The sequence below is a fragment of the Nicotiana tabacum genome, chromosome 1 (genome assembly GCF_000715075.1).
Source record: "Nicotiana tabacum cultivar K326 chromosome 1, ASM71507v2, whole genome shotgun sequence".
Lineage (NCBI taxonomy): Eukaryota > Viridiplantae > Streptophyta > Magnoliopsida > Solanales > Solanaceae > Nicotiana > Nicotiana tabacum.
Window position 1 is genome coordinate 82,342,329 of NC_134080.1, and position 72,089 is coordinate 82,414,417.

The window sequence follows — 72,089 nt, forward strand, 5'->3', positions numbered from 1 at the left end:
GAGGTATGCATGGCTAAAACCCCTCTTCTTATAAATTGAGCTCCGTTGGTATCTATGCAAATGTGGAAAGACTACAATTTGATTGATATTGATTGTTATCTCACATGAATTGGTTTTGAAATATTACATTTATATGAAAGGTATGCCTCAATGTGTGCAATGCACTATTCTAGATATTTAAAGATGTGCGAAGAATATGAACCATGTGTTGAAATGCCAAGACTTCCTGCCAACTATGTGAAATCTTACCTATGCTTACAACTTGAATTACTTTTGTATGTGCCTATGATCCTAAATTACAAGGTTAATATTGAACGTGGAAATGATGTGATAATTGTGGACCTAAGTGCTTATGAATTGATATATGTGAAGTAAAGATTGAAATGAGATGATTAATGATAAAGGAACAACGTCTTGGTAAGGCGGCGTAGCCGATCGGGCCATGATCGGACGCGACGCTGCACACATGGTTGTATTATGCTAATATTGAATTCCGAGAAAGTGAGAGTGAGATTGGGATTGAGGTACATGTCTGAAATGAGGCAACCTCCGATCGGGTCATGATCGGACTCTACTCAAGAAAGAGGTGGTGTTGTGAATAATGATGAACAGTGTTAAATGCCCAAAACTAAAGTTATGGAAATTATATGAAAGTTATATGATTCTTTTATTTGATGATGTGGTGTTCGGTTAAAGCTTTTGATTGTCCCTTGTAATTTCCTTGTTCTTGTATGATAGTTCTTTCTAATAAGATGGTGTTTAGTTATACATACTAGTACTATTCCATGGTACTAACGTCCCTTTTGCCGGAGGCACTACATTTTTGAATGAATGTAGGTGGTTCTATAGAAAACAGTGCCGATCGCAGGTAGCGGAGTATTCTCCTCTCAGAAGTCTTGGTGAGCCATTTTCCTTCAAGGGTCATGTTGTACACCTTTTGTTATAAAATTTTGACTTTTGAGGTATAGTCGGGACCTTGTTGCCGGCATTATCATAACTGTCTTTTGTATCCTTAGAGGCTTTGTAGACATTTGTGTAGGTTATGTACGGGTGTTGGATGGGTCCCTAGACTATGTTGTAATTCTAAACTCTTGTTTTCTCTGAACGGTAACTGTATGAAATCTTGGAAACTTAACCATGGTTTAAGGTTGTGATATAAAATAAAGTAATAATCTTGAATGTACGATCTTTCCTATTGCCTGAATAAATGAAAGCCTGGTTTTCTTAATCATATTGAGTTGGGTAGAAAGTATTTAAAAAGAATTGCTCAGTTGGATTCACTCGATTGAGCGCTGGTCGCGCCTCCCGAGGTTGGGGCGTGACATACATGTATATACATGAAATTTTTTAAGAAAACTAAATTTACTTTATCTGACTTTGTAAAAGAGTCAAAAGAATCTTGTTTTAAATTTTCCATCCGTAAGTGTCTCATTTGAAGATATATTAAAGTCCTTTACAATTAAACTTTGTGAGCCCCATTTGTATAGTGACTAAGCGACCGAAAATTCACCTAACTTTTCCATTTTGAATTATATATCATGAGTCACTACTTGTAGTGATGGGCTGCCACGTAATTGATTATAAAACTTATCCAAAAGTCATCCACTTAATTCCTTAATAAATTCATTACCCCCCACAAATCCAATAATTTACCAATTATCCACATAATTAAGAATTATCTCAAATTACATAAAAAGCTACATTACCTTTAATACACTTTATACACCTTACTAACATGGCCATATGGTACCTTGTATGGTACTAGTCCATAAATACGGGGTGTTATAGCTCGGGCTTTATTTTATCCCAAAATGTCATTACCCTCTCACCTTCACGAATTTTCTCATCACTTATTTGAAATAGCATAATGCTTACAATCTCAAAATAATCTCATTCCCAAACATACATCGATTAAGTTATGACGAAACTTTATCGTACAAAATGCAGAATGTAACATCTCATTTCCGAGCTTATATCAATTTACTTATGGCATACTTCCATGCACGAAAACATGGGGTGTAACATTCATTTCTTCCTCGGCTTCCCACGTAGCTTCTTCAACCTGTTAGTTCTGTCATAGCACCTTTATGAAAAAAAATTCTTTATTTCTCAACTTCCTGACTTAGCTATCAAGAATGGCAACTGGAATTTCTTCATATGACAATTCTTAAAGTTTGTATGCCATCTGACCGATCCTTTGAATGATTTTATACGGCCCGACATACCTTGGACTCAATTTCCCTTTCTTTCCAAACTGCATAATACCCTTCATCGGGGAAACCTTCAAGAATATCCAATCATCTTCTTTGAATTCTAAGTCTCTCCGATGAACATCCGAATTGGAGTTTTGACAGCTCTAGGCGGTATTTAACTGCTCCTTAATGATCTTAACCTTTTCCATGGCCTTATGCACGAGGTCTGGCCCTACCAACTTAGCTTCCCCAATCCTGAACCACCCAATGGGAGATCTACATCTCCTACTATACAATGCCTCAAATGGTGCCATCTGAATAAAGGCATGGAAGCTGTTGTTATAAGCAAACTCTATGAGTGGCATATGATCATTCTAGATACCCTTGAAATCAAGAACACAAGCACACAACATGTCCTCAAGCATCTGAACAGTCCGCTTTACTTGCCTATCAGTCTACGGATGGAAGGTTATGCTATGATTTACCTGCGTACCTAATCCTTGCTGAAATTTCTTCCAAATATTAGCTGTGAACTGAGCCCCTCTATCAAAAATCATGGAAACTATAGTGCCATGAAGCCTGACTGTTTCCTTGATATACAACTGAGCATATTGTTCAGTTGTGTCGGTAGATTTGACTGGCAAGAAGTGTGCTAATTTCATGAGTGGATCTACGATCACCCAAATTGAGTCAAACTTGTGCGGAGTGTGTGGTAACCCTAACCCAAAATCCATATTAATCATTTCCCATTTCTATATTGGAATTTCTATGCTTTGTACCAACCCACCAGGACGTTGATGTTCGGCTTTCACTTGCTGACAATTCGGACACCTTGCGACAAAGTATGCCACATTCTTTTTCGTGTCATTCCACCAATAGACCTCCTTGAGGTCATGATACATTTTTGTAGAACCTGGGTGCACGGAGTACCTAGAATTTTGAGCTTCCGCCATGATTCTTTCCCGACGACCATCAATATCTGGAACACATAGCCGCCTTGGTACCGTAGTGTACCATAATCCATGCCAAGAGAAAAAGTTGTGGTCTTATGTTTATGAATCCCCTCCTTTAGCTATACCAATAATAGATCATTGTATTGCTTCTTCTGGACCTCCGCCACGAGCGATGATTCATCCCTATTATGCACAATCACCCCTCCATCATTAGAGTCCACAAGACAAATTCTCAAACTAGCCAACTGGTGAACCTCCCTAGCTGACGACCTTTGATATGCCTCCAAGTGAGCCAAACTTCACATATATTTCCGTCTAAGAGCATTTGCCACAACATTAGCCTTCCCCAGATGATATAAAATATCGATGACGTAGTCTTTGAGCATCTCAAGCCACCTCCTTTTTCCTCAAATTCAATTCTTTATGGTTGAAAATATATTGGAGGGCCTTATGGTCTGTAAATACATCCACATGGACCCCATACAAGTAATGACACCAAATCTTCAATGCATAAACCACTGTCGCAAAATCTAAGTCATGTGTTTGATTGTTCTTTTCATGATTCTTAAGTTGTCTAGAAGCATAAGCTATGACCTTTCCATGTTGCATCAACACACACCCAAGCCCGATCCTTGAAGCATCACAATATACCATGAACCCATCTTTAACCTCTGGTAGAGTCAACACTGGCGCAATAGTCAATCTTGATTTCAACTCCTGGAAGCTCCTTTCACAAGCATCAGACCATTGAAACTTTACCGCTTTCTATGTCAATTTAATCAACGGAGAGGCAAGAGTAGAGAACCCCTCCATAAACTTCCTATAATACCCGGCTAAGCCCAAGAAATAGCGAATCTCCCAGAGTTATAGGTCTATCTAAATTCTTCACCACTACAATCTTTTGAGGATCAACCTTTATTCCTTCTATGGAGACAACACGACCCAGGAATATAACAGATTCAATTCAAAATTCACATTTCTAGAACTTTGTATACAAGTGGTGCTGATGAACAGTCTACAAGACTGTCTTGGGGTGATCGGTAAGGTCCTCTCGACTTCGTGAATATACAAGGATGTCTTCAATGAACACTATCACAAAGGAGTCAAGAAAAGGTTTGAAGTCTCGATTCATAATATCCATAAAAGCCACAGGGGCATTTGTTAGCCCTAAAGACATTACCAGAATTCAAAGTGCCCATACCGGGTTTTAAAGGCTATTTTTGGAATATCCTGCTCCCTGATCTTCAATTGGTGATACCCACATCGTAAATCAATTTTGGAGAACTACTTAGCACCTTGTGATTGATCAAACAAATAATCTATCCCTTGTAGTTCGTACTTATTTTTTATTGTAACTTTGTTGAGTTGCCGATAGTCAATACACATCCGTAGCGACCCATCTTTCTTTCTTACAAACAGAACCAGTGCGCCCTAAGGCGACATGCTCAGTCGGATGAAACCATTCTCTAACAAATCCTTTAATTGTTCCATTAGCTTCTTTAATTATGCCGATACTATTCTGTAAGGTGGAATAGATATAGGCTGCATTCTTGGCATCACATCGATCCCAATATCAATCTCCCTGTCTGGTGGGATCCTAGGGAGCTCATCTGGAAAGACATCTGAGAATTCAATCACAACTGGCACAGACAAGTGTAGGTGCCTCAGCATCATCGTTTGTAACCCAAACCAAATGGTAGATACACCCTTTGTTAATCATCTTCGCGGTCTTAAGGTAAAAAAATAAACCTACCTTTTGACACCACATTACCCCCCTTCCATTTAACAACAGGTTCATTTGGAAATTCAAGCCTCATAATTCTAGTTCGGCAGTCGAGCTTGGCATAACATTAATAAAGCTATTCCATCACCATAATTACATCTAAATCGACCATCCCCAATTCAATGAGATCGGCCATTGCATCCTAACCACGTATTGTGGAAACACAATTTCTATAAACTTGTGCAGTTATAATAGAATCACCAACCGGAGTAGATACAAAGAACGGCTCATGAAGCTCTTCTAGTTCTATTCTGAATTCCATAGAAACGTATGTAGTAATACAAGACAAACTGGAACCGGGACCAATAAGGGCATACACATCATGAGATTGGACAGTTAATATACCTATGACAACATTTGGAGAAGCCTCTACACTCTGGCGACCACTCATAGCATACAAACGGCTGGGTCCTCCCAAACTCCAAGCACCACCCCGAGCTGCACCATGCCCTGCGGGTGCTGGAGTGCCTCTAGCTGGAGAGGGTGTTGAGGATATAACAGCTGCAGAACTGGATGGTTGTGATGTGCCCCTGCCCGCTCTTTGGCAATATGGACGACACTCCCTTCGAATATGGCCTCTCATCCCATACCCATAACATACTGGTAGGTCCATGTAGTAGATTCCTAAATGCATCCTCCCATACTTGGGGTATGGGGGCCTCCGCTACTGCTGGAATCTCCCTCATGATCGTCCCTACTAGTGGTGTCCACTGCCACCCTAATTGGGCCTGAAACGACTCTCTTGCTGCTGAATGTGCCTTGCTGGCAGTGTACTGGCTAAAGATTGAGCATACGACTGAGATGGCCCTGATGATCCTCCCCTAAAAACTAACCTTCCCCACCAAATATATATCCAGGATGGAACGCGGATTGGGCATTTCTTCTGCCCTGTCTCTCCATCCTACTCTTCAACTTATGGGCCTTTGTATCTTGAGCGAACGCCCCCATCTTTCCATAGTTCATATAAGAATTTAAAGCAGATGTGGTAGCCTTAGTGATAACCAAAAGGCAAAGCCCTTGCACCAACCAGTGCACTCTGGCCTCCATGGTGGGCATCATGTGAATGGCATATTTTGACAGGCGCGCGAACTCCATGTGATACTCCCACACACAACTATTACCCAATTTAAGGTTTATAAACTCTACGGCACGGGCCGCCTTAGTCGCGACATGCAACAAATTGTCCATGAAAGCATCCACAAACTCACTCAACCTCACTGGAAGTCTCCCTTCATCATAGGAATCCTCCCATATCTCAAACCATGAATATGTTACCCCTTTCAGGCGATAGGCGGCCAACTCCACGCCTTCCGTTTCAGTAGCGCCCATAACCCGGAGAGTCTTATGCATCTTATCAATGAAATCCTAAGGGTTTGCCTCAGGATCAGTACTTGTGAATATTGGAGGGTCTAACTGGAGAAACCTGTTCACCATAGAACAAGTAGTATCCCATTTTTTACTAGAAGATGTGGGTGCAACATTCGATCTCTGGGCTTGAGACGCCACTAATTTTGTCAGCATCTGGACAGCTCCCCTAAGATCCCCATAAGAAATACTAGAACCGGAAGTTGGGGCTGAAGGTGGAATAGGAATATTGGTGGGAGGGATCGTTGCACCCTCAGTAGATATAGGGGATGGTGCAGTCTATTCTGGTGTAGAACAACTCCTTTAATTGTTGCATTAGCTCCTTTAATTATGCTGATACTATTCTGTAAGGTGGAATAGATATAGGCTGCATTCTTGGCATCACATCGATCCCAATATCAATCTCCATGTCTGGTGGGATCCTAGGGAGCTCATCTGGAAAGACATCTGAGAATTAAATCACAACTGGCACAGACAAGTGTAGGTGCCTTAGCATCATCGTTTGTAACCCAAACCAAATGGTAGATACACCCTTTGTTAATCATCTTCGCGGTCTTAAGGTAAAAAAATAAACCTACCTTTTGACACCACATTACGCCCCTTCCATTTAACAACAGGTTCATTTGGAAATTCAAGCCTCATAATTCTAGTTCGGCAGTCGAGCTTGGCATAACATTAATAAAGCTATTCCATCACAATAATTACATCTAAATCGACCATCCCCAATTCAATGAGATCGACCATGGCATCCTAACCACGTATTGTGGAAACACAATTTCTATAAACTTGTGCAGTTATAATAGAATTACCAACCGGAGTAGATACAAAGAACGGCTCATGAAGCTCTTCTAGTTCTATTCTGAATTCCATAGAAACATATAGAGTAATACAAGACAAAGTGGAACCGGGACCAATAAGGGCATACACATCATGAGATTGGACAGTTAATATACCTATGACAACATTTGGAGAAGCCTCTACACTCTGGCGACCACTCATAGCATACAAATGGCTGGGTCCTCCCAAACTCCAAGCACCACCCCAAGCTGCACCATGCCCTGCGGGTGCTGGAGTCCCTCTAGCTGGAGAGGGTGTTGAGGATATAACAGCTGCAGAACTGGATGGTTGTGATGTGCCCCTGCCCGCTCTTTGGCAATATGGACGACACTCCCTTCGAATATGGCCTCTCATCCCATACACAGAACATACTGGTAGGTCCATGTAGTAGATTCCTAAATGCATCCTCCCACACTTGGGGTATGGGGGCCTCCGCTACTGCTGGAATCTCCCTCATGATCGTCCCTACTAGTGGGGTCCACTGCCACCCTAATTGGGCCTGAAACGACTCTCTTGCTGCTGAATGTGCCTTGCTGGCAGTGTACTGGCTAAAGATTGAGCATACGACTGAGATGGCCCTGATGATCCTCCCCTAAAAACTGACCTTCCCCACCAAATAAATATCCAGGATGGACCGCGGATTGGGCATTTCTTCTGCCCTGTCTCTCCATCCTACTCTTCAACTTATGGGCCTTTGTATCTTGAGCGAACGCCCCCATCTTTCCATAGTTCATATCAGAATTTAAAGCAGATGTGGTAGCCTTAGTGATAAACAAAGGGCTAAGGCCTTGCACAAACCAGTGCACTCTGGCCTCCATGGTGGGCATCATGTGAATTGCATATTTTGACAGGCGCGTGAACTCCATGTGATACTCCTACACACTACTATTACCCAATTTAAGGTTTACAAACTCTGTGGCACGGGCCGCCTTAGTCGCGACATGCAACAAATTGTCCATGAAAGCATCCACAAACTTACTCAACCTCGCTGGAAGGCTCCCTTCATCATGGGAATCCTCCCATATCTCAAACCATGAATATGCCACCCCTTTCAGGCGATAGGCGGCCAACTCCACGCCTTCCGTCTCAGTAGCGCCCATAACCCGGAGAGTCTTATGCATCTTATCAATGAAATCCTAAGGGTTTGCCTCAGGATCAGTACTTGTGAATATTGGAGGGTCTAACTGGAGAAACCTGTTCACCATAGAACAAGTAGTATCCCATTTTTTACTAGAAGATGTGGGTGCAACATTCGATCTCTGGGCTTGAGACGCCACTAATTTTGTCAGCATCTGGACAGCTCCCCTAAGATCCCCATAAGAAATACTAGAACCGGAAGTTGGGGCTGAAGGTGGAACAGGAATATTGGTGGGAGGGATCGTTGCACCCTCAGTAGATATAGGGGATGGTGCAGTCTGTTCTGGTGTAGAACAACTCCTTTAATTGTTCCATTAGCTCCTTTAATTATGCCGATACTATTCTGTACGGTGGAATAGATATAGGCTGCATTCTTGGCATCACATCGATCCCAATATCAATCTCCCTGTCTGGTGGGATCCTAGGGAGCTCATCTGGAAAGACATCTGAGAATTCAATCACAACTGGCACAGACAAGTGTAGGTGCCTCAGCATCATCGTTTGTAACCCAAACCAAATGGTAGATATACCCTTTGTTAATCATCTTCGCGGTCTTAAGGTAAAAAAATAAACCTACCTTTTGACACCACATTACCCCCCTTCCATTTAACAACAGGTTCATTTGGAAATTCAAGCCTCATAATTCTAGTTCGGCAGTCGAGCTTGGCATAACATTAATAAAGCTATTCCATCACCATAATTACATCTAAATCGACCATCCCCAATTCAATGAGATCGGCCATGGCATCCTAACCACGTATTGTGGAAACACAATTTCTATAAACTTGTGCAGTTATAATAGAATCACCAACCGGAGTAGATACAAAGAACGGCTCTTGAAGCTCTTCTAGTTCTATTCTGAATTCCATAGAAACATATGGAGTAATACAAGACAAAGTGGAACCGGGACCAATAAGGGCATAGACATCATGAGATTGGACAGTTAATATACCTATGACGACATTTGGAGAAGCCTCTACACTCTGGCGACCACTCATAGCATACAAACGGCTGGGTCCTCCAAAAATCCAAGCACCACCCCGAGCTGCACCATGCCTTGCGGGTGCTGGAGTGCCTCTAGCTGGAGAGGGTGTTGAGGATATAACAACTGCAGAACTGGATGGTTGTGATGTGCCCCTGCCCGCTCTTTGGCAATATGGACGACACTCCCTTCGAATATGGCCTCTCATCCCATACCCATAACATACTGGTAGGTCCATGTAGTAGATTCCTAAATGCATCCTCCCACACTTGGGGTATGGGGGCCTCCGCTACTGCTGGAATCTCCCTCATGATCGTCCCTACTAGTGGGGTCCACTGCCACCCTAATTGGGCCTGAAACGACTCTCTTGCTGCTGAATGTGCCTTGCTGGCAGTGTACTGGCTAAAGATTGAGCATACGACTGAGATGGCCCTGATGATCCTCCCCTAAAAACTGACCTTCCCCACCAAATAAATATCCAGGATGGACCGCGGATTGGGCATTTCTTCTGACCTGTCTCTCCATCCTACTCTTCAACTTATGGGCCTTTGTATCTTGAGCGAACGCCCCCATCTTTCCATAGTTCATATCAGAATTTAAAGCAGATGTGGTAGACTTAGTGATAAACAAAGGGCTAAGGCCTTGCACAAACCAGTGCACTCTGGCCTCCATGGTGGGCATCATGTGAATGGCATATTTTGACAGGCGCGCGAACTCCATGTGATACTCCCACACACTACTATTACCCAATTTAAGATTTACAAACTCTGCAGTACAGGCCGCCTTAGTCGCGACATGCAACAAATTGTCCATAAAAGCATCCACAAACTCACTCAACCTCGCTGGAAGGCTCCCTTCATCATGGGAATCCACCCACATCTCAAACCATGAATATGCCACCCCTTTCAGGCGATAGGCGGCCAACTCCACGCCTTCCGTCTCAGTAGTGCCCATTAACCGGAGAGTCTTATGCATCTTATCAATGGAATCCTAAGGGTTTGCCTCAGGATCAGTACTTGTGAATATTGGAGGGTCTAACTGGAGAAACCTGTTCACCATAGAACAAGTATTATCCCATTTTTTACTAGAAGATGTGGGTGCAACATTCGACCTCTGGGCTTGAGACGCCACTAATTTTGTCAACATCTGGACAGCTCCCCTAAGATCCCCATAAGAAATACTAGAACCGGAAGTTGGGGCTGAAGGTGGAACAGGAATATTGGTGGGAGGGATCGTTGCACCCTCAGTAGATATAGGGGATGGTGTAGTCTGTTCTGGTGTAGAACAAATCCTTTAATTGTTCCATTAGCTTCTTTAATTATGCCGATACTATTCTGTAAGGTGGAATAGATATAGGCTGCATTCTTGGCATCACATCGATCCCAATATCAATCTCCCTGTCTGGTGGGATCCTAGGGAGCTCATCTGGAAAGACATCTGAGAATTCAATCACAACTGGCACAGACAAGTGTAGGTGCCTCAGCATCATCGTTTGTAACCCAAACCAAATGGTAGATACACCATTTATTAATCATTTTCGCGGTCTTAAGGTAAAAAAATAAACCTACCTTTTGACACCACATTACCCCTCTTCCATTTAACAACAGGTTCATTTGGAAATTCAAGCCTCATAATTCTAGTTCGGCAGTCGAGCTTGGCATAACATTAATAAAGCTATTCCATCACAATAATTACATCTAAATCGACCATCCCCAATTCAATGAGATCGACCATGGCATCCTAACCACGTATTGTGGAAACACAATTTCTATAAACTTGTGCAGTTATAATAGAATTACCAACCGAAGTAGATACAAAGAACGGCTCATGAAGCTCTTCTAGTTCTATTTTGAATTCCATAGAAACATATGGAGTAATACAAGACAAAGTGGAACCGGGACCAATAAGGGCATACACATCATGAGATTGGACAGTTAATATACCTATGACAACATTTGGAGAAGCCTCTACACTCTGGCGACCACTCATAGCATACAAACGGCTGGGTCCTCCCAAACTCCAAGCACCACCCCGAGCTGCACCATGCCCTGCGGGTGCTGGAGTGCCTCTAGCTGGAGAGGGTGTTGAGGATATAACAGCTGCAGAACTGGATGGTTGTGATGTGCCCCTGCCCGCTCTTTGGCAATATGGACGACACTCCCTTCGAATATGGCCTCTCATCCCATACCCATAACATACTGGTAGGTCCATGTAGTAGATTCCTAAATGCATCCTCCCATACTTGGGGTATGGGGGCCTCCGCTACTGCTGGAATCTCCCTCATGATCGTCCCTACTAGTGGGGTCCACTGCCACCCTAATTGGGCTTGAAACGACTCTCTTGCTGCTGAATGTGCCTTGCTGGCAGTGTACTGGCTAAAGATTGAGCATACGACTGAGATGGCCCTGATGATCCTCCCCTAAAAACTGACCTTCCCCACCAAATAAATATCCAGGATGGACCGCGGATTGGGCATTTCTTCTGCCCTGTCTCTCCATCCTACTCTTCAACTTATGGGCCTTTGTATCTTGAGCGAACGCCCCCATCTTTCCATAGTTCATATCAGAATTTAAAGCAGATGTGGTAGCCTTAGTGATAAACAAAGGGCTAAGGCCTTGCACAAACCAGTGCACTCTGGCCTCCATGGTGGGCATCATGTGAATGGCATATTTTGACAGGCGCGCGAACTCCATGTGATACTCCCACACACTACTATTACCCAATTTAAGGTTTACAAACTCTGCGGCACGGGCTGCCTTAGTCGCGACATGCAACAAATTGTCCATGAAAGCATCCACAAACTCACTCAACCTCGCTGGAAGGCTCCCTTCATCATGGGAATCCTCCCACATCTCAAACCATGAATATGCCACCCCTTTCAGGCGATAGGCGGCCAACTCCACGCCTTCCGTCTCAGTAGCGCCCATAACCCGGAGAGTCTTATGCATCTTATCAATGGAATCCTAAGGGTTTGCCTCAGGATCAGTACTTGTGAATATTGGAGGGTCTAACTGGAGAAACCTGTTCACCATAGAACAAGTAGTATCCCATTTTTTACTAGAAGATGTGGGTGCAACATTCGACCTCTGGGCTTGAGACGCCACTAATTTTGTCAGCATCTGGACAGCTCCCCTAAGATCCCCATAAGAAATACTAGAACCGGAAGTTGGGGCTGAAGGTGGAACAGGAATATTGGTGGGAGGGATCGTTGCACCCTCAGTAGATATAGGGGATGGTGCAGTCTGTTCTGGTGTAGAAGAATCAGGCAGTGTAATAGACCGGAATAATCCTCACCTGCATAATCAATTAGAGAATCAACAGCCACTCCTGGGATGGCATTGACTTCTTGGCCAATTTTTACTTTCTTCTTAGGTGCCATTTACTGAAAGTTAGAACAATGCACGAGTTAGAGGAGAGAAACCTCACATTCAGTTCTATCACACGATTTAGATCAACAAAGAATGGTATTATTCCTAGATGACCAAGTAGCTACCTAATTATAGATGTGGTTGACAACACAATGATAAGAAGGGCTCTACCAGACACGGCTTCGAGACATCCTAGGATACTTTCAAACCTTAGGATCCGATACCATGTTTGTCATGCCTCAACCTCGGGGAGAGCAACCAGTGCTCAACCTAGTGGACCCGGTCGAGCAAGCCTGATAGACACTTTCTACCCAAACTCGTTTATGTTCAAGAGAAGGCACATTTCAATTAGTTAAGATGTGTGAAGATCACACACACACACACACACACATACACACACACACACATACACACACACACACACACACACACACACACATATATATATATATATATATATATATATATATATATAACCATACTAATTCATTTCATTTCTTTTTGCTACATCATAGTTAGGTTCCCAAAAAATACACTTTACGGCATGGTGGACAAGAATCCAAAACACATCATAGTCCACCTGACCTTCCTTGCACACATACACAACCCACATAATGTCTACGGAGCCTCTAAAGATACACGAGACAGTTATGATAACGTCAGCAACAAGGCCCCGGGTATACCTCAAAACGTGATAAACATATAAACAAAAGATACACTACATGACCCAGGGATGAAATGAGGCTCACCAAGTCTGCTGGGAGAATGATGATGATGTACCACTAGCTGCGATCAACATTGTCTGCTATGGAATCACCTACATCCATTTAAAGGTGTAGCGCCCCCAACAAAAGGAACGTTAGTACTGTCAAATAGTACTAGTATGTAAAGCTAAAACACCATATTAATATAATGACCAATGAAACAAAATGGAACAATCATGATGTACAATAAGAGCTTCAACAATACTAAGACATCGAGTAAGAATTACATAAGTTCTTAAGTCGATCCATCTTATTAGGTTGCGTGATCTTTAATTCCATGTGCCACCATCCATACTACCATCGTGTTCTTACATGGAGTCCGATCTCGACCCGATCGGCTAGGTCATCTCATTTGAGACACCAACCATATCAACAATTTCAATCATCATTTTCAGCACAATTACCACCATGTGTGTAGCATGGCATCCGATCACAACCCGCTCGGCTAGGCCATCTCACTCGAGATATCATCCTTTCAATCAATCATCTCACCTCACATTTCTTTCCCATCTTTCAATACATTGGCACGTGTGCCTCATTTATTGAATCGTTCTTTGCACTTGGCAATATTTCACAATTCAAGCTTCGTTTTTTACGCATTCAACATTATTATCAAATCAATAGCAACAAGGTTGTTCATTCGAGACTTGATCACACACGGAAGTAATTTAGATTCTACAGCAAATAGAGTATTTTCACACAATTTGATAGAATAATCTTCAATTGAATTTGACTTGAAGTCTACGCATTTGTAGCACATATTACATATCTTTAACACATTCCCAAATGATAAGATAACATGATGAAAGCATATGAACACGTATCGCACATATATCCTTGAACGCCAACACATTTGGAGTAGCAAGTTCTATACGATCAATTTGGGACTTACATCGATTTCATGAACACCAAGGAGTTCAAGTCTAAGAAGAGGGGGTTTTATCCATACATACCTCAATTGAGCTTTTCCTTAATTTCTACAATAATTCCGGAACACTTAGCACCTTCAATCTATTTTAGGAGTATAACAAGTTGAATAAAAAATTAGAAGGATGATAAGGATTCTAGCTAATTTGAGCATATTATCAAACACTAGGTGTGCATTATGTTCTTAAGACCTTTTTGTGAAACATTCCATCATCCCACACTCCATTCTTCACCATTTTTAGTTCACAATCTCCCTACTCTCTCTTTTAACATATGCACGCAAGACAATCACTCCCATCCCTATGAATTACCTTTGTAGTGGTCTATTCTAGTTGCATGTTGATATTACGAATTTTGGTGATTGAATCTTACCTCTTATTAAGGAGACCTAGGTGCCTCTCTTTTCAATCTTCAAGGTTTAAACAGGAATTGAGGAGTAATTTTGATGAAGAACACTTCTTCCCTATAAGACTCCCTTTCTCACTCTAAATGTACCAGAAAATAAGCTCAAAATGAAGTATGGCATGAGGTATATCGACATAGGATCGAGTCTAAAATTAGAAAATTGGGGCCTCGACACGGATCTGCGGTCGAATAATGGCTATGATGTCCGCAAAATGACTACGAAAAGTGGCCCTCATGGACCTGAATTTTCTTCTTCAGTCTGTGACCATTATGCAGTCTGTAGACCTGTTTCACGGTCACAAAATGCGTCGCAGAACCTTCCTTCGCAAAGGTCCAAGGAAGAATATGCGACCAAAGTGCGGCTCGTGAAGTGGATATGCAATTGCATAATTGGCTACAAAACTGACAAAAAAATTGGCCCAAAAGACTACTCACTGTGCGGCCATTCTGCGGCCCGCAAAGTGGTTATGTGGCCACATAATGGGCCGCAGAAATGCACACATCTGCAAAATATTTTCGTTTAACTCTCTAGCGTACTGTTCAATCCAAAAAGTCTGATCTTTGGCGAGCTTGCAAGATTCTAGTTTTTAGGAAGAATTTTACGGGGCCTTACAGCGCCTAGTGGTCAAGCAGCCTAAATTCGGCCTCGACACACCGTGCGCTCAAAGCTAGAAACACATGGTGTGAGACGAGAACATATAATGTAGTAATAGTCACGGGAGTTCCTTAAGCCGCTTTTAAAGAGGACTTTTGCAAGAATCAGGAAAAAGAAAAGGCCTTAAAAGAAACAAAAAAAAAACAGTTTAAGAAAAGAAGTATGAACTAAAGGATAGTTTTTCTTAGGTATGGAAATTAACTAAAATTCTAAGGAGACTAGCCACAACTCAGCCAAATGAGAGTCGAGTCTATATGTGTTTGTAAGCAGCATCTACAAATTCAAAGGTATATAAGTCATTTGGAAGCAAATATTCTTTGTCCCCCCTCACTCCTAGGAGGTCTATCTAGATTCTCTCTCTCTCTCTCTCTCTCTCTCTCTCTCTCTCTATTCGTGGAGGTTTATACAAAATTTCTCTCTCCATATCTTTCCGTATTAATACCAATCTATCTTAAAATGAAGAATAGAAAACTTGAAGGAAGTCGAAGAGTCTCTTTTGCATTTATACATGTGTTGATGCACTGAGTAAATAGAAATGAAGATTAATTGGTTACTTCTACAAGTATGTATTCATTATTTTATCTTTTTAAATTTTACATTAATTAAATTAAATACATGCACGTTCAAGGTAAGCGCATATATATTCATAACGAAAACAATAATTATAAGGAACAACATCAGAGACATACTAGGATATTTCTTGAGTTTGTAGTGTTTGTTATAGGATGTTATCTTTAAACTATGCATCAACCGTGTGTCTCAAGAATGCACAGGAAAAATAAGTGTTAGGGTTTGGCTGGGTTTCCACAAAAGTGAGATGGAAAGAAAGAGAAAATAAAAAAATGAAGCTAATTAGAACGGGAGGAGGACGATAAAAATAGGCAGGTCAATAACAAAATTGACACTTTTTTTGTAGTGAATACTGCCTAAGTGTAACGACCTGACCGGTCGTTTTGAGCATTTGCATTTCGTTCGGATAGGTTTGGATTGCGTTTCACTCATTTTTCTTTTGTTTTGACGTCGTCTCTTCAAGTATAAAGGGTACCGCATTAAGCAAATGATCTCTGATTTCTGTTTTGATTGAATCATTGATCTGTATCGTAATAACAGAGCCATGGATAAAAAAAATCATTGAATTTGGACATTGTATAAAGAATTTATGGTCATTTTACTAAGAATTGAGTTGCCCTATTTTTTAGATTAATTACGAAATTGCCACTGAATTCATATTTATAAATCTTCACAATTTGCAAATATTGAAACCAATATATCTCCTTCATTATAAAGTTAAATGGAGTAATTTAAAAGTTAAACTTGACTAAAATTTTACAAGAAATCCATTGGTGGCGTAAAAAGCAAGTTTTGGGATTGTTTGGCACAAAAAACGAGGTAACATAGCCGACTTTGGGCTTTTGATTAAAGTTTTGTCCCTTTTCAATTAGGATTGGTGCCTTTAGCATTGTTTGATGTATTTTAGTGGTTTTTTGATTATTTTCGAGCCATTCGGATGTCGGAATGCGCGAGATGGCGTTTTTGAGCCATCGATTGGCTTGCTCGGCTTTGGAATTGGCTTGTTCGAGGTAAGTAGCTTTTCTAAACTTAGTGGTTAGGGTATGAAACCCCAAATTACGTGTTGTGTGATTGGTGTTGAGGTTATGCACATGCTAGGTGACAGGTGTGTGGGAGTGCACCTAGTAAGTGACTCTATTGTTTTCCATGGCACTATATAGTGGCCATATCTTGTTGATATTTGTATTTTCATCATGTGATAAAGTAATTGAGCTATTAATCATGCTAGATATCATGTTTAGGCTTTATACCGATACTGTTAGGACCTATAGTGGTCATTTATTGCTGTCATCCCACTGGTTTTCATTGATATTTCGTATTCAGTCATATTCATGCATTTATATCATATCTCAGTCTCAGTTATTATTCATTGGAACATCATATTATTGTTCCGAGTTAGTCTTCATTACATTGTGAACCCGTGGGTGAGACTGGAGAGATTGATGACTGAGTGAGGCCAAGAGCTTGATTATGAGTGACAGTTATGGGATCGGGCTGCACGCCGCAACATGTTATATTGATTTATGCCTGGATCTGACTTGTGATAGAGATTGGGCTGAAGGAGCCCCTCTGGAGTCTGTACACACCCCTATTGAGTGCGATTAATTATATTGAGGGATGGATCTTCCTTCGACATGGATCTTGTCCCAAGCATTTATATACCTGGAGATGGATCTTCTCCATGGGGCCAGATTGCCCTTCCTTAGTACTGACTGACTGATGGCCAGTGATGTACATATTTCGGGATGGATCTTCCCTTGGCCAAATGGATCATATACAGTACCGAGTGGTTGAGCATGATGAGTGGAACGTGGGAGACAGTGAGATTAAGTACTCTGAGAGTGTGAGTACATGATTCATCTCTGAGATACATGGCATTGGCATGCACACATGACATACAAGCATAGAGATGCATTTTTCCTCATACTGTACCGTATCACGTCATTCATGACTTTTACACACATTAATATTTGGCATAGAGAGGTATTTCACACTTGTTATATGGAAAGAAAATGAAACATCTTATTTATTATGAAAAGGATTTTTAAAAAAACTACGGTTTTCAAACTATCTCATATTTTATGATGATTTCAGTAAAGGATTTGAGTTTCACTAATATTCTTGTAAAGCGGAACTATTTTCGAAAAACATTGAAAAAGTTGAGCATTTTATCTATGCGTTACTTCCTCATTTATATGCTCTATATTGTTATGAAAGGTTGTTGGTTATTGGTGTTGGACCCGACCTATGTTCCAACTCGTCACTACTTTTAACCTAAGGTTAGGTTTGTTATTTACCAGTACAAGGGGTCGATTGTACGGATACTACACTTCTGCACATTGCGTGCAAATGTTGTTTGATGTTGTTGCTGTGTCCAATGGTTGCTGGATTTGAAGATGTACCTGTGTTCCGATTGTAGGTGCCTCTTGTTTATGGTAACCATAGATATATAAAACTCTTTTTATGTAATTTTCAAACAGAAGATGTATTTACTTCATATCAGCTTTGTAAATTCTATTCTTAACAGCTTATGATTTGTACTACCAGTCCTTGGGAAAGTGTAGAAGATTTAGATAATTCTCTTGTTTAAACTCCCTTATTTAATATTATGGGAATTGGATAGTATAGTTGGCTTACTTAGCGGGTTGGGTTAGGTGCCATCACGACTAGTTGATTTTGGGTCGTGATAGTTTTGTATCAGAGCTCTAGGTTCATAGGACCTACAAGTCATGAGTAAGTTTCTAGTAGAGTCTTGCAGATCGGTATGATGACGTCCGCACCTAAATTCGAGAGGATATAGGGCATTTAGGATATACTACCCATCTTTCTTTTCTTATCGTGTGACATTGATTCATATTGAAGCATAATTGTTTGAATTCCTTCCACGCATTCGTACGCGCACATAAGCGTTGAGTATCAGCTGTGCATCTACGTCGTGTGATTCCTTAGATAAGGTCCGAGATGTGATTTCTATGTGTTGATGATGGGCCAGACTGGAGGACATGAGGTCGGGTTTTGACTGTTGCTTGAGCATAGAGGTGTTGATTGTGTAAGCACGTGCTTTTGAATTTATATGTCCGATAATGTCCCTATTAGTGGAATTTGTGGCTGGATGGCTACGTGTTGAGTATGATGTGACTGCAAAATGTGTTCATATGGGTTGGATTTGAAAAGAAGATTTTGCTTGCAATGTAAAAAGGACAATTGGGTGTCTGATTTGTACCTTGGTGTGACATATAGAATCGATTTAGAAGCACATTCGGGAATATTTCATGTTGTTTAGTTACGGAATGAATTAGATTATCCTTTCTTGTTGATGAGTTCAGAATCAAGAAGATTAAGTAATTTCATTGTAATTGTGGCTGTGGAAGGGTATGGAAAGCTGTCAATTTGAGGCTAAGCAGGCGACTTATCTCTCGCGGGGTGTCCTGAGGTTGCATGATCCCTATGTTGTTTTGTAGCGAGTTCTCTTTTACTAGTGAATTATATGTGGTGCAATTTTGAGTTTGGATCGCTTATGAGAGTTGTCATGACTATTACAAGGGCGAATGCGAGATTTGTACATGATTTGAGATGCTATATGGTTTGTGTTATATGAGCTTATGGAGGATTTAGTTGAATCTCACAGCAGTATTATGGGTGTAATAAAGTATGGGAATTGTGAGCTATGGTGTGTTTTGATCTACGGCTTTTGAGTCAAGGTGGGGAGTCCGTTATTGATAAGTTGATTACACGGTTATGTGTTGTATTGGTTTCGGTTTGAGGTATACTTGTGAATGAGGTATGTTCTGCAGAGGTTGAGATCGAGGATGAGTCGACTAAGGGAATTTCAATATATGGGTTGTATTACACTCTATGGGTATATGTAAATCACATAATGATTTGATTTGTTATAAGTGAAAGATGTAATGTGCATGGAGCAAAAATTTATTTGGTTGCATTAAAATGGGTTACTTCTTTGGGTGTTTGTGTGCTAATGGGGCACAGGTTGTTCAGCCTGTTTGATCAGTCTAATTGATATTTGAGTAGAGTAGACGACTCTCGAGAATGGTTCTAATGGGTTAAAGAATTATATGTAGCAATTGCCAATCTTTAGGATTTGCATATGGCTAGAAACTGAGATTTACATTGGATGATATCGAGACTTGCGGCATTTCTATATCCTTATGGATTTTACAATTCAGTATCAGGAAGGTAAGATGAACAACATTAGATCCATAAAAGGTCTCTTCGACGTAGGTATCTTGGTTGTGATACTTTGGGGTGCTTAAGAGGGAATTCAGTGGCTTATAAATCTTAGGGCAGTGTGGTCCTATGGTAGAGTTTGTGGGGAAAGTTTTGGTTAAGTATATTAGTGTTCTAGCAAGGAAAAGTATCAATTTGAAGGCTATTCGAAAGGAACTCAGAGAATTAGGATAGCTTAGTAAAGGGTTGGATCAGCATGGTAACAAATATGATTGGCTCTTTGGTTCTTATGATGTAGTGAGCTTCAACAGGTGTTTTTTGGCGGGGTTTTGATGGTTTGCGTGGCCTGGTTGAGTTAGAGGGATTCAGTCCTGATGGTTTGTTTAAGTGCAAATGGATTTCGGAGAGTTCTTGATGGTTTCTACCACGGTTTGAGATGTACATTTCATACTGATGTGTGGGACAAGCTGCATATAGTGATTTTCTCCTGGATGGGATCAAATAGAAGGTTCTTGGCTAATTGAGTATATAGTTGCTCTCGATTTGGAGTGGATTGTGAAGTTCTCGTATTTTTCATATAATAGCATAGTATATGTGGTGTGTTGTGTAGGATTGAAATTGGCAAGTGCAAGGTCACGATTCGATTTTAAAGGGATGGACGTAATTTCTTAGGCAACATGGACGGTTTCAAATGACTAGGTAAATGGCATTACTATTTGGTACGGCTTGATAAGTGTATATAATTCAGAAGGGGCAATGTGTTTTGATTTATGGATACTTCATTGGTATTGTGGTACTCATCTAGTTGATCAAATGTTGATATTCCATTTTTTCTTTGTGGCACAGAAGAATTTTAGATGTATTCCTTATGAGATGATCATGTGTTAGAGATGTATTAGATATTCAGGCGGTGAAGTTGGGGATTTGATATGGTGATTCGTGTGTTCTATGGATTTGGAGACTGGGAGTTCTCAGGAGCAAATTGTTTCGTGGTTGTGGTGGTGAAAATGTGGCCAAAGCTAGTCAGAGGATGGTATGCATTATAGTTAGGACATTGTGGAACCTTCAGAGGGTTATTTATCAATTTGTGGTTGACCAAAATTGATTTGGGGTCCATTCGTAGGCCCAATTAGGATGTGTATTCTACACCGGGTCAGATTGGTTGGCTCCATACTTCTATAGTTGAGGGATGTGCCACTCAGTTGTTGTTGAGCTCATTCGTGGTCTGATATGATATGTGAGTTACTCTTCTATGCTACGAGGAGTTGTTATTCGTTGGTTATATGCACACATGGTGCAAAACTAGTGGGGCCTTATAGTGGAATTTGAGCAAGATGGGTATTTGGGTATTGCATGATTGTTTGCGTATTGGTTATGCTCTTTCGGGTTTTGTATGGCGTTGTGTCATTTGCTTCTCCGTGATTATTGTAATGCACTTTGGGTACTTGATGTCGAATTTTGCGTGGTTGTTGATTTTGAGCAATGTGGCTTGAGGTATATGCCATGGACCAGTATTTGGATGGGGTCACGCATTGCTGCAGAGTTATGTTGAGGTATGAACCTTTGTGTTAGATTCGTTGTGATGGATTTTTGGCATTTCGTTGTGGCAGTACTTGTTAAGCTTGTGGGACAGTCCTCTCGTTTGAGCCATTTTCTATTATTTGAGTACATTGGGATTGTTTCTTATTGGTGTACGGATTGTATGAGTTATAGATTTAGATTGTATGGATGTGGCATGTCACTATAGTGATTATGTTAGATGAGATGAGGTCATCAGACCTAGAATGGGTGCTATTGGATCTGATTGCGATATATTTTGAAGGATATTGTTGCTGATCGGCTTAGAAATTACTATAGTTCCTATCGAAGGAGATGGACTTCCACAACTGGTTGATCTGATGAATGGTTATGAGTTTTTGCGTGTTTCTTTCATCATCAGCTGTACATAATTGCTTTAGAACGAGGTTTTGTTTGACATGAGGTTTATTACCGATATTAGGTTGTTTTAAGCAGCTACTGTGATAAAAAAAATTACTGCGAGTATGCGATTCGTGTGGTATGTTGTGTGATTATATCTTGGGTTGTGGTTATGACTTGATATAGCTTGTTCAGGCTTATACAGTGTGTAGATGCAAAGTTCGCGTCTTATTGTAAATTGTAGATGTTGAAAATTGGATTTTGTGGTTTACGGACTAAGGTTGAAGTAATGATCTTCACTTATGTTGTGTTGTCAAGCCTATATAGAATAGGGTGATAGGATCACCCCCGAGTATGTGCATGGTAAGGTTACATGCTCTTTGACGGCTTAGGAACAACTCTTGCCATTTTCGAGGACGAACGTATATTTAAGTGAGGGAGAATGTAACGACCCCACCAGTCGTTTTGAGCATTTCATTTCGCTTGGTAGTTTGAGGGAAGGAGTAGCTCCATATAATGTATTAGGACTTGTGTGCAAAATTTGGGTTCATTCAGAGTTGATTTGATATGTTTCAATGCGAGTTTTTGGAAGTCGAAAGTTCGAAAGTTTATTAAGTTTGATTTAAGGCGCTTTGTTTCAATGTTGTTATGCATGATTTAAGGCCTCGAGTTGGTCTGTGTTATGTAATAGGACTTGTTGGTATGATCGTATGGGGTCCCGAGGGGCTCGGGTGAGTTATGGATAGGTTTAGGCTGTGTTGCGCTCGTTTTTCTTACGCTCCGACGTCGTTTCTTCAAGTATATACGGTACCACATTAAGCAAATGATCTCCGATTTCAGTTATGATTGAAGTATTAGATTTGTATCGTAATTACGGATCCATAGAAAAATTAATCGTCAAATTTGGACATCGTATGAGGAATTTATGGTCATTTTACTAAAAATTGTGTTGCTAGTTTTTTCTGATTAACTACGAAATTGCCACTAAATTCGTATTTAAAAATCTACACTATTTGCAAATACTGAAACCAACATATTTCCTTCATTATAAGGTCAAATGGAGTGATTTAAAAGCCTAACTAACTAAAATTTTACAAGGAATCCATTGGTGGCATAAAAAGTGAGTTTCGAGATCGTTTAGCATGAGAAACGAGGCAGAATAGCTGGCAGAAAATATATATAAAATAAGAGTTTATTCATTTGGTCATACTTTGAGTTGGGGAGCTCGGATTTTGGCGGTTTCAGAGGTGATTTTCACCATATTGAGTGGGGTAAGTGTTCTCTACTCGGTTTTGGTTATATTTCATAAATCTATCTTCGTTTTTCGGATTTAATTGATGATTTCAAAGTGAAATTTGGGGGTTTTTGCCTAATGTTTCATACACTGAATTTTTATGGTTTGAATATCGATTAAGAGTCGGATTTGACTGAAATTAGTACGGTTGGACTCAGAATTGAATGGGTTGTCAAATTTTGTGAGTTTTGTCAGGTTCCGAGGTGCGGTCCCGAGTTAGGCTTTTTGCCAATTTTGGGCTTTTTATTAATGATTCGACCTTTTTCAATTGGGATTGGTTTCTTTAACATTGTTTGATGTATTTGAGTTGTTTTTTGTTAGTTTCGAGCAGTGTGGAGGTCGGAATATGCGAGATGGCATTTTTGAACATTGCTTGGCTTGATCGATATTGGAATTGGCTTGTTAGAGGTAAGTAACTCTTCTAAACTTAGTGTTGATGGTACGAAACTCCGAATTATGTGTTATGTGATTGGTGTTGAGATGATGCACATGCTAGGTAACGGGCGTGTGGGCGTGCACCATGTGAATTGTGACTCAGTTGTTTTCCATGGCACAATCTTGTTGATACCTGCGTTTTCAGTAAGTGATAAAGTAATTGAGCTATTAATCATGCTAGATACAATGTTTAGGCTTTACGCCGATACTGTTTGGACCCATAGTGGTCATTTCTTGCTGTCATCGCACTGGTTTTCATTGATATTTCGTACAGTCATATTCATGCATTTATATCATATCTCAATCACTGTTATTATTCATTGGCACATCATATTATTGTTCTGGGTTAGTCTTCATGAAATTATGAGCTGGTGGGTGAGACTAGAGAGATTGATTACTGAGTGAGACCGAGAGCCTGATTATTAGTGACAGTTATGGGATCGGGCTATACACCGCAGCATGTTATATTGATTTATGTCTGGACCTGGCTTGTGATAGCGCTTGGGTTGAAGGAGCCCTCCGTAGTCTGTACACACCCCTAGTGAGCGTTGTTGATTACATTAAGGGATAGATCTTTGCCTGGACATGGATCTTGTCATAATCATTTATATACCTTGAGATGGATCTTCTCCATGGGGCCGGATAGCCTTCATTGGTACTGAGTGACTGATGGCCAGTGATGTATATATTTCGGGATGGATCTTCCCTGGGCCAAATGGGCCATATACAGTACTGAGTGGTTAAGAATGATGAGCGAAAAGTGTGAGACAGTGAGATTGAGTACATCGAGAGTGTGAGTACATGATGCATCACTAAGATACATGGCATTAGCACGCACACATGACAGATAGGCATATAGATGTATTTTTCCTCATGATGTACGGTATCACATCACTCATGACTTTTACACACATTGATATGAGGCATAGTGAGGTATTTCACACTTGTTATTTGGAAAGAAAATGAAACATCTTATTTATTGTGAAGATATTTTTAGAAAAAGTACAGTTTTCAAACTATCTCATATTTTATGACGATTTCTATAAAGTATTTGAGTTTCATTGATATTCTTGTAAAGTGGAACTATTTTCGGAATACTGTGAAAAATTTGAGCATTTATCTCTAAGTTACTTCGTCATGTATATGCTCTACATTGTTATGAATTGTTGTTGGTTATTGGTGTTGGACCCGACCTATGTTCCAGCTCGTCACTACTTTCAACCTAAGGTTAGGTTTGTTACTTACTAGTACATGGGGTCGGTTGTATTGATACTACACTTTTGTACATTGCACCTAAGGTAAGGTTGTAGATGCCTCTTGTTCATGGTAGTCGTAGATTTATAAAATTTTGTTTATGTACTTTTCAAACAAAAGATGTATTTACTTCATATCATCTTTGTTAATTCTATTTTTAGAAGCTCATGATTTGTACTACCAGTCCTTGGAAAAGTGTAGAAGATCAAGATAATTCTCTTGTTTAAACTGCCTTATCAAATATTATGGGAATTGGATAATATAGTTGGCTTACCTTGTGGGTTGGGTTAGGTGTCATCTCGACTAGTGGATTTTGGGTCGTGACACTAAGCTATATAGATCATATGTCTGCTTGGCAGTCTGGGCTGTTAAGAGCCCCACATGTCAGTCACCTAAAAATGCAACTACTAAGATATGGGTGACCACAAGAAAGAAAAACTCGCACAAGTTTACCTTTTCGAACCCGGATCGACATATAGTATATATGTCACAATTTGCATGTTCCTCCCTAGAAAATGAAAGAAATGTTCTAACCAGGATTGCGTCCTGAGGATGCCTCACCACATAAATGTGATGACCTGGCCAGTTGTCTTATGAGTTACCGCTCCGGTTCCCCCATTTCTACTTCTTTATGCCTTGTTATCCGGAATGATTTTGGTAAGGTTTGAGACACTTAGTCTCTTTTAAGGAAGTTAAGTTGGAAAAGTCAATCAGATGTTGACTTATGTGTTAGAGGGCTCGGATGTGAGTTCCGATGGTTCGGTTAGCTTTAGGAGGTGATTTATGACTTAGGAGTGTGATCGGAATGAGTTTTGGAGGTTCGCAGTAGATTTAGGCTTGAATTGGCGAAGTTGATATTTTAGTGATTTCCCGTTGGTAGGCGAGATTTTGATATAGGGGTCGGAATGTAATTCCAAGAGTTGCAGTAGTTTCGTTAGGTCATTTGGGATGCTTGTGCAAATTTCAGGTTATTCAAACGTGGTTTGGTTGGGTTTTTGATCAAAAGCGGAATTTGGAAGATATTAGAAAGTTTGTCTTGACTCCTATGTGTTTTGGGTGATTTGATGTTGTTTGAGGTGATTTGGTGATTGGAACAAGTTTGAATAAGAAATTAGGATATGGTTGTGCTTTTGGTTGAGGTCCCGGGGGCCTCGGGGTGATTTCAGATGGTTAACGGGAAGTTTGGATTGTTGTTGCAGCTGCTGAATTGCTGCATCTGGTATTTTTGCACCTGCGGATTGGGGACCACAGGTGTAGCGCCACACATGCGGGAGATCTATCACAGAAGCAAAAAAGGGCGAGGCAAGCAGAGATCGCAGAAGCGGTTAGGGTGACCGCATCTGCGATGTTGCAGATGCGGAAGTGTGATCATATATGTGATTTTTGGCTTGATAAGTGATTTCCACAGAAGTGGATGATGAACCGCAAATGCGGTACCTCAAAAGCAGGTATTGGTCCGCAGATGCGAAAAGTTCTGGTCAAAAATTATAAATTGTGGCCTTTGCGAATTTTAGGTATTTTCACTATTTTTATCTCGGCTTTGTAGATTTTTGGATGATTTGAAAGATGGATTTCAAGGGAACTTCGTTGAGGTAATGAATTTGTACCTAAAACTCGTTCCTATGCTATTATTTCATGGATTAGAGTTAGAAATTTTGGAAACAAAAGGTTAGAATTGGGGAAAACTAGGGCTTGGAAACTTAGCCCTTTAATTGTGGATTTTAAGGACCATTTGGGGTCGGATTTTTGAACTTTTGATATGTATGAACTCGTGGGGAGATAAGGAACCTATTGATATAAAAATTATCGAATCCCGAGAAGTTGACCCGGGTGTCCGGTTTTGGTAATTTCGGGATTTGTGCCATTTATTGATTGTTTTCGCTTGGGCTTCATTCCCTTAGCATATTTTGACGTCCTCATTCTGATTTTCGATAGATTCAACGCGAGTGGAGGCCGATTCGAGGGGCAAAGGCGTTGCTAGATAGAGATTTGACCGGTTTGAGGTGAGTAATGATTTTAAATTATGTTCTGAGGGTTTGAAACCCCGGATTGCACATCGTAGTGTTATATTGAGGTGAGGCACACGCTTGATAACGAGCGTGGGGTCGTGAACTATTGGGGATTGTGACTTGGTCCATCCAGATTGATGATTTCACCGTGTGTTTGACTGAAATATATTTGCTATCATCATTATTTGGGTTGAATGCCACATTTGTGCTTCATGCCAACTATTTGAACCTTTCGGGGATTTTTACTAATATTTTCTCACTGTTTTGACTTTATACATGAACTCAGTCATGTTATTTTCCACTGTTTTCATACTCAACCTTGTTTACTCGGTTTTAATACTTAAAATGATGTTTTACATGATGTTTAGGCTGAGAAATATTGTTTTACTATTTCCCGAGTGGCTTGTGAGGATTTTTGATTAAGTAAGGTCGAGGGCCTATGTTGTGAGGAAACACTGATATTGATTTGAGGTCGAGGGCCTGAGATATGTACGCCACGAGGTGGCTTGATTGATATGAGTCCGAGATCCTAGTTTGATGCCACGAGATAGCTTGTTATTGCGCTTGGGCCGTAAGGGGCCCCTCCAGGAGTCTACACACCCCTAGTGAGCGCGGGTACCCATTGTGATGTGAGATTGAGCCCGAGGGGCTGGTATTGTTCTGATATGTTGCTCGAGGGTCTGGTATTGTTCTGAGATATTGCCCGAGGAGCAGTTTTGTTGATACAATGCCCGAGGGGCGAACCTTTACGTGTTTATTTTTCCTTAAATGCCTGTCCATTATATGTTTACTTGCTGAAAAAGGATTTTACTTATCTTTTAACTGGTTGACTGCTTTTAAATGGTTTTATTGCTTCATTATAGACTGCCTTGTGCCTTACGTGTTTTCTTGCTTTCAACCTTTATTTACATTTGTTACTCACTGAGTTGGAGTACTCACTTTATTCTCTGCACCCCTATGTGCAGATTCAGGCGTAGATAGTCTCGCTCCCGAGTGCTAATCATTTTCAACTTCAGGCGGATCCGAGGAGTCTTTAGGTAGCTGTTGGCGTTCGCAGCCCGGAGCTCCTCCCTATCTCTTTTCCTTTATGTCCTTAGTTCAATACTAAACTCTGTAGTTACTTTGGAGTGTTCAGTGTTGTTAGATGCTCGTGACTTGTGACACTCCGGTTAGGGCTGTTTTGGATTGTACTTCCGCATTTTTATAGATATTACCTGCTACTTAGTATTTTTAAATCATGTTTTACACTGCTTTCTTGTTGTTTAACTGTTTAATAAGTGAATTGGGTTTAATTGGCTGGCCTTGCCTTCATGAGAGACGCCATCATAACCGGGTTCGAGTTTAGGGTCGTGACAAGAAGGCCTCTCCATGTATTGGTGCATTCAACAAATATCAATGAAGAATAATTAGTTATTTCTTAAAGTACGTATTCACTATTTTATCTGTTTTTAATTTTACATTAATTAAATTAAATACTGCACGTGCAAGGTACGTGCAATTTTTCTTTATGCACGTATGTTTCATGCGCGTAAAAATTCGTAACCAAAATAATATTTATAAGGAACAACATCAGAGACATTCTAGGATATTTCTTTAGTGTGTAGTATCTATTATAAGATATTTTCTTTAAAATATGCATCAACCGTTTGTCTCAAGAATGCAAAAGAAAAATACATGGGTTAGGGTTTGTCTGGGTATCCACGAAAGTGAGATGGAAAGAACGAGAAAAGAAATAGATAAAAATTATTAGAACGGGAGGAGAAGGATAAAAATAGGCAGCTCAATAACAAATTTAACACCTTTTTTATTGATTAATGATCAAACTATATAGATCCTATGACTGCTTGGTAGTTAACAGCCTCATATGCCAGTCAACTAAATATGCAACTACTAAGATATGCATGACCACAAGAAAAAAATAACTCACACGAGTTTCCCATTTTAAACCTGAATCGACATATAGTACATATGTCACGATTTGCACATAACTCCCTGAAAATAAAATAAATATTCCAACCAAGATTGCAGCCTACCTCTGTAGTGGTCTATCCAAAATTACTCTCTCCATATTCCTCCATGGATATCTATCAAGAATTTCTCTCTCCCTCTTCCTTTACCTCCATGTTATATAAATTAGTCTTATAATAAAGAAAATCAAAAGAAGAAGAAGAAGAATTAAATAGAAAACTCCTCCCATGATATATACTCGTCTATCTTTTTGCTTTGGCGCCTAGTGGCCAAGCTGCCGAAATTCATCCTCGACACACTATGCACTCAGAGCTAGCAGCAAATGGTGTGAGACGAGAACATATAATGTAGTCACACTCACCGGGTTCCTTAAGCTGTTTTTAATGAGGAGCTTTGCAAGAGTCATGAAAAAACAACGCGGAAAAAGAAACAAAAAGAAACAGTTTAAGAAAAGAAGTATGAACTAAAGGATAGTTTTTTCTTAGTTTTCGGAATTAACTGAAATTCTAAGGAGACTTACCACAACTCAGTCAAATGAGAGTCGAGTATATATTTGTTTGTATGCAACATCTGCAAATTCAAAGGTATATATGTCATTTGGAGGAAAAAATTCTCTGCCCCCCTTACTCGTACAAAGTCTATCTAGATTCTCTCTCTCTCTCTCCCTCTCCCTCTCTCTCTCTGTGTGGAGGTTTATACAAAATTCTCTCTCCATTTCCTTCCCTATTAATACAAATCTATCTTAAAATGAATAATAACAAACTTGAAGGTAGTCGAAGAGTCTCCCTTGCATTTATACATGTATTGGTGCATTGAACAAATAGAAATAAAGAATAATTAGTTACTTCTAAAAGTACGTATTCATTATTTTATAATTTTTAAGTTTACATTAAAATTAAAATAAATACATGCACATGCAAGGTACATTCATTTTTTCTTTATGCATGTACGTTGCATGCACATAAAAATTCATAACTTAATTAATATTTATATGGAACAACAGCAGAGATATACTAGGATATTTCTTTAGTTTGTAGTATCTATTATAGGATATTGTCTTTAAAATTTACGTCAACCGTGTGTATCAATCTAGCAAAGGAAAAATACAGGTGTTAGGGTTTGGATGGGTCTCCACAAAAGTGAGATAGAAAGAACAAGAAAAGAAAAGGACGAAGTTTATTAGAACGGGAGGAGAAGGATAAATATAGGAAGCAATAATAAAATTGACACCTTTTTTGTACTAATTAATACCTAAACTATATGGATCCTATGACTGCTCGATAGTTAAGTGCCCCATATCTTAGTCAACTAAATATGCAACTACTAAGATATGCGTTACCATAAGCTTGGATCGACATATAGTACATATGTCACGATTTGCATATTCCTCCCTAGAAAATAAATGAAACGTTCTAACCAGGATTGCGGCCTGAGGATGTTTCACCACAGAAGGCCTCTCCAAAGGAAGCCTCTGTAGTAGTCTATCCGGAATTTCTCTCTCTCAATCCCTCAATGGATATCTATCTAGAATTTCTCTCTCCCTCTTCCTCTTCCTATTCATATTGCTCTACCTCCATGTCATATAAATTTATCCTAAAATAAAGAAAATCATAAGACGAAGAAGAAGAATAATTAAACCGAAAACTCCTCCCATGATATATACTCATCTATCTTTTGGTTCTGGTGACTAGTGGCCAAGCTGCCGAAATTTAGCCTCGACACACTGTGCGCTCTAAGCTAGCCACACATGGTGTGAGATGAGAATATATAATGTAGTCATGCCACTGGGTTCCTTATGTCGTTTTTAAAGAAGAGTTTTACACGAGTCAGGAAAATGAAAAATCTAAAAATTAAAAGAAAAAAACGGTTTATGAAAAGAAATATGAACTAAAGGATAATTGTATGAACCATCTACAAATTCAAACTTATATATGTCATTTGGAAGCAAAAATTCTTTGTCCCCCCCTCACTCCTAGGTGGCCTATTTAGAATTGTTTTCTCCCTCTCTTCGTGGAAGTTTATACAAAAAATTTCTCTTCATGTCCTTCCGTATTAATACAAATCTGTTTTAAAATATAGAATAGCACACTTGAAGGAAGTCGAACAGTCTCCCTTGCATTTAAACATGTGTTGGTGCATTAAACAACTAGAGGTGAAGAATAATTAGTTACTTCTAAAAATACGTATTTCATTAGTTTATCTTTTTTAGTTTTATATTAATTAAATTAAATACATGCACGGGCACGGTATGTGCATTTTTTGTTTATGCACGTACATAAAAATTCGTAACTAAAATAATATTTATAAGGACAACATCAGAGCCTTACTAGGATATTTCTTTAGTTTTATAGTTTCTAATAGAGGATATTGTCATTATAATATGCATCAACCGTGTGTCTCAAGAATGCATAGGAAAAATATAGGGTTTAGGGTTTGGGTGGGCCTCCATAAAAGTGATATGCAAATAACGAGAAAAGAAAAAGATGTAGCTTGTTCGAACGAGAGGAAAAGCATAAAAATAGGCAGCTCAATAACAAACCTGACACCTTTTTGATAGTGATTACTATGACTGCTTGACACTCTGGGAAGTTAAGAGCCCCATATGTCAATAAACTAAATATGCAACTACTAAGATATGCGTGACCACAAGAAAGAAAAACTCGCATGAGTTTCCCTTTTCAAACCTTGATTGACATAGTAAAGATGTCATGATTTGCACATTCCTCCCTAGAAAATGAAAGAAATGTTTTAACAACGATTGCGACTTGAAGATGCCTCACTACAGAAGGCCTCTCCATAGGAAGCCTCTGTAGTTGTCTATCCGGAATTTCTCTCACTGTATCCCTCCTTGGATATCTATCTAGAATTTCTCTCTCCATCTTCCTCTCCCTCTTCCTCTTCCTCCGTGTTATACAAATTGTCTTCAAATAAGTAAAATCATAAGAAGAAGAAGACGAAGAAAAAGAAGAATTAAACCAAAAACTCCTCCTATAATATATACTCATCTATGTTTTGGCTCTGGGGCCTAGTGGCTAATCTGCCGAAATTCATCATGCACACACTGTGCGCTCAGAGCTAGCTACACATGATGTGAGATGAGAACATATAATGTAGTCATGGTCATGTGGTTCCTCAAACTATTTTTAAAGAGGAGTTTTGCACGAGTCAGGAAAAAGAAAAAGTTGAAAAAGAAACCAAAAAAAAAATAGTATGAACTAAAGGATAGTTTTTTCTTAGGATGGGAATTAACTCAAATTCTAAGGCGACTTGCAACAACTCAGTCAAATGAGAGTCGAGTCTACATGTGTTTGTATGCAACATCTGCAAATTCAAAGTTATATATGTCATTTGGAACCAAAAATTCTTTGCCCCCCTCACTCCTAGGAGGTCTATGCATATTTTTTCTCTTTCTCTCTCTTCGTGGAGGTTTAGACAAAATTTCTCTCTCCGTGTCTTTCCATATTAATACAAATCTGTCTTAAGATGAAGAATAGCAAACTTGAAGGAATCCAAAGAGTCTGCCTTGCATTTATACATGTGTTGGTGCATTGAACAAATAGAAATGAAGAATAATTAGTTACTTCTAAAAGTACGTATTCACTATTTTATCTTTTTTATTTTTACATTAATTAAATTAAATACATGTACGTGCAATGTACGTGCATTTTTTCTTTATGCACATACGTTTCATGCGCGTAAAAATTCGTAACTAAAATAATATTTCTAAGGAGCAACATCAGAGACATACTATGATATTTCTTTAGTTTGTAGTATCTATTATAGGATATTGTCTTTAAAATATGCATCAACCGTTTGTCTCAAGAATGCAAAGGAAAAATACACGGGTTAGAGTTTGGCTGGGTCTCCACAAAAGTGAGATGGAAAGATCGAGAAAAGAAATAGATAAAACCTATTAGAACAGGAGGAGAAAGATAAAAATAGGCAGCTCAATAAAAAATTTAACACCTTTTTTTATTGATTAATGCTCAAACTATATAGATCCTATGACTGTTTGGTAGTTAACATCCTCATATGCCAGTCAACTAAATATGCAACTACTAAGATATGCATGACCACAAGAAAAAAATAACTCACACGAGTTTCCCATTTCAAACCCGAATAGACATATAGTACATATGTCACGATTTGCACATTCCTCCCAAGAAAATAAAAGAAATGTTCTAACCAGGATTGCGGCCTGAGTATGCCTCACCACAGAAGGCCTCTCCATAGGAAGCATTTGTAGTGGTCTATCCGAAATTACTTTCTCCATATCCCTCCATGGATATCTATCAAGAATTTCTCTCTCCCTCTTCCTTTACCTCCGTGTTATACAAACTAGTCTTATAATAAAGAAAATCATAAGAAGAGGAAGAATAATTAAATGGAAAACTCCTCCCATGATATATACTCGTCTATCTTTTGGCTTTGGCGCCTAGTGGCCATGTTGCCGAAATTCATCCTCGACAAACTATGCACTCAGAGCTAGCAACAAATGGTGTGAGACGAGAACATATAATGTAGTTATACTCACGGGGTTCCTTAAGCTGTTATTAATGAGGAGTTTTGCAAGAGTCATGAAAAAAAATGCTGAAAAGAAACAAAAAGAAACAGTTAAAGAAAAGAAGTATGAACTAAAGGATAGTTTTTCTTAGTTTTAGGAATTAACTGAAATTCTAAGGCGACTTTCCACAACTCAGTCAAATGAGAGTCGAGTATATATGTGTTTGTATGCAACATCTGCAAATTAAAAGGTATATATGTCATTTGGAGGAAACAATTCTCTGCCCCCCTTACTCGTAGGAAGTCTATCTAGATTCTCTCTCTCTCCCCATCTCCCTCTCTCTCTCTGTGGAGGTATATACAAAATTTCTCTCTCCATGTCCTTCCATATTAATACAAATCTATATTAAAATGAAGAATAACAAACTTGAAGGTAGTCGAAGAGTCTCTCTTGCATTTATACATGTATTGGTGCATTGAACAAATAGAAATAAAGAATAATTAGTTACTTCGAAAAGTACGTATTCATTGTTTTATCTTTTTTAATTTTACATTAAAATTAAAGTAAATACATGCGCGTTCAAGGTACATGCATTTTTTCTTTATGCACATACGTTGCATGCACATGAAAATTCATAACTTAAATAATATTTATACGGAACAACAATAGAGACATACTAGGATATTTCTTTAGTTTGTAGTATCTATTATAGGATATTGTCTTTAAAATATGTATCAACCGTGTGTCTCAATATTGCAAAGAAAAATTTCAGGTGTTAGGGTTTGGATGCGTCTCCACAAAAGTGAGATAGAAAGAACATGAAATGAAAAGGACGAAGTTTATTAGAACGGGAGGAGAAGGATAAATATAGGAAGCGCAATAATAAAATTGACATCGTTTTTGTACTGACTAATACCTAAACTATATAGATCCCATGACTTCTCGATAGTTATGAGCCCCATATTTTAGTCAACTAAATATGCAACTACTAAGATAAGCGTGATCACACGAAAGAAAAACTCGCACGAGTTTTCCTTTTCAAACCTGGATCGACATATAGTACATATGTCACGATTTTCACATTCCTCCCTAGAAAATAAATGAAACGTTCTAACCAGGATTGTAGCCTGAGGATGTTTCACTATAGAAGGCCTCTCCAAAGGAAGCCTCTGTAGTAGTCTATCCGGAATTTCTCTCTCTCTATCCCTCAATAGATATCTATCTAGAATTTCTCTCTCCCTCTTCCTCTTCCTCTTCATATTGCTCTACCTCCGTGTCATATAAATTTGTCTTAAAATAAAGAAAATTATAAGACGAAGAAGAAGAATAATTAAACCGAAAACTCCTCCCATGATATATACTCATTGATCTTTTGGTTCTGGCGACTAGTGGCCAAGCTGCCGAAATTCAGCCTCAACACACTATGCACTCTGATCTAGCCACACATGGTGTGAGATGAGAACATATAATGTAGTCATAGTCACTGGGTTCTTTATGTCATTTTTAAAGAAGAGTTCTGCACGAGTCAAGAAAAAGAAAAAGCCACAAAAGAAACAAAAAAATATGGTTTATGAAAAGAAATATGAACTAAACGATAATTGTATGAACCATCTACAAATTCAAACTTATATATGCCATTTGGAAGCAAAAATTCTTTGCCCCCCCCCCTCACTCCTAGGTGGTCTATTTAGAATTTTTTCTCTCTCTCTTCGTGGAAGTTTATACAAAAATTTTCTCTCCATGTCCTTCCCTATTAATACAATTCTGTTTTAAAATAAAGAATAACACACTTGAAGGAAGTCGAACAGTCTCCCTTGCATTTATAAATGTGTTGGTACATTGAACAACTAGAAATGAAGAATAATTAGTTACTTCTAAAAATACGTATTGCTTTAGTTTATCTTTTATATTTTTATATTAATTAAATTAAATACATGCACATGCAAGGTACGTGAATTTTTTGTTTATGCACGTACATTGCACGCGAATAAAAATTCGTAACTAAAATAATATTTATAAGGACAACACCAGAGCCTTACAAGGATATTTCTTTAATTCTATAGTTTCTATTAGAGGATATTGTCATTATAATATGCATCAACCGTGTGTCTCAAGAATGCGCAGGAAAATATAGGGTTTAGGGTTTGGGTAGGCCTCCATAAAAGTGAGATGCAAATAACGAGAAAAGAAAAAGATGTAGCTTGTTCGAACGGGAGGAAAAGGATAAAAATAGGCAGCTCAATAACAAAACTGACACCTTTTTTTTAGTGATTACTATGACTGCTTGACAGTCTGGGAAGTTAAGAGCCCCATATGTCAATAAACTAAATATGCAACTACTAAGATATGCGTGACCACAAGAAAGAAAAACTCGCATGAGTTTCCCTTTTCAAACCTTGATTGACATAGTAAAGATGTCATGATTTGCACATTCCTCCCTAGAAAATGAAAGAAATGTTTTAACAACGATTGCGACTTGAAGATGCCTCACTACAGAAGGCCTCTCCATAGGAAGCCTTTGTAGTTGTCTATCCGGAATTTCTCTCACCGTATCCCTCCATGGATATCTATCTATAATTTCTCTCTCCATCTTCCTCTCCCTCTTCCTCTTCCTCCGTGTTATACAAATTTCTCCTAAAATAAATAAAATCATAAGAAGAAGAAGAATTAAACCAAAAACTCCTCATATGATATATATACTCGTCTATCTTTTGGCTCTTGCGCCTAGTGGCTAAGCTGCCGAAATTCAGCCTGCACACACTGTGCGCTTAGAGTTAGCTACACATGGTGTGAGACGAGAACATATAATGTAGTCATGGTCATGTGGTTCCTTAAACTATTTTTAAAGAGGAGTTTTGCACGAGTTAGGAAAAAGAAAAAGCTGAAAAAGAAACAAAAAAAATAGTCTAAGAAAAGAAGTATGAACTAAAGGATAGTTTTTTCTTAGGTTGGGAATTAACTCAAATTCTAAGGCGACTTGCAACAACTCAGTCAAATGAGAGTCGAGTCTACATGTGTTTGTATGCAACATCTGCAAATTCAAAGTTATATATGTCATTTGGAAGCAAAAATTCTCTGTCCCCCCTCACTCCTAGGAGGTCTATATAGAATTTTTTTCTATCTCTCTTCATGGAGGTTTATTCAAAATTTCTCTCTCCATGTGCTTCCGTATTAATAAAAATTTATCTTAAGATGAAGAATAGCACACTTGAAGGTAGTCAAAGAGTCTCCCTTGCATTTAAACATGTGTTGGTGCATTGAACAACTAGAAATGAAGAATAATTAGTTACTTCTAAAAGTACGTATTTCATTATTATATCTTTTTTAATTTTACATTAGTTAAATTAAATACATGCACGTGCAAGGTACGTGTATTTTTTTCTTTATGCACGTACATTGCACGCGCATACAAATTCGTAACTAAAATAATATTGTTTACCGCAAAAATGGTAATGACAATGAAATTTGATTTTTGTGGTTCTAATAATACGTGATATATTTTTATGCTAGTTGTAAGGCAATATATTCTAAGTAAAAGATTAGGAAGCAAGATTATAGCTTGAAGACGATGTGATAATCCAACCGAATGGCTAGTAATCGGGGCCTCGAGCTTGCGTATTCGGGGCCTCGAGGTCGAGTCGGATGCCCTACCGAGGATAGTCGATGGAGGATTAACAGCTATGACAACCTTGATTGAAGCCTTTTATAGCCAATAATGGGCAATAAATGAAGAATAATAAATAGAACACTATGAATATAAGCAATAAATATAGGTAATGAAATCAAGAGAATATGTTGAGTTAGAGAGCAGAGAAAATGTTCTTGTGTATTGATATTGTGTATCAGATCATCCTACAAAATGACAAGGATTCCCTATATATATAGGGGGAGGGGGAATCCCAACATAACACAAATGTATTTTTTACAAAGATATAGGGCTGGTACAACCATTTAATGCCATGATACGGGTTTGGACTATCTTACTAGACTTTGTCAGCTCTAGTCACGTGCCTTGGGAACCTCACATAGATCCACCGAAGCCACCGACTTATCTTTCCTCGAGGCCGATCGTTGCTTATGCTACTTCGAAGTTGATTATTGGGAACCCTTGAGGCCAGAGCCCCAAGCTGAGCATTGAGCCTTCCGGGGGCAGTCTCCGCGATGCGCCTTGATGACCGTGAAATCGAATAGGTGATTTTTTATCGTATATAGATAGTCCCCACGTTTCTTAGATTAAAATGATAATAAAAGATTGTGACACCAATCTCCTCGAGCCTCTTGTGATAATGTCATGCTTATGACATCAGTTTTTGCGATAACTGAGACATCACATCGATACTTCTTTTCTTGGAACATTAATTCTAATGTGGGTTTACTTTCCCAAGGCGATAATATCGCTGCCGATCCATCTCCAAACAAGAATTAATTGCGCTTGTCGACACGTTCCCTAAGAGATTGATTGCGTCGTCGGTTGCACTGCCACCCTTGCTATAAATGGAAGAATTTTGGAACCAAAGTTTCATTCAATCATTCTCCAACATCCCTTTTTTACTCTCTTCTCCCCTTCGTTTTTGCAGCTACCCTTTTGGCATCCTTAATCAGTCCAGGATCTGCCAAGATGGATTAGGCAACTGGATGCTTCGTTCCCTTTTCTTGAGCTCTTGGCCCGACTTGGCTAAAAGGCGATGGATGGCCAAGAATCATGGTAAGCATTTTGTTGTTGCCTCTATTATGTTTCAATTATCCCTTTCGCACAGACGAGCTTTGATTATTATGCTTGTGCAGGCTTTGGTGATGGAGTGCAGATGAGACCGCCTCCTGACGGCGAGTAAGAGGCCCCAAAGCCCGACAAGGGAATGAAGAGGAAGAAAAAGGCTGTTGTTGATTCTCCCATGCCAAAGAAGCCCAAATCACACAGGCCTCGAGCTGCTGCCAAGGTCTTGGCTTTGGCTTCCGGAGAAAGTCCCAGTACTGGGGATGAAAACGACAATGATGATGAGTACCATTTGGTACAAAGAACGAGGTCGGGCACGAATGTCCCATAGGTGGTTGAGCTGAGGGCTGCTGAATTGGGGACAGTCGATTCGGCTCGATCTCATGTAATTGAGACCCTCAAGGAGAGTACAAATACAGTCCCCGAGTTAATCACCGGACATGGCACAGTCCTTACCGAGGAACCCGTTGTTGATGACTCCGAAGGGCCCAGACTCGGAACCTTTTGGAGATAAGATTTTCCCTTAAGAGATATTGATATCCAGAGTGGCCTTAATTCGGGTCCCCGATTCTTACCTAGGGAGTTAAAGGATGCACAGGACCCAAGTGTCGCCAATGTGGGGGGACCTCTCAATGGAGGAGATGTGCTTGAAAACTTCCTCGACGATATCAGTGAGGACATTGATCTCGACTCTCCCAATGCTATTGAGGAAACGGAGAAGTTCCAGCAACGGGTGGTAGCCTTTTATGTACACTTTTCAATTCTTAAGTATTTTCCCTTTTTTTGACTCTTCTGTTTCGTTGCAGGCTAAGAAGATGTATGATTGTGCCTTCTCTAGGCTCCAAGACTATCTATCATGCCGTGGAAAGGAGATCGAGAAGCTCGCCTCAGGAGTGAAGGAGTCGGAGGCCTCCTCTGCCGAAAGGAGGAGGAATTATGCAAGCTTCGGGCGAATTTTGAGGGAGTGCTCCAAGAAAAGGCCGGCCTTGTTGAGCAGGTAACTTGGTATTGATAAACTGGTTCGTCATCCTCACAATTCATTTCTTACTGACTTATCTTTTCCTTTGTAGATCAGGTAGAAGGATGCTCTTGCAGGGCGACTTCGGGAAGAAGTTGCTACTATGAATAGGGAGATCCTCGAGCTGAGAAGGCAAAACGAGGTCGTGACCTCGGAGTTGGCATCGACCCAAGGTCTTCTCTGAAATGCTTGAGAAGAGACTGTTGCACTATCTGCAGCTAAGTCCGAGGTCGAAGAGAGTGCCGCTATTGCAAATCAACTAGCTCGCGAGATATTAGAGGAGGCAGAGCAAAAGCTGGCTTGGACTGTCAATTACGCTCGTGCAAAGGCAAGGAGGCATGCCTTAGAGGAAGCCAGTTCTAAAGTTGTCGATCTCTAAGCTGAGATCTTTTACACATTTTCACTATTAATTTGTCGGTTATTTTATACGGACACGGTTCACTCGACCGTTTGGCCCGGTACATTATTTTACTATCAAGACCATATTCAGCACATCTTGGCTTCTCCGAGGAGGTGACCTTCTGGAGGGATACCCCCCAGTATTTGATGTTGATTGAAAAATAAGCCCTTAATATTCGTTGAGTTTTCCTTAGGTAGAATGTAGATGTTGCCTCGTCAACAACCTTGCCAGTAAAATCTTTTTCGGGATAAAAACCCGATCGAAGGAAAAGAGTGCAACGTATGCTTTGAAACCTCAATATATTTGAGATGGATAGTTCTTCGATTATCCTAATCAGACACCTGCACGAAGGTTAGTGTAAGATGTAAATAAAAGGGAGGAATGGCCATACTTTAGTGGCGTTAGTGCCTTGAGCCTTGATATGCTTCTATCATTCACTTAAGAGACGTAGTAAGGTTCTTTGCTCTGTTTTGTCTAGTGTAGCCGAGAATATAGTTTGTTATTGCTATTTTACTGTTTTCTTATCCTTTGGCTTCCTTGACGATGGAGGTATTGGCGCTGGCGCCACATCGTGCACCGCAAATATCTCTTTTGTTGCATGTTGTTCTTCGTAGATGGTTTTTATTCCGTCCTTTGTCAAAAATTTCATCATTTGATGGAGGGTGGATGGTACTGCTCTCATGCAGTGTATTCATGGCCGACCGAGCAATGTGTTGTACCTCATGTCTCCTTTGATGTCATGGAATTTGGCATTTTAGGTAGTGTCGGCCACATTGACTAGGAAGGTGATTCCCCTTTTGTTGTTTCGCTCGCCATGTTGAACCCGTTGAGGACTCGAAAGGCGGGCATGATTTGTTCAAGCAGTCCAAGTTGCTCTACCACCCTCGACCTAAAAATATTGGCCGAGCTACCTGGATCCATAAGTACACGTTTAATTTGAAATGTATTTACAAGAAAAGAAATTACCAGTGTATCTTTATGGGTATGAGATAGAGCCTCACTGTCTTTGTCACTGAATGTGTGGGCGTCCTCGGGTATATAGCCTCGAGTTCATTTTTCCCTGGTGATGGATATTTTTATTCTCCTGACCATGGGTTCCTGTGGAGCATGAATACCTCCAAAGATCCCGTGGATGACATGTTGTGGCTCGTCTGTTTCACTATTTTTGGTCGCCTCTCTTTCCCAGCAATGATTTTTGGCTCTGTTGCTGAGGAATTCCCGGAGGTGATCTTTGTAGAGTAGCCAGGCTACTTCTTCCCGGAGTTGTCGGCAATCTTCGGTCATGTGACCGTGCATGTTGTGAAATTCATATACTAAGTTATGGTTCCTTTGTGAATGATTTGATTGTACAGGCCCTCGCCACCTGTTGTCTCTGATTTTACTAATGGCGAATACGATGTCTGAAACATCAACATTGAAGTTGTATTCCAACAAGCGAGGCACCTCCGTCGGCCCTATTTGCCTATCGAATCCAGCTCTGTTAACAAGTCCTCGAGGATTCTTCCTTGATCCATCCTTCGGTCATTATGGGGTATGTTGCGCCTGGGGGCATATTCTCTATCTTCTGTGTATGGTTAATATCTTTCTCTATTTGTCCTTGGCTCCTTTGCCATAATCATACAAGGATATATCGAGCCCGAGGGGGCTCCTAGTTGGTCGTCTTTGACCCTGATCTTTAATTGGTATCGGTTGTGGACGTCTGACCAAGTTATGGCAGGGTATTCAACTAAGTTCTGCTTCAACTGCTTCGATGCTACCAAGCTTCGCTTATTCAAACCTTTAGTGAAGGCACGTACTACCCATTCATCGGAGATTAGTGGTAGTTCCATTTGTTCCATCTCAAAGCGAGATACGAACTCGCGCAACATCTCATTCTCCCTCTACCTGATTTTGAAGACGTTAGATTCCCTTGTAGCTACCATGATGGCACCAGCATGTGCCTTTATGAAGGAATCTTCCAGCATGTCAAATGAATCTATCGAGTTTGGGGCCAGGTTGTGATACCACATTATCGCCCCTTTCGAAAGCATTTCTCCAAACTTTTTTTGTAGGATAGATTTGATCTCGTCGTCCTTTAGGTTGTTTCCCTTCACTGCACAAGTGTAAGCAGTGACATGCTCGTTAGGGTCCAAGGTTCCATTGAACTTCAGAAGGTTGGGTATTCTGAACTTCTGTGGAATGGGTTTTGGGGCCGCTTTCGGTGGGAACAACTTTTGTATAAACTTCTTCGAATCAACACCTTTCAGAATCGGGGGTGCACCCGGAATTTGATCGACTCTAGAATTGTAGGTCTCTAACTTCTTGTCGCTAGCTTCTATCTTCTTTTCACCCGACATGATCCTCTTTGTGAGATCCTCAAGAATCTTTATGATGGCGGGGTCTGATACGCTCAAATAACACTTTAATTAAATAGTGCAAGGCAGTCAGTGTCAAATATAATAAACCAACAAGGCTAGGGTCGAATCCCACAGGGAATAGGTGTGAAAAGGTTACTCAAATAGTGTATTACTTGACTAAAGTCGTAATTCTATTCGGTTAAGTGTAACAAGAGTATGAAATGATTTTGGTTTGAAGAAATAACTAATTGTGATGTTGAGAATGTAAATAATTTGATTTGGGAAACCAAGGTTGTGTCCCCTTCAATGAGGTGTAATGCCATCGGTGTTAATATGATATATTTCTAATGGAAGGTTCTTTAGATATGCAAATGATTTCTAAATGACTACCCAATATTTTCCAATAGTTGGGTAGTATTTCCTCTTTATGATTTTTCCAAATATAAAAGAGTTGCAATTAAGAACAATCAATATATGCCAAATAAAACTCACTTATTCCTAAGAGATTCTATTGACAAGGTTTAAAGCCTTAAGTCTTTGATATTTACATCTACAAAATTCTAACTCAATTTTCCATGTAAAGAAAGAATTTAATGGCACTTGTTAATATTTGCAACCACCAACAATAAATGAAGAACGAGAAATAAATATATATCAACCAACCATTATACATATATTCAATGTTAAACACTTATTAACATAACACTCATTTAGGGTCCACACCCTTAGTATTTAAAGTTAGCTACATATACTAAAATACAAAAGGATGAGAATATTTAATGTCTTAAAGCTTACAAAGTGCAGGATTCTTCTTTCAAAAGCTTCTAAAAAAGAGGAATATTAAAGACTTGGAATGTATCTCAAAAATAGGACAAGATGCCCCCACAAAATCCCAATAAATCTATTTATAGTGGATCAAAATTCGAGACAAATCGGACAAAAATGCCCTTTCCGGTAAATTATGCGACCGCATATCTGTTGCATAACAGACATGCGGTCCTTATTCTCGCCATGGCCATCGCATTTTCAAGCCCTAGTTTTCAGGTCTTCATCGTATTCACGTTCTACGGTCCGCATTGCAGATATGTGATCGCATTTCGCATTGCATTTTTCACCTTCAGCAACCTTCATGACAAGTTTGCGGTCCATTATACGGCTTACAAACTGGTTATACGATCGCAAACTGGACCGCATTTCTTGCACTGAACTTTGCCCAATAATCTGTTATGGTTTGTGATTCCCTTGAGTATTAGCGGCCCGCATGTTGGATTTGCAGTCCGCATTTCCACATTTGCGATACATTTTGCTCTTTACTTGTCTTTTTGTGGCTTGTTGATTTCATTTCTATGCTCTTAAGTCCTTAACCTCATACACTGCAAAAACACTAAAATTACATAAGTATCAAAGATAATTGCATCTAAAACAAGCTAAAATCTAAGCAATTTGTTATAAGTGTTCCGAAATTCTTCTGCACATCAACACCCCCAACTTAAGCTCTTGCTTGTCCTCAAGCAACTAAAATGACACTATCCTATTCTAGACTCTATATAAGAGATATGAAACAATAGAAATAGTGGACGGTGTTCGTTGTTAGTACTACAGGCATGCATTTTCGATTATTTACCCTTCCTGAACCATCAATATTTACAAAGAAACTAATCATTTGTAAAACTTTGAGCCTCGACCAATTTGACAAAATGTTACCCTCAGTTGAGTGCACTTGCATTTGACTCAAAAACTCAACTTCGATCCAACCTCACAATTCATGTGCCCTCACTAGAAAGAAAGTCCCAAACTCACAATATTTATAATGACAACAAAAAGGGACGAATTCACAAATACACTAACTCTCAAAAAGAGTTTTAAGTGTTACAACATAGCATACCACAGGCTTGCCCTTATTTTAATTCATCGCTTTATTCTAAGAATGCTCGGCTGGAGATCCATAAGGACTTTTTAAGCTTGTAATGTAGGTTTAGGAAAGGGTCGGATAACATTTGGGTACAAGTGACTACACCCTTCTTGAACACTACTCACATTTTTCTTTCTTATTTCTCTTTGCTTGTTTTCAAACCACATATCCCTCATTAGCTTCTACTTTTCCAACATTTGAGCCACGTTGACTACTTCTTTAATTATCTTCAAGACTCCATATGCATATATAGTTACAATTCTCTTTTTTTTCTTTTTTTCTTTTCTCTTGCAAAATTTTCTTTTGGAGCTTGAGTAGTTTCACACCTTGAGGTACACTTTCCTACACTCATTGCATAACCTTGCCAATTTCCGGCTTGACACCATACCCCCAACTTAGGGTTTTAGCCTCATTCTCAGTGTTCAAGGAGGGACGGGTTCAAAAGAGGGAATTATTTTACAAAAAGGGAAGGTTTGTAAAGAGGTAGCCAAAGAAAAGGTTAAAGGCTCAAGTGGGTGACTAGTTATACTATCTGTACAATGGGTCGCTTGAAAGACTAACTGGTTTTTCAAAAATCACAAACACGGCCTAAGGATATTTCTCCAACCAAATGTAATTATTATAAGCATCGAAAAACCAACCAGGCATGTTCTAGATTGCAGAAGTAAACACAAAATTTGTTTACATAAAGACTCACACACATGGCACACGAACTGTTTGGCTCACATAGTTTTAAGCCGTTGAGTCAACACTTGGCAACTTAAAGTTTTCATCATATTAACAAGTATAACTCTAGGTAGACATGGAGTCAATGAGCGAGCCTCAAGTTCACACAATTGATCTTTTATTTATCTTAATGGAAGGGTATAGGCTATATATAGGCACACATACTTGAAACTAAACAATTACACCAAACCGGTCAAAATATTTCATTCTACTGCCTTGGTTCTACTATTACACCCTTGGAAAAGAACCCGGTGAAGAAAAACCAAGGGGAATTCATTGCTAATTACTAAAGATGAACATACAACTATTTACTTGTTTTTATTTTTGTTGTTTTTGTTTTTTTTATTTATATACAAAGATAACTTAAGTACTAATACTACAAAATACCAATATATACAAAATCACAAAAAACAAATAAATACAAAAGTTTGCTTATATAGCACAAAAGCATAAACATGTACAACAGTTGGGTTCACAAAAATATATACAAGGCTATCCCACCCCCAACTAAAAAGCATGCATTGTCCCCAATTTATAAGAATGTAAAGCAGAGATTAGGGGCTCCCTGAGGCGTACTAAGAGCTATGGGAGTCCGAAGACGGCTGAATGATGGTGGGGTCACCCTCTAATGCTGAAGCTGGGACCGATGAGATCTCAGCATGAGGAGTGAACTCCTTTGACGGAGGATGGATCTCTGGCTGACCCAATACTGGAGCTGGGGCATGTGAGCTTCTAGCCTCGCCCCCTGATGGCTGAGTGGTTGATGGATTTGCAGGGGCGACCATGTCTACTAGCAAATGTGATATCACCACCTGAATTGCTGCTTGTTCTTCATCCTCAGTTGTATAGGCAATAATTTGCTTACCCTTCTCTTGAGGTACATCATCCTCCTCGGACCATGAATCCTCCTCAGTCTATCCCTCGTCTGCCTCCCCACCCTCAGACTCTGTAGAGTGTCCGGAATCCTTCTCAGAAGGAATATCAATACGTGCAGGGGGTACTGGAGGCTGGGAAGCCCTGGCCGTTTGAGGTACAGAAATGAAATGTGAGCAACATGGTAGGCAACAATGAAAATAAAACAAAAAAACTAAAAAAAAATTCACGTATGCGACAGTAATATGGTTGCATAACCACTTTACGGACCGCAAACTTGTCGCAGCTTCTCAGACTCATGAAATGATCTAAGTATGCGATGGGTTATGTGGTTCGTATAGCCATCACATACTTGAATGCTCATAAAATAGAACCACAAAATGCGATCGCAAAATCCATCACAAAGTTGGATATGAGATGGCAATTTGTGCGCAAGCAGCATGTTATAAAACTGGGTAAACTGTCTCAGTATGCGGTGACTTTGCGGTCCGCATATCAATTATGCGATTGCAAAGTCGCCGCATTTTGTCATATTCTTCATCCAGCTAGGGTTCGCTTTTGCGGCATAAATGCGGACCGCAATTTGATTATTCGATCCGCAAAACACATCGTTCTCAACCTTAGGATTCAACCCTCAACAATGGCGGGCCTATTTTTATCTACCCATCACTCGAAACTTACTACCTAACAAAGTATACCATCACAATATGAACAAGTACCCAATTAAAACAAAAGAAAAAGAAAATGAGAAATAGAAATAGGAAAAACAAAAACAAATGTGAAACTAAAGCTTGTAAGGACGAAATTGGGACAAGGAAAACATACCAGTGACGGATTAATGAGAACACTTGGGGGATGATTGCGCATGTGTTGCCTTACGTTGTGGATTCACTAGCCGTTTTTCCTTCTCCTTTCTTTCTTTTTTTTGTTCGTTTTGTTTTGTTTCTTTCTGATAATAAAAAAAATTATTTTTTGTTTGGAAATTGCGTAAATGTTGAAGTGATGCAAAGGACGTACCTAAGAGATTTTCGATAGGGGAGGCACCGCATAACACACTATGCAATCGTATAAGTGTTATGTGGTGCATTCAATGTGAGTTACTGGAGGGCCAAAAATGCGGTGCACTATGCAATCTCATAGTGGAAATGCGGTCCGCAAGTTCACCTCCTTATCGCATTCTTATCACCATTTTTTTCCAAACACACTGTCTGGGTTTGCGACCACAATGCGGTCTGCATAGTGAAAATGAAACCGCATATGTGTAGCAAAATTCCCAAAGTGATTTTTCATCCCTTTCTCATGCACTCTTACCAAGTGTTAAGATCTATTGAATCCCTTGCACTCTAAAACACACTTTAAATTGCTCAATTAAATCTATCTAAAAAAATTAAAAATTTACATGACAAAAAGGGTGTTACCACACATGGGTTGCCTCCCATGAAGCGCTTGATTTAACGTCGCAGCATGACGAAGTTGGCGTTCCTTTGGATTCACTCGTTGGTCAGGCACGAACCATCTTTGAGAGCCAACTGCTCCACCAAATGCTTATTCTCCATCTGTATCTAGGTAGTGCTTGACTCTCTGGCCATTTACTTTGAAGGTTCGAAGCCCATCCTCCGATTCTAGTTCCACAGCTCCATAAGGAGAGACATTGACCACTTTGAACGGATTAGACCATTTCGATTTGAGCTTGCCCGGAAACAATTTGAGCCTTGAGTTAAAGAGGAAAACCAAGTCACCCGACTTGAACTCCCGTTTCAAGATCTTTTTGTCGTGGATGAACTTCATCCTTTCTTTATACACAACTGCACTTTCATATGCATGGAAACATAATTCCTGAATTTCATTGAGTTGTGTTAACCTCAAATTTGCAGCTTTAGCCCAGTCCAAGTTCAACCTCTTTAGAGCGCACATGGCTTTGTGTTCCAATTCTACGACTAGATGACAAGCTTTGCTGAACACTAACCGATAAAAAGAAGTGCCAATAGGAGTTTTGTACACCGTGCGGTATGCCACAATGCGTCATCTAGCTTCCTTGACCAATCGGTCCTGTTTGCATTGACGGTCTTGGCTAGAATACTCTTTATCTCCCCTTTGGAAACTTCAACTTGGCCACTTAATTGGGGATGATAAGTTGTGGCCACCTTATGCTTGATGCCATATTTCTCTAGTAGCCCCATGAAAGCCTTGTTACTAAAATGAGACCCACCATCACTAAGAATGGCTCTAGGAGTGCCAAACCGAGTCAATATGTTTTTCTTTAAGAATGTGGTCACACTTTTTGCCTCGTTGTTTGGTAAAGAAATTGCTTCAAATCATTTGGACACATAGTCCACATCCACCAAGATATATTTCATCGCACAAGAGCTTACAAAGGGACCCATAAAATCAATTCCCGAAACATCAAAGATTTCTATCTCCATCACAAAGTGCATTGGCATTTTATGCCTCTTGGAGATTGATCCTTGCCATTGGCATTGGTCACAAGCCTTGACCATTTGATTGGTATCATGATAGATCGACGACCAATAATAACCACATTTAAGCACCTTAGCCGCCGTTCAATTTCCCCCATGGTGACCCCAACGGGTGAGTCGTGGCATGCCTTTAGAATTGGCACAATCTCTTCTTTTGGGGCAAACCTTCTAATGACGTTGTCAGCACAAACACGGAACAAGAATAGTTCTTCCCAATAGTATTACCGACAATCTCTCAAAAACGTCTTCTTTTGATCGGATTCCAATCCATCCGGAATAAGGTCACTAACCAAGTAGTTTACAATATCGGCATACCAAGGAACAAAAGTGCTAGATAGTGCCAATATGTGTTCATCCGGGAATGCATCATTGATTTCAAGATTTCCCTTTGGCCTCCCTGCCACTTTAATCCTTGATAAATGATTTGCAACTTGATTTTGAGTTCCCTTGCAATCCTTGACCTCAAAGTCAAATTCTTGCAACAACAAGACACACCAAAACAACCTAGGCTTTGCATCCTTCTTTTTCATGAGATATCGAAGAGCAACATGATCTTTGTACACTATCACCTTGGATCCCAACAAATAAGCCCGGAATTTCTCAAAGGCTTAGACAATGGCAAGAAGTTCTTGCTCAGTCATCATGTAATTCATTTGCGCTCCATTGAGTGTCTTGCTTTCATATTAGACCGGGTGGAGAACCTTGTTGTGATGTTGTCGAATAATTGCACCAATAGCTACACCACTGGCATCACACATGAGCTCAAAAGGAAGAGACCAATTTGGTGCGACAATAATAGGTACCGTGGTGAGCTTTTACTTCAATTCTTTAAAGGGTTTGAGGCATTTCTCGTCAAACACAAATTTTGCATCTTTCTCAAGGAGTTTGCACATAGAATTTGCAATCTTGGATAAATCCTTGATGAAACGCCTATAGAATCCGTCATTCTCCAAGAAACTTTCGACACCCTTAACGAAAGTGGGTGGAGGAAGCTTATAAATGATCTCGATCTTTGACCGGTTAACCTCTATGCCATGTTATGAAATTTTATGCCCCAATACAATGCCTTCATCCACCATGAAATGCCATGTCTCCCATTTGAGCACAAGGTTGGTCTCCTCACATCTCTTAAGTACTTGTCTAAGATTGTTGAGACAATGCTCAAAAGAGTCACCTACCACTGAAAAGTCGGCCATGAAAACCTCTAGAAAATCCTCCACCATGTCGGAGAAGATGGACATCATGCATCTTTGAAAAGTAGCCGGAGCATTGCAAAAACCTAACGGCATCCGACTAAAGGAAAAAGTTCCATAAGGGAACATAAATGTTGTCTTCTCTTGATCCTCCAATGCTATGTTGATTTGGTTGTAGCCGGAATATCCATCAAGAAAGCAATAGAATGACCTTCCTGCTAGCCAATAAAGCATTTGATCAATAAAAGGCATAGGGAAATGGTCCTTGCATGTGGAACTGTTGAGCATCCGATAATCCATACACACCCTCCATCTGGTTACCATTCTTGTTGGGATGAGCTCATTTTTATCATTTTCAATCACATTCATGCCTCCCTATTTTGGCACACATTGCACCAGGCTCACCCAAGAACTATTGGCAATGGGGTAGACTACCCCAACATCCAACCACTTGATGATTTCTTTCTTTACCACCTCTTGCATGGACGGGTTAACCGTCGTTGATGTTCCACACTTGGTTTTGTCTCACTCTCTAATTGGATCTTGTGTTTGCAAATTCGCAAATTCCGGGGGGAATCCCTCGGATGTCCGCAATTGTCCATCCAATAGCTTGCCTATTCTCCTTCAATACTTCCAACAATTGTTCTACCTGCACATAATTCAACAAAGAAGAAACAATTACCGTTAAAGTATCATTTGAGCCAAGAAATTTATACCTCAAGTATGGTGGAAGTGGTTTGAGCTCTAATTGCGGTGGCTCAATAATAGAAGTCTTTGCGGGAGGAGTTGCTCTATTCTCCAAGTCAAGAGAGAGCTTTGCCGGAGCATAAGTGTAGGACCCAAGCCCCTCCAATGCATTTACTGATTCCATATATCCTTCCATTTCCTCACCGAGGCATTATTCCTCCATAGTCATTTTAATTGCATCTTCCACTTCATCAACAACATAAATCAATGAGATGCTCTCATATTCATGTGGTAGTTTCATACCCTTGCTTGCTTGGAATATGACCTCTTCATCATTCACATGAAATTTGATCTCATTCCGTTCCGAATCCATTAGTGCTCTTCCTGTGGCTAGGAATGGCCCCCCCAAAATGATAGGGATCTCTTTGTCGACCGCGCAATCATGGATTACGAAGTCGGCGGGTAAATGAAACTTTCCCACTATAACAAGCACATCATGAACAATTCACACCGGTCTCTTTATAGAATGATCGGCCATTTGCAATATCATACTTGTGGGCCTTGTCATACCTAACCCTGCTTTCTTGTAAATGGGAAGAGGCATCAAGTTGATGCTAGCCCCATTATCACAAAAGGCTCTTGCAAAATCATGTGCCCCGATAGTATAAGGAATGGTGAAAGCTCCCGGGTCTTCTTTCTTTTGAACGGTATACGTTGCAATGATGGAACTAACCCGGTGAGTCACATTCATCACTTCATTTTTTGTGGTTCTCTTCTTGGTAATCAAATCTTTCAAATATTTAGCAAAACCCGGCATCTCTTGAAATGCTTCCACAAATGGATTATTCATCGATAATTGCTTGAGAATGTCATACAACTTTTCGAGTTTGATATCATCAACCTTCCTAGCAAGTCTTTGAAGTAATGAAGGAGGAGGTCTAGGAATAGGTGGTAGAGTTTTTGGTGTCTCTTTTACCTTTTCCTTTACCTCTTCCCAGTTTTATTGTTGCACCTTCAACTCTTCCGGAACTTTTTCAACTTCAACAACTCTTGGTTCTTCAACCTCAACCTCATGCTTGGACTCTTCTATTTCAACCATTTGTTCACTCCCTCATTGTAGTACCTTTCCACTCCGAGTAGTAATTGCCATGACATGAGAAGTTTGACCACTCCCACTACCCTTGGGGTTCTCAATTGTATCACTTGGAAGTGTCCCTTTTTGCTTCGGATTTTGTTCCCTAGAGAGGTCTCTCATTTGCATCTCCAATTTTTGAATGGATGCGGTATGAGAACCAACAAGCTCGGTCATATTCCTCATAGAAGTGTCAAACTTCTCTTGATTTTGCAATACCCATTCAAGTATGCCTTCCAACTTAGACTCACTTGAGGAACCTTGATTTTAATATTGACCCTTCGGAGGAACATTAGGGTTAACTCTGATTTGAGAAGTTGTTGTTGTTGTTCCAATTTTCTTGATTTGAGCCGCCATGGTCATTTCACCACTGTTGGTTGCCTTGCCCTTGCGAGTGCGGCCTCCATTGATTTTGTTGTCCTTGACCTTGGTATTGTTGCCTTTGATAACCTCCTTGAGAGTTGTTGACATAGTTTGCCTCCTCAAAGTCTTCATTTGATATGGGTTGAACATCCTCCACCATATTTACTTTCTTCGTTTGGCTTACTGTGAACATCTTTGTCAACACATTGACATTTGTGGCAAGCCCTGCAATCACTTGATCTCTCTCTTTGTTTTCCTTGATCATGGTGGTCAAGGAAGGAGATCCATATGCACTTCTATCTGTGGTGTCCTCTGAGTGCCATGCTTGATTATGCTTTGCCATTTTGTCAAGTATTTGTGTGACCCTTGTGAATGATTTGTCCATGAAAGACCCATCAACTGCATTCTTGGCTATAGATTGGTTCATAGGATCCAAACCCATGTAGAATTTTTCCAACAAGATAGAATCGAGAAAACCATGGTTGGGAGATCTCACCAAATATAACTTGAATCGATCCCATGACTCATGTAGATGCTCTCTCGGTACTTGCTTGAAAAAGAAGATTTTATCTCGAAGCTCAGACTTATTACTTTGAGGGAACCATTTAGCTAAGAATGCTCAGACGAGTTCGGGCCAAGTATGAATGGAGTTTGGTGGCATATTTTGAATCCATTTCCTTCCATCCCCAACTAGTGAGTTGTTTACCCTGAAAATGGTAACAACAATTAAATTTGTAAATAGGATTCTAAAAATACGTGATCTATTCACGAGCTAGTTGTTAAAGTAGTTAATGCTGAGAACGTGAAGTATAATGATAAAATGCGAGCTAAGATGAGCCAGTAATAAAACCAAAGGGGCCTGTTGCCCGATTGTAGATATGGTCGATAGGACATCGGGGCCAAGGCTCGAACCGAGCTTGAGCTACTCGGGCAATCGGGAGCAAGATAACAGGCAAAGATATGATTAAGCAAGGATCTATATTGCCAATATTAGACGATATGGTGAAGAACAAATAAGAAAACGATAAATACTAAGGAGGCCTCGGGCCAGTGAGAATAAACAACTTTGAAGAGAAGAGAGAGAGATATTATTGCACTTGTGGATAAATGGAGCAACATCAGCTGCTTACAAGGTGGGGTGAGTCCCCATTATATAAGAGGGGAGACTCGGCTACAAGTACGTGGGGATTGATTACAAAGCACAGTGATGGGATGGCTTGACATGATTGTCACGACCCAAAATCCCAACCCGGTCGTGATGGCACCTCTCGTGGGGACAAGGCCAGCCAACAACAAAACAATACATCTCTTTATAATTACTTAGCAGGAATAAGTCTAATTCGCAGATAATATAATCATAAGTGCGAAGTAAACATGATAGAATAATGGAAACCATCCCGACTCAGCCCGAAATCGGGGTGTCACAAGCCACGAGCATCTAAAGATCTAATACTAATAAAAGACCAGCAATATACAGAATGGAATTTAGAATCAATGAAGAAATACGGTGTCGTGAACGCTGATGGTCACCTTGCTCAGCTACAATAGTATACCTTCAGTCCGCTAATAACCCGCTACCGGGTGAACAGTAGCTGCAACTGAACGCGAGGTGCAGGGAGTAAAGTGAGTACTCCCAACTCAGTGGTAATAAGAGTAAATAATAACTGAGCGATAAGAAATCACGTAATAACACTTCATCATGCTATCTAAGATGGTACAACCCTTTTTGAAAACAGTAATTCCATGAAAATCCTTTATAAAATATCTGACTCGGTTTTAAACCTCTTTTGAAAATAATCTTTTTAATAGTTGCAAAATAATTCCAGCCATCGGTGTCACTATGTACAGAAACCCGCCCCTCGGGCAATATCTTCGTTCCTGGTCAGCCACTCGGGCCCCAACACTCAAGGATCAGATAGCACCAGCAAAAACAGATAAATATCTCCAGAAATATCACAACGACAAATAATGAACAAATGCATGAATGCAATGCAATGCATATGATGGTACATTCCAGTACCCACTGCGGCGTGCAGCCCGAGCCATCCATATTTATTTATCGTCGACGACGCTCACTGGGGTGTGTACAGACTCCGGAGGGGCTCATACAGCCCAAGCGCAATATACTGGTCAGCCAATGTTACCTGACCAATTTATATCCTACAGTGCCATTGTTACCACTGTTCCAAGTATATATTTCAGTGTCATTGTTACCAATGTTTCAAGTATAACATACAGTGTCATTGTTACCACTATTTCAGGTATATATATTACAGTGTCATTGTTACCACTGTTTCAAGTATATATATTACAGTGTCATTGTTACCACTGTTTCAAGTATATATATTACAGTGTCATTGTTACCACTGTTTCAAGTCACTTTATTATCAGTCCAGAAAATAATATAGTAAGCCCCTTGGGCATTTACAAAATCGAAATTTCCAGCCCGAAATGCATTTAAAATGTCATTTAAGTTTTGAAAACTTAGAAATACGGTCGGGTTTGCAAAAACAGCATTTAAAACCTTGGACTGAAGTTAGATGATATGCAAATCATGCTAAACAGTAATATCAATCCTCGAAGGATTTTAAAAGTCGACACAAGGCCAAAAACATGGCAATCAACCCAAATTATGATGATAACAAGAAATTGCAGTCAAATACGCAGTAAAATCAATAACCGGGACGGACCAAGTCACAATCCCCAATGGTTCTCTACCCCATGCTCATATCTGGCGTGCAAGTCAACTCAATACAACACTATGATGTGCAAATCCGGAGTTTCAAACCCTCAGGATATCATTTACAAGTATTACTTACCTCTAACCGGCCGTAGACTAGTCCGCAATGCCCTTTCCTCTTGAATCGACCTCTTCGCGCGTCGAATCTAGTCAAAACCACAATAAATACATTACAATAGGCTAAGGGAATATAACCCAATCGAAAAGACTCGAAAAATGTCGAAAATCCCGAAATTAGCAAAACCCGAGCCCCGGGCCCACGTCTCAAAATTCAGAAATTTTTACATCAATACGACCCTTATCTCGCCACGAGTCTATACATACCAAATTCACAAAAATAGGAGTTCATTTGACCCCTCAAATCACCATTTAATTCTCTTAAGTTTCAAGCCCTAACCACCATTTTTGTCCATAATTTACTTGAGTTTTCAGCTCTAATCCATGTATTTAACTTGGAAATAAGTAGAAACAACTCACCTTTGATGCTTGATGAAATCCCCCTTGAAATTCTCTCCAAAATAATCCAAGCCAAATGAAAGAAATGAAAGAAATAAGCCAAATCCGTGTTTAAAAGAATCTGCCCGTGCTTCGTCGAGTTGTACCTTGCACTTGTGCTATACAAGTTGTACATCATATTAAAAATTTTCCTTGTCGGACACCTTCTGTTTAAACATCCATAACGTCTTGTATAAGTATCCAAATGACAAACGGATTGAAGATTTAGAAACTAGACTCGAAGATCTTTATTTGATAGGTTGTACACCATATAACTCTTTATATATCCCGAGATATAAGCTTCTAAAGTAGGCTCCCCGAATCAGAAAATTGCAGCAGAAATTTCTGCAGCTTTTTCTTTTCTTTTTGGTCCGAATTTCATTCCGTTAGCCTTCCGAAATCCACCCGAGGCCCTCGGGACCTTAACCAATTATATCAACATGTCCCACAATCTCATTCAAACTTGTCCCAACCTTCGAAACACCCAAAATAACATCAAAATATCAAATCATCATCGAATTCAAGCCTAAGTTTCCAAAAACTTCCGAAAATACACTTTCGATCAAAAACCCGACCAAACGATGTCTGAATGACCTGAAATTTTGCGCACACATCACAAATGACATAACAAAGCTACAGAAATTCTCGGAATTCCATTACGACTCCCGGATCAAAATCTCACCTATCAACCGGAATTCGCCAAAATACTAACTTCGCCAATTCAAGCTAAATTCTACACCGGTCATCACAAAAATATTCCGGACACACTCCTAAGTCCCAAATCACCTAACGAAGCTATCCGAACCATAAAATTCACATTTCGAGCCCTCTAACACATAAGTCAATATCCGGTTGACTTTTCCAACTTAAGCTTCCTTAAAAGAGTCTAAGTGTCTCAAACCTTACCAAAATTAGTCCGAATGACTTCAAATTTTGCACACAAGTCATATTCAACATTACGGACTTGCACCAACTTTCGGAATCACATTCCGACCCCGATATCCAAATTTCCACTTCCGGTCGAATTTTCTCTAAAACCTTCAAATTTCTATATTTAGCCAAATGACTTCAAAATGACCTCCGGACATCCGAATTCACTTCCGATCGCGCTCCCAACTCCAGAATCACCATACGGAGCTATTCCCAGACTCAGAATCCCAAACACACATCTATAACTCTGAAATGCCTTCCAACCCAAATTTATGAAATTCTTCTAAAATACTAACTTCCACAATATACGCCGAAATGCTCACGGGTTATCCAAAACCAAATCCGGACACACGCCCAAGTCCGAAATCATCATACGAACATGCTGGAACTTTCAGATCTCAATTCCGAGGTCGTTTACTCAAAATTCTAATCCTAGTTCATTTCTTCAATTTTAAGCTTTCAAAATGAGAATTTCCATTTAGATTTGACTCCAAACTTCTTGAATTTTAATTCTGACCGTACACACAAGTCAATATACCTGAGATGAAGCCGCTCATGGCCTCAAACTGCTGAATGACGCGTCGGAGCTCAAAACGACCGGTCGGGTCATTACAATCTCCCCCACTTAAACATACGTTCGTCCTCGAACGTGCTGAGAACTATACTGAAGTAGTCCAAAATCACCTGTTTAACACATCATGCACCTTCCCATGCTACCACTACTCCGTTGAGCACATTAGTTTGATCAAATCTGCAGATATCCTCTTTTATCCATAGAATAAGCTCAGAACCCAATTCCAACACCTGAAATTATCTGCCAGACCTGTTCCCTGTATATAAACACTGTATCAACTACCACACGAGGTACCAGAACACGACTGCATACCTTTGTTGAATTAGCACCATGCATCACATAATTCACCATCTAACCACAATGACACTCCATGAACCTTAATAGCCAAAATTCCACGACTCTGATGCTCCCAATGCATATGATGATATACCTATACATTCTGATATAATGCCGACGATACAACCACAACGGAGGAGATGTGCAGAAATTTCTAACCATTTGCAGAATTAACCAAACATTAATTCTCTCCTTTTTGACTAAGATCATCACATCCTTACTACCCAAATACTGGTAACTACCTTGTAATATACCTCACATAATCCCACTGCAATGGTCCCCAATACCAATAGTCTCGCATCACCTAGTACGAGCTGCTCAAACAACCAATCACCACAGACAATGACCAACGGTCTCACATGAAGCCCATAATACTATTTAAATCCATTCACCCACTTCAGGTCGATTCTGCTCGCACTAAACTAGGCTGATAGCCTTTCCTGGAACCGTAATAAGTCATTTCTTTTCATAACATGAAAGAACTACCACCATATCCGGGACAACATCCCACAATCTACAACCAAATGAACCGAACGACTTCATATAGATCTTAGATATTCTTCCAACATTTCAACTTTCTTAAGTCCCCAAAATTTGACTAACTCCCAGATTTTTCAAATATTTCGGCAGAGTCTCCCTTGTAATTGGGCCTATCCACCTGTCAGAGTAACACCAAAACAACTCCTAACAGTGTGTCCACAACCCAACAAGTACCACAAGTATATCAATAACACTAATCTCCGCATTACAAGCTCGATATTATCACAATGATATTTTGACATGAAACGCATCATTTGTATGATCATAACCACATTTCTGGTCTTAATAGTTGTTCATAAATAATTCCATCATTATCAATAAATCTCATATTAACCACCACCTCATTTCAAATTTTCACAATACTGACAACAGAATGTGAGGCATGAAGACCTCATTATTACTTACTCAGATTAATGAGTCACATTTAACGTCACCTGGGAACTCATCTCATAAGCTAAAACTCAATAATTACAATACAATTTGGCAAATTATGCACAGAGATATTCGTACAAGAATTTTCAAATAAGCCGCATAGGTATGACTCCCTATAAGTACTATAGTACAAATTTTTAATTTTCACAAGGGATAATTTTAAACACATATTGTTTTTTTTTCACCACAAGGACCTCGTCCTTATATAACATCCTCCGCAGCTTGTAGCCCGATTTAAATATTTTATATCATATAAAAATGTGCGGATCTCATCCTCAACTCTGAATCACAAGTATTTTGCACATTGTGCCAACTAAAATTTTTCATTTCCTTTCTTCCTTCTTTCAAATAATTTCGGTTAAACAAAATCACAACATACAATGATCCCTCTTACCGGTAGGGCATATAATTTTCAACTGAAATCAATTATTTAGAAATTACATCAAACTCATCGAATTGATTAACAAAGGTCACTTTTAGCCTCACAACTATTTTTAGTGACCAACACATAATGATAGACATAGCTATCTCCATATAATCTCCCCAACAGAAGTATTCACATATGTAGATTTAAGAATTACGAAGCTCACTCATAAGTGGAGCACAATAGGAGAACTTTCCTCGATACTCAAAACCGAATCAAGTTAAGGAAATTTTGACTTTATAATAATTCGAGACCGTACTTATAACGATGTCGTCTGGGGTAGCAACCTCAGCCATACCATAGAAAATATATCACTAGATTGTGTCTCCACCTCTAGGAGTCTCACCTCCACCTCTAACATCCTGGTCTTTACCTGATTCATTAGGTGATCTCTTGATACGTCTGCATCTTCTGTCGGAACCATAACTGGCCTAGTAAATACATTATCTTTCCACTACCTCTACTTGGCTCGAAGCCATAGATCAAGATACCCTCAATAGCTCATAACACTTTTACTCTATTGATGCCACAATACCATAGTGAGATTAAACTCAAATCATTTGTAAGCTTGTGAAAACTCAGATCATCTAGTACTGTAAATCTTCTGCAAATCTCGCATTCATCCCCGCAACAGTTAAGCCCACTCTCTTAAGCGATCCCAAATTTTAAATTTTAACACGTACCTTTCATTTGCACATAAGATCTTCTATCATTCACATGAGGATCACACCACCTCAACACACTTCGCGGGAGATAACCCACCTACTTCGCCTCAATATAATATTTCCGTATACCTTCCACCGCCATAAGCATTACGCAGTCATTTGATCTTCCTGAGTCTTTACTCATACCGCCACATGATATTTACTTCACTCCCAACAAGGAGTCCTGAAAAGATTCTTCACACGCCCTTAACTCGAGCTATAACTTGAATCAAGATAGACTTTAAGCATCTACTAATTCTTCCATCATCCAACATACCCCTTCTCATCACTTCCAATTCATATGGATATGCTTCGTAGTACTAATATACTTCTCACATAGCCACAACCGTCGTTTCCACTAACGAGGACACTACCGAACATATAAGTTCAAAAACACATGTTCACACAATCAGCACCTCGGCGCTCCTGCCATAAGCAAAGATCCGGCCTCAAGTCCTTCAGACTAGCCCAACATCAAGTCATAGAGATCATGTCTCGCCCCTCAATAAGGGAATCACATGCCATCAAGGCACATCTGATACTGAGCGCCCGTTGGTGTATACGATCACGCGGAAGGAATTTCAAAAGTTTATTTTCAAGCTGAATCAAGGACGCACGATAAAAATTCAAGAATGTGAAGTTTTCCTAAAGGTTCTGCAGCCTCTCGAGGATAAATACAGACGTCTCCGTACCGATCCGCAAGACTCTACTAAACCTGCTCATGACTCGTGAGACCTAGTAACCTAGGCTCTGATACCAACTTGTCACGACCCAAAATCCCAACCCGGTCGTGATGGCGCCTCTCGTGGGGACAAGGCCAGCCAACAACAAAACAATACATCTCTTTATAATTACTTAGCAGGAATAAGTCTAATTCACAGATAATATAATCACAAGTGCGAAGTAAACATGATAGAATAATGGAAACCATCCCGACTCAGCCCGAAATCGGGGTGTCACAAGCCACGAGCATCTAAAGATCTAATACTAATACAAGACCAGCAATATATAGAATGGAATTTAGAATCAATGAAGAAATATGGTGTCGTGAATGCTGACGGTCACCTTGCTCAGCTACAATAGTATACCTTCAGTCCGCTAATAACCCGCTACCGGGTGAACAGTAGCTGCAACTGAACGCGAGGTGCAGGGAGTAAAGTGAGTACTTCCAACTCAGTGGTAATAAGAGTAAATAATAACTGAGTGATAAGAAATCACGTAATAACACTTCATCATGCTATCTAAGACGGTACAACCCTTTTTGAAAACAGTAATTCCATGAAAATCCTTTATAAAATATCTGACTCGGTTTTAAACCTTATTTGAAAATAATCTTTTTAACAGTTGCAAAATAATTCCAGCCATCGGTGTCACTATGCACAGAAACCCGCCCCTCGGGCAATATCTTCGTTCCTGGTTAGCCACTCGGGCCCCAACACTTAAGGATCAGATAGCACCAGCAAAAACAGATAAATATCTCCAGAAATATCACAGCGACAAATAATGAACAAATGCATGAATGCAATGCAATGCATATGATGGTATATTCCAGTACCCACTACGGCGTGCAGCCCGAGCCATCCATATTTATTTATCGTCGACGACGCTCACTGGGGTGTGTACAGACTCCGGAGGGGCTCATACAGCCCAAGCGCAATATACTGGTCAGCCAATGTTACCTGACCAATTTATATCCTACAGTGCCATTATTACCATTGTTCCAAGTATATATTTCAGTGTCATGTACAGACTCCGGAGGGGCTCCTACAGCCCAAGCGCAATATACTGGTCAGTCAATGTTACCTGACTAGTCAGCCAATGTTACCTGACCAATTTATATCCTACAGTGCCATTGTTACCACTGTTCCAAGTATATATTTCAGTGTCATTGTTACCACTGTTTCAAGTATAACATACAGTGTCATTGTTACCACTGTTTCAGGTATATATATTACAGTGTCATTGTTACCACTGTTTCAAGTATATATATTACAGTGTCATTGTTACCACTGTTTCAAGTAACTTTATTATCAGTCCAGATAATAATATAGTAAGCCCCTTGGGCATTTACAAAATTGAAATTTCCAGCCCGAAATGCATTTAAAATGTCATTTAAGTTTTCAAAACTTAGAAATACGGTCGGGTTTGCAAAAACAGCATTTAAAACCTTGGACTGAAGTTAGATGATATGCAAATTATGCTAAGCAGTAATATCAATCCTCGAAGGATTTTAAAAGTCGGCACAAGGCCACAAACATGGCAATCAACCCAAATTATGATGATAACAAGAAATTGCAGTCAAATACGCAGTAAAATCAACAACCGAGATGGACCAAGTCACAATCCCCAATGGTGCTCTACCCCACGCTCATATCTGGCGTGCAAGTCACCTCAATACAACACTATGATGCGCAAATCCGGAGTTTCAAACCCTCAGGATATCATTTACAAGTATTACTCACCTCTAACCGGCCGTAGACTAGTCCGCAATGCCCTTTCCTCTTGAATCGACCTCTTCGCGCATCGAATCTAGTCAAAACCACAACAAATACGTTACAATAGGCTAAGGGAATATAACCCAATCGACAAGACTCGAAAAATGTCGAAAATCCCGAAATTAGCAAAACCCGAGCCCCGGGCCCACGTCTCAAAATTCAGAAATTTTTACATCAATACGACCCTTATCTCTCCACGAGTCTATACATACCAAATTCACAAAAATTGGAGTTCATTTGACCCCTCAAATCACCATTTAATTCTCTTAAGTTTCAAGCCCTAAACCACCATTTTTGTCCATAATTTACTTGAGTTTTCAGCTCTAATCTATGTATTTAACTTGGAAATAAGTAGAAACAACTCACCTTTGATGCTTGATGAAATCCCCCTTGAAATTCTCTCCAAAATAATCCAAGCCAAATGAAAGAAATGAAAGAAATAAGCCAAATCCGTGTTTAAAAGAATCTGCCCGTGCTTCGTCGAGTTGTACCTTGCACTTGTGCTATACAAGTTGTACATCATATTAAAAATTTTCCTTGTCAGACACCTTCTGTTTAAACACCCATAACGTCTTGTATAAGTATCCAAATGACAAACAGATTGAAGATTTAGAAACTAGACTCGAAGATCTTTAATTTGATAGGTTGTACACCATATAACTCTTTATATATCCCGAGATATGAGCTTCTAAAGTAGGCTCCCCGAATCAGAAAATTGCAGCAGAAATTTCTGCAGCTTTTTCTTTTCTTTTTGGTCCGAATTTCATTCCGTTAACCTTCCGAAATCCACCTGAGGTTCTCGGGACCATAACCAATTATATCAACATGTCCCACAATATCATTCAAACTTGTCTCAACCTTCGAAACACCCAAAATAACATCAAAACATCAAATCATCATCAAATTCAAGCCTAAGTTTCCAAAAACTTCCGAAAATACACTTTCGATCAAAAACCCGACCAAACGATGTCCGAATGACCTAAAATTTTGCGCACACATCACAAATGACATAACAAAGCTACAGAAATTCTCGGAATTCCATTCCGACTCCCGGATCAAAATCTCACCTATCAACCGGAATTCGCCAAAATACTAACTTCGCCAATTCAAGCTAAATTCTACACCGGTCATCACAAAAATATTCCGGACACACTCCTAAGTCCCAAATCACCTAACGAAGCTATCCAAACCATAAAATTCATATTTCGAGCCCTCTAACACATAAGTCAATATCCGGTTGACTTTTCCAACTTAAGCTTCCTTATAAGAGACTAAGTGTCTCAAACCTTACCAAAACTAGTCCGAATGACTTCAAATTTTGCACACAAGTCATATTCGACATTACGGACTTGCACCAACTTTCGGAATCGCATTCCGACCCCGATATCCAAATTTCCACTTCCGGTCGAATTTTCTCTAAAACCTTCAAATTTCTATATTTAGCCAAATGACTTCAAAATGACCTCCGGACATCCGAATTCACTTCCGACCGTGCTCCCAACTCCAGAATCACCATACGAAGCTATTCCCAGACTCGGAATCCCAAACACATATCTATAACTCTGAAATGCCTTCCAACCCAAATTTATGAAATTCTTCTAAAATACTAACTTCCACAATATACGCCGAAATGCTCACGGGTTATCCAAAACCAAATCCGGACACACACCCAAGTCCGAAATCATCATACGAACATGCTGGAACTTTCAGATCTCAATTCCGAGGTCGTTTACTCAAAATTCTAATCCTAGTTCATTTCTTCAATTTTAAGCTTTCAAAATGAGAATTTCCATTTAGATTTGACTCCAAACTTCTTGAATTTTAATTCTGACCATACACACAAGTCAATATACCTGAGATGAAGCCTCTCATGGCCTCAAACTGCTGAATGACGCGTCGGAGCTCAAAATGACCGGTCGGGTCGTTACAATGATGCTTCATCATAAGCTCTGGATAGACTGAGCCTGCCAGACGTAGCCATGTGCCTAGAGGGCTTCCCCCTCTGTCCTAGCTTCGTTCTTCATTTTCTCCGAGTCGTGCTTCGACGAGTCCCAAGGTAGGGAATTTGATCGTGACATCCTACCCTCGGGGCCCCGAGGCATGCTTCCGAAATATATCGACAGCGAGAAATCAAGTTTTCTAATTTCTCTACGTACAAATAGTCTCTGCATTTCCCATATCTAAGTGATGGGAAATGATTCTAACACTTGACTCCTCGAGCTTCTTTGGGTGACGCCATATCGATGATGTGACCCTTGGCTCGTGCTTTCTGACCTCATTCATTGCACTCCTTGATTTTTGCTTCCCTTACTTTGCTTTGTTTCTGTATGATCTCATGCCCTTCGAGGCTCTTCGAATGCCTTCTTTTATTTGTTGACCACTTATATCTGACTCAAGCGTGAATGCTCATTCTGATCTTATGTTGATCGACATGGCTTTCCTCTGACCTATCATCGTACTTCAGACCAATATTGGATTGATTTTGATAGATTTGGGCCACCGAGGTCCTCCGAGTTGTTTGGAGGTCATGCATCGGATTCCCGGCCCTTCGGGAATGCTACCCTAGATGAAGGTTGTCTTCGGGTACCTGGGGATCCCTATTGATCTTGATGTAGATGACCTTTTGTAGAATGGATAGGATTGACTTCCACTGGGAGTTTGCTCGTATTTGGGCGCTTCCCCGGACCTTCGTGGAGCTTTCACGACCGGAGCTTCTTGTGTTTATTCCTCTTTTCAGGAAGAGGGGATCACGAGACTAGGTGCTTGCCTTGCATCGAGTGTCGGCATTTAAAGCTCACCGAGGCCCGACTTCTTTAAGTCGGGGGTTCTTGACGTAGGTTGTTGCTCCGATCATGGAGATAATATGAACGACCCCTTGAGTCTTGACTCCTTGTTGAAGGAAGTTTTCTGGATCAAGTATCGACCCGTCGATCTGTATCGAGGCTGTTGGATTTTTGGGGCTTGCCTCAGGCAGGCGAATCGTCGCTGCTTCTCTCATATATGTGTGGCGGCTTTAGCTCCTTGGCAAGACTTCACTACTTTTAAATAGCTGCCTTTTTGCTTTGGCGTGGGATACTTCATCTCTTTAGGCGCAAAAAGTGTTGGTGCGCGCCCTTGCCTTGACCTGTTAGTTTTCCATAGTCATAGAAACCACTTCGGGGCCGATCTGGCGGACAGACGGGGGGGTGCTGCTCCTGGTTCTCAGGAACCGAGGGATTTCGTTCTAGAGACGGCGTCCTTGATAAGAGAGGAACACCTGGAGATGGCGAGGAGGTACTGTGGTTGGAGCGAGGGGGTAACACTGCAGGCACTTTCCCCAAATGAGGGCATCACGGACTCCACTGATGGGTTCTTGAGCGTGTACCTATACCCTTTCGCATTTGGCCTCCTTGATAGGGTTGTGCTTGATGTTTGCTTGAAGTATCGAGTTACTCTGGCATAGATTCATCTGTCATTTTGTCGAACGGCTCTGATGATGAGATTCTTTGTGGAGAAGGTCAAGCTTGAATTCATGTTTGACCACCTTATCAGGCTGTATCGGCCCTTTCATCATCGAGGCTTGGTAACTCTGAGGTGTCATTCATCCACGCCCTTCGTTGTTGACGACTAGGACGGTGGGGATCGAGAGTGGTCCAGTTGGTTTATCTGAGTCCGGACGACTGATATTATCCCTGTGGAGTTTTTGCCATTTCTCGAAGGGTGGAATTATGCACGCGAGCGAGGTGTTTGGCGCTTTTTCAGATTCCACATATACCAAAAATCAGTTGAGTAATAATGTTGTTTCCCTTGTTGCAGCAACTTTGTGGATGCCGGGTGAGGTCCCTGACCTGCCCGGCTGGGTCGGAGGTTGCTGACCCATTCATCATACGACGAGCGCAGAAGGCGAGCTGTACCTCATACCTGATGAGGAACACAATACCAAGGTATGTGCGTTTGCTGCCTTTGTATAGCCGAGGTAACCCTTTCCCCTTCCATTTGTGCCGTTTACAAAAATCATGCGGTTTTTGGGATGAGGCAATGTTCCTCCAAAGAGGGGAAGGAGTCATTGGCTTTCGGGCTGAGGGACGATGGCGATAAGAGAGATCAACACCTGCTGTGTGACGGAGCCTTAAGTGGCGCTGGTCGGGCTCACATTTTTTAGGAAATGGCGTCGCCCGAGTCTGCTGCTCTCGGAGTTCCTAATTCTCGACTGGCGCTTCCTTTGAGCGAATATGCTGTGCTCGAGGTCAGTTCTTCTAAGGCCTCAGGAGCAGGATCAACAGGAGTGTGTTCCGACTTCGAGGAAGTCTGTCGGTTTCACTTTGTGGTGAATTTTATGTACAGTTTCCCTGTATCCCGTGTCCTCCTCCCTCTATTGAATCTTCCTTGTGTAGGCCTGTGATGGGATTAGGTCTTAGTTGTTCCGTCATGGGGCCAAGCTTCAAAAAATTCTGGGTGAGGGCGAATCTCTTAGGCTCCTTAGCGAGGAGAATGAAGCTGAGATGCAGCATTGGCAATATAAGGCGTACCGGAGCTCAAACTTTGAGAGCTATTTGATAGAGCAGGTAACTTCCTGTAGTGCGTGCTTCGCTCCTTTCTAACCTTAAGGCTAATTCTTTTTTGATGTATCAGTTGTAGAAAAAGTCGAAGGCCTTAGAATACCTCAAGGGCGACATCAATCGCGTCAGAGTTGCTTGTGAGTAGCTAAGGGCTCAGGTGCAGGCTCGAGCTTTAGAGGAGATGAGCATCTCGGCTAAGGTCCCTGCCTTCGAGGCCCAACTCAGCTTGACTCATGACAATGCCAAAGTTCAAGCGGATATGATTGGGAAATTTGAATCTGATCTCTTGAAGGTCAGAGCCGAGATAATCGATTCCTGAAAAGAAGCGGCATTAAGTCGAACCAAGGCTGATCATGAGATGGTGATTCCTATGAAAGATGTTGTTGATGCCCAAACTGAACTAAAGCGAGCCCTCAACCGGGAGAAGAGGATAGAGGAATATGTTTGCTGTAGATCCCGGAGAATGGTACTTGATGAGGTCAGTGCAAGGGGCTTCGTTCTCTTGGAGGAATTTGCTAGAGCAAGGGCGGACGAGCATGCCGCTCGGTCATTTCTTATTGATGTTGCAGAGGGCGAATTTACGAGCTATAACCCTTTAGCGTAGAGTGTAGATTTTGCCATTTTGTCTCTTTGTCTCTGATATACGTAGGACATGCCTGTAGATGGAGAATGCTCCCTTTTCGCGCGTGTAATATATAAGAAAGAATTTTAAGCTTTATTTCTTCTGTACCTCTTTTTTATCTTCTTTTTTTTTGTTGTTGCTTTCGACCGGTCAGGCCAGTTTTGGTGTTTGGCGAGGTCCTCATAGGTCCAGGATGGAATGGACAAACCCGGGGGCTCTTAAGTGCAATCCTTGACATGAGCAGGTGTTAGGGCCTCTATGTTTGGCCTGGTTGTTTAGGCTTAGTCTCCGAGTCGCTTTGTGACTCGTGCTTCAATTGGCCCTCAAGATATTTCCTACCTGCGTGGACAGATGATGATGGCTTTTGTGCTTTGGGTTGAAGTGACCTTATGGGCGCTTGGTCCGGAGGTTTACTCGGCTGGCGATAGTGACATTCATGCCGCGCCCTTGGGCATACGACAGCTTTTGGGTCCAGTCTACCAGTCGCATTGCGATACGAGCTGTAATCGACCCATAAATTTTCATGATTCTCCGATCGGTGATAGTGGCATTTATGTCATGCCCTTCAGCATATTGTAGCTTTTGGGGATAGTCTCCGATTCACATTACGATTCGAGCTGTAATTGACCCATAAATTTCCATGATTCTCTGGTCGGCGAAAGTGGCATTTATGCCGCTTGGTTGTTGAGACCTTATGTGGCCCGGAGGCTTTGCATAGTTAACTATTTTGGATCCGATCTCCAAATCGGGTTACGATTCGAGCTCATTTTAATCCTGAAGTTGTCAAGATTTTTTAGCTGGCGACAATGGCTCTTACGTTGTTTGGTCGAAGAGAACTTTCAATATGAGGCCCGTAGGCTTGCTTAGCTGGCGACAATGGCTCTTACCCAATTTTTTCCGGTGGGCTTTTTGTAGGCTTTCTTTCTGCTCCTTAAGGTCTTTTTATAGTATTTTTGCCTGATCCGTTGTCGGTTCCAGAGGATCCTCGATTTCAAGTCACTGTCGGCGATGTTTCGAGCACCTCGTAAGGTTCATAGCTCATAGGTCAAGTAGATCGACGCTATTGCATTTTGGAGCTGACATTGTCGGAGCTCGTTTTTGCCTATTAAGGGAAGCTTGTTTTAACCGATTCTTTCTGAAGTATATTCGGAGTAGTGGCTTGTGATTTCTTAGCGACAGTCGGGCGTCCCCGAGATATGTTATTTTGGTTGTATCAGCCATTTTGACTGTAGTCATATGCATTTGTCCGTAGCCATTTTTGATCCCTAGTGATAGTTTAGGCAACTACATCGAAGGTATGCCCTTTATGGATTCTTACAAATGCGATGTATAACCTAAACTTTGGGATTTTTCATGCCTGTTGAGGTCTTACAGTTTGTCATGCCTATTGAGGTCTTACAGTTTGTCATGCCTATTGAGATCTTACAGTTTGCCATACCTATTGAGGTCTTACAGTTTGTAGAATAGATCTTGTTACACCAAGGTTGCCAGCTAGGGATCATACAGTTTTAGGTTTTCCAGTTGTATGGCGATTAACAATAGTCTCCGTGTCATCGAGTTTGTTTAAGCTTGAAGACAGCTTCTCGTGAGCTCAGAGTTGCCATCCATGGGCTTGATGAGCCCGATGTTTCGACCCTGGGGTCATGCAAGTTGTCGAATCGTTAATGCTAAGTCTCCGAGTATATCGAGACTCATTTGATGGAGAAGAATTTGCCGCGAGTATGTCGAAATCTCCTTTCCCGAAATACGAAATGCCGAAAGGTATTCTTTATTGCTTGGCGTAAATATATGTTGTAAATACATATTGTCCCATTGCTGTGAGCTCGGCCCGTATGGGTGCGGCTCCTCTAATTATCTGATCTGTTTACATGATTCCGTTTTGGATCTTAGCCTGCCATATATTGGCCCTTCCGAGGGGATGGTGCCATTAAGAGGAGGTCATCGCACGTTATCCGACTGTAGAAGAAAGGACTGCGATCTTGTCAGATATCTTTCTTGGGGTTATGTTGCTCTACTACTAATATTGCTAGCAGGACCTTGAGGTTGGAAACCTGGTCGAGGAAAAAGAGTTTGGCGGGTTCTGCAATGGCCTCGGATCTCCGAGTGGAGTTTAGCATTTCGGAATGCCTTGGATGACTGCCTGCATATAGGTTAGTAAAAGGAAAGAAACAGCAAAGGAGCGGCGTAGTCCTTCCCTACTGCGTGGTGTGTAGGCAACATTTTCGAGGTCTGGTGTATTCCGACCATTTTGAGGCGCGAGCCCTAATTCAGCCTTCCGCCGCATTCAACTGGGTTTGGCCGAAAATGCGGTTCTGCTTACCCCTTGATCCCTTATAGGGCAGAGGCGTTGATGCTGGCAACGGGTCATATGGTGAGGGATTTCCTCTCGTCGCGTGTAGCTTTTTGTCGAATGCCTTGGTCCCACCTTTGTCGGGGAGTTTCATCCCTTTGGTAGAGTGGGGTCGAAATTGCCTCTGGGCAGTGTGCCCGTTGTCATCTAAATAAAACATCCAGGCTTCACGGGCTCGATGTTCCAGTCTAAGCTTAAGCGAGCTGTATAGAGGGAACGGCCTTCTTGATTGTTGTGGCGATCGGCATCAGGAATCCATCGAATATTCGAGGTGTGGGAATGATTTTGTTCGTTAGTCCGAACTGACCTATTGGCTTTGGCCTGACGCCGTCGGTATAGTTGGTCGAACCACCTGCACGTATGAACACATGCTTTATTTGGAATAAGTTAAATGAGGCAGGGGGGTTACCAACGCGTGAATACGAGGCCGAGGCGAAGTCTCGGCGTCCCTTTCCTTAGATGCAAGGGTGCCCTTTGGGTATATTTCCCGGACCCATCTTTTCCCGAAAACGAGCACTTTCTCCCTGCATTTTATGGATCTTTGAGGGGTGCCACCACCCTTTTACCATCGTGGCAATACATTGTGTCTTGTCAACTTCGTTTTTCCTGACATCCTTCTTCCCCTGGAGCTAGATTTGAGCCTGACCGCTTGATAATACTTGGTGGCGACCTCTATTGAATAGCACGATTGTCGTTCTTTTGAGATGGTGACCTTGCGTGCCCTGCGGTTCCTTCTCCGGGCCATAGTTCTCTTGAAGAGGTCTTGGTCGAACAGGTCTAAGCCGCCTGGCGTTCCCAGCTTCTCACTTATGATGATCATGATGTTTGGTGTAGCAATGTTGAAATCATACTCTGCTGGGCGGGATTTCCCTGCCAGTTGTGCCTTGTTGAATATGGTTCCATTGGAGGTTCCTCAGGGGTGCTGTCCTCGGGCCATCTCCCTATTGTTGCGAGGTAGGTTGCACCTCAAGTCGTTCTTCATTCGCCGCATGTTGTTCCCCATAGACGGTTTTGATCTCGTCCTTTGTCGGGAATTTTATCATTTGGTGGAGAGTGGATTGTACTACTCTCATGCAGTGTATCCACGGTCGCCCAAACAAGGCGTTATACCTTATATCTCCCTCGATGACATGGAATTTGGTGTCTTGGGTTATGTCGGCCACGGTAATCGGAACGATGCTTTCTCCTTTTGTTGTTTAGCTCGCCATGTTGAACCAATTAAGGACCCGGGTGGCGGGCACGATCCGTTCAGTTAGTTCGAGTTGTTCTACTACCCTTGACCTGATAATATTGGTCGAGCTACCTGGATCCACGAGTACACGTTTTATCTTAAACCAATTCACAAGAAAGGAGATTACTAGGGCGTCATTGCGGGGTTGAGACAGAGCCTCAGTGTCTTCTTCGTTGAACGTGAGGGCGTCTTCGAGAATATATCCCCGAGTCCATTTTTCCCTGGTGATGGATATTTTTGTTTTCCTCATCATGGGTTCCTGCGGTGCATCGGCGGCCCCCATGATCATGTGGATGACATGGTGCGGCTCGTTTGCCTCGTTTTTCTTGGTTGCCTTCCTATCCCAGAATTGATGTTTGGCCCGATGCTAAGGAATTCCCCAAGGTTCCCTTTGTTGAGTAGCCGGGCCACTTCTTCTCGTAGTGGATGGCAATCCTCGGTCCTGTGACCGTGTGGTTGTGGAACTCACACACTAAGTTGTAATTTCTCTGTGAAGGGTCCGACTGTACTGGTTTGGGCCACTTGGCATCCCTGATTTTGCCGATAGTGAATACGAAGTGTGATATGTCGATGCTGAAGTTGTATTCCGATAAGTGGGGCGCGTTCATCGGTGTCATGTTTCGATCTAACCTAGTTCTGTTGATGAGCCCTCGAGGGTCCTGTACTCGATCTATCCTCCAATCGTTGCAGGGTAGGTTGTGCCTCGGGGCGTTCCTTCTGTCTTCAAGGTACGATTGGTATCTTTCTTTGTTTGGTTTCATCTCTTTTTCTAGGAGTCTGTTTGGGTATACTGAGCCCAAAGGGCTCCCAACTAGTCATCCTCGGCCCTGATCTTTGACTAGTATCAGTTGTGAACGTCCGACCAGGTCACGGCTGGGTATTCGATTAGATTTTGTTTTAGCTATTTTGAAGCCATCGAGCTTCGTTCGTTCTGGCCTTGGGTGAAGTCCTGCACCGCCCAGTTGTCGGAGACTGGTGGTAGCTCCATTCGTTCCATCTGGAAGCGGGATACGAACTCCCACAACATCTCGTTCTCTATCTACTTGATTTTGAAAACATCAAATTTACTCATTGCTACCTTGATGGCTCTGGCATGTGCTTTTACGAATGAGTCTGCTAGCATGGAGAACGAATCTTTGGAGTTTGGAGCTAGGTTGTGGTACCACATCATGGCCCCCTTTGAAAGCGTTTCTCTGAATTTTGTTTACTGCTTTATTCAGCATGCTTCAAAATTCTGCCTTCCTTTGTTCAAATGTGATCAGAATGTTTGCTTGTTCCTGTTTATGTCCCTCAACTAGCATGTCTCCTAATGTACTTGACTCGTGACTAATTATGTGTTTCTAATTTGGGTCCACTATGTCCCCCCAACCCCTACTTCCCTGTTTGTAACTACTGAAGTTGTACTGCTCTTTGAACTTGTTCTGTGTGTGCTGTTGCTGCTCTTATCCCCTTTCCCTTTCAAAAACTGTTTTTCCCGCAACTCTTCTGTTGCTGTTGCAAATTTATTTCAAACCATTCATTTTCAAAATTGTTTTCCAAATCAACTCTCTTAAATCTATGTCAAGCACTCTCACATGCACTCTTAGATCATAAGGTTCTGCACCTTTTGTGTGAGCCTTGCTTTGGGACCCTTGAGCTCCCTCTGAACCTGGACACATAAGAGCTGGCCCTTCCACACTGCACTCACTCTGTTCTAGTTATGAAATCTGGGTGTGAGCACTGCCCGGGATCCCTTGAGGTCCTTAGGGAACTCTGACACACCCAGATACGAGAAAGGCTTTGAAAAAATATTGTCATTTGAGGTGGTTTAATACATAACTCAAAGTGGAAGTCAGAATCATGCTTTCTATAATTGTAACTTCTTATTTTGCATTTATCATGTAATTCAATCACATGGTCTGTAATAATTTATAAACAAGTATTGGAGTGGCTATTGAAAAGGGATAGGGTAAATATGCATGTTAAGGGTAGAAAACATGTTATTAGGTTTATGTTCTTAATTACGCAATAGAAACCATTCTTAAGGTTCATGCATGCATTAGAAATCATGCTCTTCGGTATCATGTTTATTGTTACAGCATGTACACTATTACAACATCATTTTTAAAATTTTCTAATAATTAGCACTCCTGCCATATGCACTTAGAGATCCTGCTCTTAGGAAATTCTGCATTCCTGCCATATGCCCATAGAAATCCTGCTTTTAGGAATTCTACATTTTTGATACCATGTCTTAGGATCTTATTTGCACTTACACTTAGTGTAAATTGCTGATTATAAAAGAGGTAAAAACAGTTTCATACTTGATTATCCCGTTTAAAATAACTGGTAATAATCTCTGCA

General features: G+C 40.5%; 2 protein-coding genes across 2 annotated transcripts; both read right to left on the minus strand.

Moving 5' to 3' along the window:
* Positions 1 to 47,028: 47,028 nt before the first annotated feature.
* LOC142162922 (uncharacterized) lies at positions 47,029 to 47,397 on the minus strand. The gene has a single exon (XM_075220097.1). It carries the CDS (start codon positions 47,395 to 47,397, stop codon positions 47,029 to 47,031), a length of 369 nt encoding a protein of 122 aa, XP_075076198.1.
* A 47-nt stretch (positions 47,398 to 47,444) lies between these two features.
* Positions 47,445 to 48,058, minus strand: LOC142162923 (uncharacterized). Its single transcript, XM_075220103.1, has 2 exons — positions 47,932 to 48,058; positions 47,445 to 47,791 (listed from the first exon to the last, which is right to left on the minus strand). The coding sequence occupies exons 1-2, from the start codon at positions 48,056 to 48,058 to the stop codon at positions 47,445 to 47,447; spliced, it is 474 nt and encodes a 157-aa protein (XP_075076204.1).
* Between the last annotated feature and the right edge of the window lie 24,031 nt (positions 48,059 to 72,089).

What these genes read in the sequence shown, in the direction of transcription:
- LOC142162922 (XM_075220097.1), bottom strand. Translation starts at nt 47,397, where the DNA reads ATGTGCGCTCTAAAGAGGTTGAACTTGGACTGGGCTAAAGCTGCAAAT.
- LOC142162923 (XM_075220103.1), bottom strand. Translation starts at nt 48,058, where the DNA reads ATGGGGGAAATTGAACGGCGGCTAAGGTGCTTAAATGTGGTTATTATT. An exon ending in CAAGGATCAATCTCCAAGAG is followed by an intron (nt 47,792 to 47,931) that starts GCATAAAATGCC and finishes AATGATTTGAAG; the next exon opens with CAATTTCTTTACCAAACAAC.